The sequence below is a fragment of the Hevea brasiliensis genome, chromosome 8 (assembly GCF_030052815.1).
Source record: "Hevea brasiliensis isolate MT/VB/25A 57/8 chromosome 8, ASM3005281v1, whole genome shotgun sequence".
In the NCBI taxonomy this organism is placed as follows: domain Eukaryota; kingdom Viridiplantae; phylum Streptophyta; class Magnoliopsida; order Malpighiales; family Euphorbiaceae; genus Hevea; species Hevea brasiliensis.
Genome location: NC_079500.1, coordinates 11,894,821 through 11,966,909, shown reverse-complemented (window position 1 = coordinate 11,966,909; position 72,089 = coordinate 11,894,821). Strand labels below are relative to the sequence as shown.

The 72,089-nt window shown below is 31.7% G+C and overlaps 2 protein-coding genes, 1 non-coding gene and 1 pseudogene across 3 annotated transcripts; 1 reads left to right on the top strand and 3 right to left on the bottom strand.

Moving 5' to 3' along the window:
• Window positions 1-7,621: 7,621 nt before the first annotated feature.
• Window positions 7,622-8,740, bottom strand: LOC110651466 (lectin beta-1 and beta-2 chains-like). Its single transcript, XM_058151295.1, has one exon. It carries the CDS (start codon window positions 8,725-8,727, stop codon window positions 7,780-7,782), a length of 948 nt encoding a protein of 315 aa, XP_058007278.1. The 5' UTR covers window positions 8,728-8,740; the 3' UTR covers window positions 7,622-7,779.
• Window positions 8,741-42,903: 34,163 nt separating this feature from the next.
• Window positions 42,904-43,009, top strand: LOC131182561 (small nucleolar RNA R71). The gene has a single exon (XR_009150825.1). It is a non-coding gene; the product is annotated as a small nucleolar RNA R71 (small nucleolar RNA).
• Window positions 43,010-59,313: 16,304 nt separating this feature from the next.
• On the bottom strand, window positions 59,314-60,583 carry LOC131182488 (lectin beta-1 and beta-2 chains-like). The gene has a single exon (XM_058152041.1). It carries the CDS (start codon window positions 60,574-60,576, stop codon window positions 59,524-59,526), a length of 1,053 nt encoding a protein of 350 aa, XP_058008024.1. The 5' UTR covers window positions 60,577-60,583; the 3' UTR covers window positions 59,314-59,523.
• Window positions 60,584-68,223: 7,640 nt separating this feature from the next.
• On the bottom strand, window positions 68,224-70,433 carry LOC131182487 (receptor like protein kinase S.3-like; annotated as a pseudogene).
• Window positions 70,434-72,089: the final 1,656 nt, after the last annotated feature.

Here is a 72,089-nt window from a genome sequence, read left to right as displayed (position 1 = left end):
ATTAATCAAATACTCGGCTTCAAGTACACATTCTCCCCAAAATTCTATGGGTAAATTTGCATAGTTTGAGTGTAGTTCGGACATTACATTTGTCCAAACAGACGTTAGTTGTCAGAACAGTAGAACGTACGGACTACCTACAGTAAGGGAGTTACAATTCTTCTCCTTTAAATAAAAATTTCATCCTCAAAATTTACCCAGTGTAAATAATCGAGGAACCGCTATCTCCTTGTCTTTCCACTTTTTCATGTTATAATACTTCACTTTCTCTTTAGTCTGTCTTACTAGACCTAGCTCTACAATCTTATCCTCATCTCGATTTACTATCAGAAATATGTAGCTCTACACAATAGTCCAAGTCGATACTGTAATCTATAGCTTACAGCATAAATATCGAGAACATTGCATGGTTACCACAGTATATCTCTATAGATTAGATTTTTCCTATACTTATCCTCAATCAGTTCTACATCCATCTTCTTTCATCTCATAAAAAGTCTCCTTCTTATTTCCATCCATTATCTTTAACATGATTTTTTTCGGTTGATAATCTACCATCACCTTATGGCCTAAAGGGTTGGTGACAAGTATGTCATCTTCTAACCCATCTATCGGCATCCTCTTTCAACAGGAGGTACAATGCATATATAGGGGTGAATATAATTAGGGTCTATCAATACATATTTAAGGTATTATAAATAGAAAATGTACCTCTAATAATGTCTATCGGATTTGGCTCCTCCTTAGCCATAGCGTATACGCGGGGTGCTACTCCAACCTTGGGCAGTTCTATAGTCTCAGAAGCCCTCTGTGATGTACCAGCTGTCTTAGGCCTTACAGGTCTTTTACACCTCTGCACTGTTGGGGCAGATCTCTCAGTCGGTAGTAGAGCAGTGGGAGCACTCCTCTGTGGACAACCTTGTAAGAAATGATCCGTAGGTCCACATCTGAAACATCCCCCAGTCAACAATCGACACTCCCCTCTGTGTCTCCTACCACAGTGGGTACATTTTAGCACTGGAATTGATTCCCTTGTTACTGTATCCGGGGAACTAGCTACATGTCACGACCCAAAATTCTGAATCGTGACCGGCGCATAATTTAAGTATTCTTAAATCATGCAAGCCTTATCAAAGTATCTTGAATGAATATATTGTCACTTACTAATCCCAAAAATAGACAAAATCCAAATAAACAAAATACTGAATAAACATCATAAATATCCCATAAGTAAACTGCGGAGTATCTACAGATTTCAATAAAAACTTAAGCTGTTCAATAAACTAAACTAATTATTAGCCCGAGAGAACATGAATTCGGGCATACCATGAGAACAAATCAAAGTTGTCCCTCTCCAGAAAATGGACTGAATATTTGGATCGACTAAATTCTCTTGATGCAAAATAGATATGCAGAGAAAACGTGGTTTGAGCTAGATGCTCGATGAATGATAATTATAGCACACAGCGGAATAGGCAGAACAAGCGCTTGATTAATTTCACAATAAATTTCTATTCAATAAAATCATGCTCATGCTGTCAAAATCATTAATAAAATAACTTCATAAAAATATAAATATAAAAGAAATTCATTCAATAAAAATTTTATGGTACAGTGCACCAGGGTGATGATACCCCACATCACCAAAGGCCAGATGGTAAGCGCGCTACCAGATATCAGATACTTTCCTCCTCCTTCACAGATATCAATGCATATGATACTAATGCAACCATAAACTGCAATGATGCATGACTCAACAATGCAACCTAATACCGTGATAGTCCACACGGCGGGGCCAGATAACAGAAACAGATACTGGGCACAGGTACCAATTCAAAACAGAAAACCAATTTGTACAAATCAATCAAAATCAATAAAAAAAATTTCAGATATCAAATAATAACTGATAGTGCAATTCCAATAGTGTATTTCAATAATTTCAGAGAGTCGAATAAATCAAATCAATCTCAAATCAATTCAATAAAATCAATCAATCTCAAATCAATTCAATAAAATCAAATCAATCTCAAATCAATTCAGTAACACATCGATAAATTTTATAGTCAAATATCAATCAATATAAATACATTAAAGGCCTGTTCCCGGAATCCTAATGGGTCTAATACAGAGATAGTTGGCAAAATCAATTATTTAATCAAAATCGAAATAAAATTCAATAATAAAATAAAACTCTAGAAAATCACATATAAAATCATTGTTAAAATATTAGATAACAAACTTAATGCTAAGAAATTTTAAAAGGGACAAAAACGGTGCCATGCACTATAATTACCACTCACCTGGAACCTCCAAGACAATGGTTATTTCAATGGAAGAGAGACAATTTCAGCTGACAGAATGAATATTTGAATCTCCTATATACCCAAAATATAAAAGAAAAATATTAAATAATAATAAAATAAAATAATTTTAATATATATACAAGGTTTGTATGAACAGGGATTCAAATGTTTATATATATATATATATATATATATATGAATGAAAACCTTGGACGGACGTGGACGGACGAACAGGGAATTCAAATGTTTATATATATATTGGACGGACGTGGACGTATGAATAGGGAATTCAAATGTTTATATATATATATATATATATATATATATATATATATATGGGGACGAATTCGGTGTATAACAGGGGACGAATTCGGTGTATAACGGGGGATATATATATATATATATATATATATAACAGGGGACGAATTCGGTGTATGACAGGGGACGAATTCGGTGATGGATAACAGGGGACGAAGGTTATATATATATATATATATATATATATATATATATATATATATATATATATATATATATATATATATAATATAAATTGAAGGTTATTATTTTACAGTAATCATGATCAATTCAATTCAATACTAATGATCAAAGAAAAAAAATAATTTTCTAGGGTAGTTGTAACAAATCAATGAAAGAAAATAAAATCAAATTCACCAATTATTGAAAAAGAATGAGAATTTTTACCTTGAAAACAGAATCGAATGTGATGAATAGAGAAGGAAAAATTTAGGGATTCTTTGTTGAGAATATTTGATAGAGGTGACAACCAGGTTTTGAGAGCAAAGTTTAGCAGAAGAGATGATTAGGGTATATATATATATTTCAAGAGTTCTATTAGGTGTAGAATGGGCTAAGAGTTATTATTGAACTGGGTTGTTCAGATTGTAGATATATATATTAATTTCAAAAATAATATATATATATATATATCTAAAAATAAATAAGCAGACCATCAAATAAAAATATATATATTTTTTTATAAATATATTGAATTATTGTTAACTAATTAAAATAAAATAATAATAAATAATAATTGTATATGGGTTTTCACACTACAGATACTCCAGACTAGCTCCTCTGGTCTTGTGTCTAGCTCTGTGAACCTTTAGGCTTCTTACTACTAGTAGCTGGTGTACTAAACTGGCCCTGTCCAGGACCTTTCTTACGTTGTCTGTCTCTCCTGAACTGCTCATCATCTCTGACTCTCTCTACATCAAGAGCTGATGCTACCAACAAAGAAAAATCTGTAAAGCGATGAGAAGTAACTATCAGTCTGATGTTGTCATTTAGTCCATCCTTAAACCTCCTGCATTTATCAACCTCTGTGGGCATTATCTCCAATGCATATCCACTAATTCTCACGAATTCCTGCTCATATTCAGAGACTGTAAGCTGCTTCTATCTCAGTGCCAGGAATTCTCTCCTTCTGGCCTCTAAATATACATGGCTGATGTATTTCTTTCTGAACTCTGTCAAAAAGAAATTCCAAGTGATCTGTCTTGTTGTGCAGCTCTCGACAACTGTCACCCAACACCTATATGCAGCCTCATGTAGTAATGACAGAGCACACTCCAATTGCTGCTCTGGGGTGCAGTGAAACTGCTGCAATACCCTCTCTGTCATCTCCATCCAATACTCTACAGCAGCTGGATCATCCTCCTTCTTACCCTTGAAGTCAACTGCCCCATATTTTCGCAGTCTCTCCAATGGGGACCTGTGTAGAAGTTGCGGCTATAGGGGTAGTGGTGGCTGTACAGTTAGCGGCGGCTGTGGCTGAGGTTATGGAGGTGGAGGTGGCTGTGGCTGAGGTATGGCTTCGATGACCTAACGGAGCAGCTGTGTTATCTATTCTAGGAAGGCATGCTATGCTCTACCCGCAGCACCCATAGATGACTTGGCTTTGCTGCTTCGCTCCCTACTAAGAGCAGGTGCAGGTGCGTGACTCTCTACCTCCCCCTCGATAGATCTAGGAGACTCATGCTCTGAAGGATCAGATGCAATCTATCCTATAAAACAGACAAAGAACATATCTGCATTAGTGTCACCTCCACTCTATTTAAAGGCCCATGCATGTTATACAAACTATTTCTTTCTATCTATCTAGGTCTAGGACTACTAAACCTTTGCTCTGATACTACTAAATGTGAAGCCCCTTACCCGTCTGATTGTAGCCGAGTAAAGCGTGCCACATTCGGTACCGGAGCACCCTATCTTATCCTGTCCTGTCCTGTCCATTATTAATTTTAAATTTCATAGAAAATATGTGATTTTTTTTTATCACAAATTATTTCTGTGGAAACCCGGGCAGAGTCTTTTTTATTTTATTAGCATCTGGCGGGTTTCAATATTTACCTGTTAAAAACAATTTCATATATATCTCATATTTCCATATACATCATGTCATTCACAAATTTTCATGTAATTTCAAGAAAATATTACAACTCATTCACATGGAAATTTATATACAAAAGCTTACAACTTTATTTACAATCCAAAATATAATTACAACTTATTTACAAAGTAATTTTAGTCGATGTAGCATTTAATTTTAGAGCTTATCGTAAGCTTGTTATGTGCTTAATAGAAAAGCTTTTTATCTAGATTGCATTAAATATGTTTTTAAAAATGTATATTATATTATGATGAAATTTTTATATAGTATTGAAGTTCTTTTAAGAGAATAGATATAATTTTTATTAAAAATAGTTATGGGCCACTTATAAATGGTATTTGTTGTAACTATTTATTTTTAATTTAAAATATATTATTTAATTTATAAATTAATTAAAAATAAGTAATTAATTATTTAATAAAACTACTTAAAATTAACTCTTAACTGATTTAAGTATTTAGTCAATGAATTTTTATTTGTCAAAATAATAAAAAAAGATATAACATTGAGTGTTACGACTATTAAAATGAGGATATAATATTGCCTTGATTAAAGAGTAATTTTAAAATAAATAAATAAATCGTGAAGATAACTTTTGATTTATTTAAAATTTATTTTTAATTTATAAATCAAATTAAATATTAATTAATTTATAATTTTTTATTTAATTATAAGTAAATATAACTAATTTAACCTTAATAATTTTCAATGATTGATAGATGTCCATTTTTCATCTAGAGCTTAGGCACCATATACAAGATTGAAAAGTTATTATCCACATCAAGATTTTGTAGACACAGTCCTTAGAAAGACTTACTCTATAAGAGTACTAGATCAAACATCTCACTTATTGACTTACTGACTTGTCGTTTGAGATGACCATGTCCATCTACCGCTTTAATTCTTTTTGGGACGTCCATCCACTAGCAATTCTAACGATGATTAATGCAACCTAGCGTTGACTTGTTGACTTTTTAGAAGACCATATCCATCTACTGCTTTATTTTTTTCTTTTTTTTTTGGTACATCGGTGTACTGCATGTTGGCAATTCTAACGATGTAATAATAGGCATTTCCATATTAAAAGGTAATTAATTCCATATTAAATTTTATTTTTCATCAATTGTCCCCGTAAATTTTCTATTGAAGTTAACAATTTATAATTTATATATTATGATCTAAATTGAAATATTAAAATTACTTATTGTCATTAAATAAATAGAAAAGTTTAATAAATATTTAAATTATTATATTTATAATTTAAAATTTAATTAGTAATTGTTATTAAAAATTAAATTTAAGCTAATTAAATAATTTCCCATCGCCTAATTGAAAATCAGATTGAATTTTTCATTTTTCTTTTTTATTTTTGACCTCCCCTCATTTTATGAGTATAATATAATTTATTTTTTCTTTATCTTCCCTCTCATTTAACTTTCTATCATTTATTTCATTCAAATTAAAAACTTTTGTTTATATCTATATAAGTAAATTAAGCATGCAACAATAGAGTTGATTATGATTGTGCAATCTTCAAATCAGATATATTAGTCAATAAGTTAATCCAATGAATAAGAGTGGGAGTTCCACTTAAATCTTGCTGAAAAAATATTTTAAAATTATTTATTTTAAATACATTAATACCTGACATGGACGCTTGAACGGAAAAGATTTTTTTTTTAATTCCTTATATTTAAATGAGTTAAATAATTATGAAAGTTTAAATTAACAATAACTATCAATGAATTAACATCACATATAAACGAGTATTTTTAGTTATTTATTAATTAATTATAAAATAATTTAGAATTTAATATTCATATATTAATTTAATATAATACTCTTAATATAAACAAGTTAAATATATTATTAAAAAGTCATATCATTTTGCATTTAAAATTTTATATATTTTTAATCATTAACTATTTAAAATATATAGATAATAACTATAAAAATTAAAAATTTTATTATTTACAAATAATATAAAAGAAAATTATTTTTTATTAAATTATTAAATTAAAAATATCAACTTCACATAAATTAAAGTATAATTTGTATAAAAAAAAAGATTATTTCCTGTATAAATAATTTATAAAAATATCATAAATAAATAAAAATAATAATTATAATTTTAAGGAAAAAATAATAATTATATTTTTTTTCAATAATTTTATAAATTAAATTAAATAATACTATTAATGTTAACAATAAAAATGAATGAAAATACTTGATAAGTTAAACATAATTAAATTATCAATATTATAACTTTATTAATTTTAAATTAATTTCATAGATTTATTTTATTTATGTACTATTTAATTTGATATTTATGAATATACTTTTATATTTTTTATATTTACATTTTTTATATTTTTTAAAAATATAATTTTTTCCGTATTCATTTCCCTGTTTTTTCGTTTACGCGTTTTCATTGTTGTGCTACCATTATCCCCCGCCTGCCTGTTGACTCGCTTAAGCTTAGTGCTTGTCCCATGCCTTAATTGTAAATAAAAATATTTTTCATATGCATATTATCTTATTTATTTAATACTTTAAAATTCTTCAAAAATAGTTTTAGAATTTTAACTTTAAGAAACCATTGCAAGTTTAAGACTTTTCGCCCTGACATCATATTAAATGCGTCAAGTTGGCCTTTAGATATATCCACAACCACAGATAGGATAAAAGTTTCGGATAAACGTCAAGGTATAGATATTTAACATTTATATATATTAATTTAATATAATACTCTTAATATAAACAAATTAAATATATTATTAAAATAACATATTATTATTATTATTATTATTATTATTATTATTATTATTATTATTATTATTATTATTATTATTATTATTATGCATACAAAGCTATATATAATAATGAGAACATACAAAGCTATATATAATGGCAACTAGACTCTCTAATACATAAAATCAAGACTTCATATAATAAATACTCTAAAATTAAAGTTTATTTTCTCAACGCGGTCTCCACAAAATGGAGATTTGCGCTGCCTGGCCCATTTTCTGTCTTTCTTCTCCTGTTCTTGCAATAGCCAAATCAAACCAAACCTAGCAAAACCAAATTCAGAGTGCCACTAACACCCAAGACAGCCCATATCCATACTTTGTTCTCTCTTTTTGAAGAGATAGCTGCTTGTGTATTAGTGTGGTTGCCTAAATTTTCATCAACTTGCAAGGTTGAGTTAAAATTCCAAGTGTGTATCTCATGCTCCTCGAATAAATCTATGGTGGTGGATGCTGAGAAGCCTACCGTAGCCCATTCATCTGTTAAATATTCTCTAAAGTCTACAATATAATGAAGGTTATACGAATTATTACCCGTGGAACTTTCTTCATTACCATTAGTTACAAGAACACTTAAATTTTTTGAGCTGGAATTGTATTCAATCCAAGCTTGAATTTCTTCTCCATTAGCTATATCATCCTGTGTCCAGTTCGTGACAACGACAGAGGACAATGAGTTGAGATCAATACCTATGTGATCATTTCCATCTGCAGGATCCCAATCACTACTCCAGCCAGAGTCAAATTCAATGGCAACAAATGGAAGTTGCGCATTGGTATAGCTCAAAAGGCCAAGACGTCCGCCTCCTGACAAAGGCTCAAGTTTAGAACCATTGTTGGCGAGGAAGAATGCAAATCCATTGCCTCTGCTTTCATTACCGTTGGAATTCATAGCGAAGGAAAAATGAGTTTTGAAGTCTGCAATATTGCCAGACTTATCCCAAAGGTGAATTGGTTTGTAATATGTGGCTCGACCGACGCTACCATTGGAGCTCAACTGATCAAAGCTTTTGGTGAGTTTAATGTATGGATCTTCAGCATATGCGTCTCCCTCCAACTTAATCTCTGTCATATTATATGAGCTGAATTCGTTGAAGCTAAAAGCGGTTGATTCAGTGGAAGATTGGATTTTGAAAGGGAAGAATGTAAACAAGAATAGGATGATGAATGTGCACAAAGACGGACGTTTGGAGGATTCCATGGTTGGGGAGAGCTTTGAGAGCTTGAGGAGAAATTGCTTGCGAGTTTATTTATAAGCATACTTTCATCCCTTGCCTGTTGACTCGCTTAGACTTGGCTGCTAGCCCAACTCGTAGAGTGTGGACCACGGCCTTCATATTAACAATATAAATTCATATTTACAATATTAGTTATTTATTAATTAAATATAAAATATTTAAATTTAAATTAGCTAAACAATTGAAAATATTTAAATATTTATTAATTAATATTAATTAACTACATCAAATCAATAAATTAAGTATCAAATATGAATGAGCATAGAATACGCCTTAGTTATTTATTAATTAAATCTAAAATATTTGACATTTAAAATATTTAACATTTACATATTTATTTAATAAAAATTATATAATACTCTTAAGTTATTGAAATACCATATTGTTATGCATTTATAATTTTTAGATTTTTTAATTTTTAATTATTTTTAAAAAATAAAATAAATATTAACATTTATATAATTATTCTAAAAATTAAAAATTTTCAATATTAGTATTTTTATTAAATTAAAAAATTAAAAATATCAAGTTAATATAAACTAAAATACATTTGGTATAAAAAAAAAAGTAGATTTTTTTTATAAATAAATATATAAAAACAATCATTTATATTACGTAAGAAAAAAGAAATAGTTATTTTCAACAAGCATTAATTATAAGAGCCATTACGCGCATATATTAAATGTTGGAATGCTCTGCTCCAACTAATTTGTTGAACAAGTCTCTTTAGTTTTTTGGGAGAGTGGTACCAAGGTTTTAAACTCTTAAATAGGGATATTATCCATGAGGAGCAGCTTCTGCATACGCTCAATTCACTCGCGAATTTTAATTAGGACAGTGGAAGTGTATATATTTTTAATAGCATATGATAAAATTATCACGATTTTAATAATAGTTAAATTTTATTTCTGACCTATGTGCATGTGTACTCTCTTTGATAAAAAAAAATGATATTCACAAATGAGTATATTTATTAATTAATTAAATATAAAATATTTAGGATTTAAAATATTTGACATTTATATAGTTATTAAATATGATACTCTTAATATAAAACAAGTTAAATATATTTTTAAAATACCATATTATTATGCATTTATAATTTTAGATTTTTCAATCATTAACAATTTAAAAAAAATAACATAAATGTTAAAATTTATATAATAATTCTGAAAATTATAAATTATAAATATTAGTATTTATAAATAATATAAGCTAAAATTATTTTTTCTTAAATTAATATTTTAAAAATATCAACGTAATATAAATCAAATACATTTCGTATAAAAATATAATTACTTTTTTTTATAAATAATGAGGAAATATGATAAATATATAAATATAATAATATATATTTTTTAAAAAAAATAATTACTTTACGTAAACACTAATTATAAGAGCCATTATAAAAATCTATTTTCCGTTTATATAGACTTTACTTTCTTAACATATATTAAATAGGGGTATATTAGTAAATTAATAAATAAATTATTATTTAAAAAAGTAAGATATAATTTGAGACAAATAAAAAATAATAAGTTTACATTTATAAGACAAAGAGCATTAAATTAATATTTAAATGTGGTGCTACTAAGGATGGCCATAGTCCAGTTTCGAACTGGAATCAAACCGAAATCACTTCAGTTAAAACTTGACGGAAACCAGCCTTACCGGAACTAACTTCGAATCGGACCGTAATTGTCGTTTTGCAGTTTGGTTCAAATTTATATTTTTCAAGGATAATGAACCAGCTGTTTCGAATCAGATTAAAATAATAGTTTCGAATCAGACTAAACTGGTGATTTAAATACAAACGAATTCAATAAATACCTCTCTCCATTCCTAATACATTTTTATAAATCTTAAATTCCCTACATAATTATTTTTTACACTTTCTTTAATTTTTAATACTCTGTCAATTTCTCTCAAATTCTCTAAATAATTATTTTCAATACTCTTTTTAATTCTCAATAATCTCCCAATTTTCCTTTATTATTTTATATCTTCAATAAAATTTTTAATACTATCTCAATTATTTTGATATTATTTTATATCCTCAATAAAATTTCAATAAAATTTTCAATACTATCTCAATTATTTTGATATTATTTTATATCCTCAATAAAATTTTCAATACTATCTCAATTATTTCCAATACCTTCTATTTTAATTTTTTTTCTCTCTTTTATACTTTTTAATTATCAATTATTATGTAATTTTTAGAAAAAGGGCAAGCAATAGAACTAAAAATTTCATTTCCTCTAAATTCTAAAGGGATACATAGACAAAATTAAGTTCATACACTTTTTTTCTAATTTCTTTTAAAAAAAATTAAATTCATATCTAGTTTTTTAATCAAGTTCAAATCTTTTCTTATTAAATTTTTCTTGAAGATAAATAATTTTCATTTTTTTTTATTATTTTATTTTGATTGAAAGATTTCTAAGAAAAATTAAAATTTTCTACAAATATAATTTAAATTCTAAATTAATAAAATTTTTCTCTAATTTTTTTGTCTAAGTCACTCTTAAATAGCCCTTAAACTGCTTCCAAACTATCCTCCAAATAGTCTTGAACTGTCCTTTTTTGAACCGTCCTTTAAATCATTTTAAACTGATACTCGAATTGAAATAGGCTCAAAAATCGTCTTTCAAACCATTTCGTGACAATTTGATTCGGATTCATGATTTTATCAAACTTGAATCGACGATTTCTGAACCGTGGCTACCCCAGGTGCCACAATTGAATTTTGAACAAGTCTCCTTTGTCCTTAGTTATATTGTACATTGGTACCAACACTTTCAAACTCTCAAGCAGATGCAGTCAAGCTTGACCTTAAAAGCTCAAATTACTCCTGTGTACCCACTGCAAACCGATCCCAAAAAATTACGGCAACGCTGAACAGCTATGAAGAAGGATAACATGATTTCAACATTTGATAAATGATTTCTTTTTCCCTTATAACCTTTTCTTTCCGCCTTGTTTGCTTGGGGCAAGTAAATTAAGAGAGTAGTGACAATATATATATATATATGCGCGCGCGTGTGAAAATGAAAATAACATGTTTTTTTGTTTTAAAAAACATGTTTCTTCATAAAGAATGAACACATCTTTAATTTACTTAAAGAGACATATTTATAAATAATTGCAATGTTTAAAAATACATCTTTTCGTTGCTTATAATTGTAGATTATTCAACGGATTTTTACCTTTGGTTTTAGAATTTTTAAATTAAAATAATATCTTTTGGTGATGTTTGTTAGTGCTTATAGCATCTTTCATGTTTTATAGTGTTCCCAGGTGCTATCTTCCTTCTCTTGCTTTTATATTACTTCTCAACTTTTTTTTTCTCATTTTTTTGCGCTGAGTTATTGTGTAGAAGAAATCAAATAGTGCAAATTTCATTTCTTATTTAGGCATTGTATCCTTAGATAGAATTTAATATATATATATATATATATATATATATATATATATATATATATATATATATATTAATTTTTTTTATAAAAAATTAAATATAATTAAATCCCACATGACTAGCTATATGGCATAATAGTATAAGATTAAAAAACGTAATAATTATTAAAATTAAAGAGACATAAAAAAATTAAGTATTAATAAAACAATAAAATAAACATATTGCTTATAAAAAAAATAAAAATATATATATATTAGTTAAAAATAAATGTATATTTGACTTGATCCATCTAAAATTTACATAAAAATTGATATTACTAATTTAATTTACTTATATAGATATAAAAAAAATTTTCATTTGAATGAAATAAATGATAGAAAGCTAAATGAGAAGGAAGATAAGAAAAAAGAAATTATATTATACTCATAAAATGAGGGAGAGAGCAAAAATTAAAAAAAAAAATTGAAAAATTCAATGTGATTTTAGATTATGTGATAGGAAATTATTAAACTAGCTTGAATTTAATTTTTAATAACAACTACTAATCAAGTTTTAAATTATAAATATAAAAATTTGAATGATTATTGAACTTTTTATATTTATTTAATGACAATAAGCAATATTAATATTTCAATATAAATCATAATACATAAATTATAAATTATTAGGTTCAATACATTTAAGGAGGCAATTGATGAAAAATAAAATTTATTACACATGTTTAAGATTTTTTTAAAAAATACATAAAGAGATTAATAAAAAAAATTTGAGAAATCAATTAATTAAAAAACTTAAATTTTAATATATCTACTAAAAGTTTTTAAAAATAATTGAGGGACCAAAACGACTCTGGTCTCCATTATTTACCTCATTAATTAAATATTATATATATATATATATATATATATATTATTAACTCACCTTTTAATTTGGAAATACCTATTATTATTACATTGTTAGAATTGCCAACATGCAGTTCATGCATGTACCAAAAAAAAATTAAAAGCGGTAGATGGATATGGTCTTCTAAAAAGTCAACAAGTCAACGTTAGGTTGCACTAATCATCGCTAGAATTGCTAGTAGATGGATGTACCATTAAGAATTTAAGCGGCCAACGGACATTGGGCCTGTTTGGATTAATTGTTGAATATAACTGATAGCTGTTAACTGATAGCTGTTATTGTTAACTGATAGCTGATAACTGATAGCTGATGATAGCTGTTTTATATTAAGTGTTTGGTAAAATTATATTTAACTGTTACTGTTAATATGTGAAATGACAAATAAGGGTATATATCATATAATTTATTTTATTATCTAAATAAATATAAAATTATAAATTTATTATATTATATTATTTATTTTATTATTAAATTAAATATATAATTATTAAATTAATATATTATATTATTTAAATAAATATATAATTATTAATCTTTTATCATTTATTTATTATTGAAATAAGAAAATAATTATTTTTTTAAGATAATTAAATAATTTTAAAAAATAGATAAAATAATAAAATAATTATTATTATTAATAGAAAATTTTATAATTAATTTTAAGTTTTTAGATATAAATAAATATTTTATATTTTATGTTATTAATAAAAAAATATTTTAACAAAGTTGAAATACGTTAATTAAAATGTTAAAATTACAAATAAAAAAATAAAAATATTAATAATATTAATTTTCAAGTTAAATAAAAAAGAGTAATATGGTCAAAATAAAAAATAAAACCAAATCAGCTATCAGCTGATGAGAAACAGCTCTAAAAATAGAGCTGATACAAACTGCAGCTGATGGGTATCATATCAGTTGCCCATCAGCTATCAGCTCTATTTTTTTAAGCTTGCCAAACACCACAATTTACCTGTTTGAGTGTCTATCAGCTATCAGCTGTTCCCAACAGGTAAACCAAACACCCCCATAGTCATCTAAAACAAGAGGTCAATCAGTCAATAAGAGGGATGTTTATCCCATACTCTTATAGAGCAAGTCTTTCCTACGCTTGGATGTATACATTCAAATAATCGATAAATGACATATTAGTTAAAATCATAATTTTTATAAACAAATATATGTTGATACACTCAGATTTTCTATGGATTGCGTGTACAAACTCTTGATGTAAATAATAACTTTTCAATCTTATATATTGTGCCTATGCTCTAGATGAAAAATGGACATCTATCAACCATTAAACATTATTTAAGTATGTGATTTAACTTATAAGTTGATCAAATCTATTTATAATTAAGTAAAAAATTTCAAGTTGATTAGTATTTAATTTGATTTTATAAGTTAAAAAAAAATACTTAAAATAATTCAAAAGTTATCCTCATTTACAATTTGTCTACTTATTTTAAAATTACTCGTTAACCAAATCAATATTATAATTTTATTTTAACAGCCATGACACTCGTGGATATATCTTTTTGGCCATTTTGATAAATAAGCACCTCTTAACTAAATCACTACAAAAAAAAAAAAATTCGATTTTGCAATCAATTATTGTAATTGACTGAAATTGATTGCTATTTAGTAATTAATTTTGCAATCGATTTATGATTTTCGGTTTTTTTTAGTAAAATAATTAATATTAAAAAATTTTAATAATTTATTTAAGAATCGATTATTATTAGCAACCGACTTATAATTGGTTGCTAAAATCAGTTGCTAATAGCAACCGGTTTATAATTGTTTATTAGATCGGTTGCTAATCAATATTAGAAAAATCTTAAATATATAATTAGCAACTGATTTTAAAATTGATTGCTAACAGCAATCGATTTATTAAATCAATTATTAAATTAAAGAATTATTTTAATTGGCTCTAAAATTAGCAATCAAAATCGGTTACAAAAATTAGTAACTGATTTGCAATCGATTGTTAAAATCGATTATTATTTGTAACTGATTCTTTGTTAGCAACCGATTTTTGTAACCAATTATAAACCTATTGCTAAATTTTTTTCCTCCAAAAATTCCCCTTAATTTTTTTCGCTTTTTTGTAATTTGCAACTAATTTACGAATCAGCTCCTAACAGCAACCAATTTTCGCAACCAATTTTTTCCCCTTAAAATTTTCGTCCAATTTTTTTATGATATTTTGTTATCATAATTATAAGTTTGATAGATAAAATTTAAATTTATCTAATTCAATTTTAAGTTTTATCTATTATTGCACCTATTTTAGATGTTAGGATTAATTATATCTAAAATTGAAAGGTTTGACTATAATTGCAAATTAATGCAAACATTTGGCTTTTATGTCCAATTACAAATTTAATTTTAAAAATTGGATACAATAGTACTAAATGTCAAACGTTAGGATATTAAAACTAAAATTAAAATAAATGAAAATACTAATAATATTATTAATATTAACAATAAAAATAAATGAAAATACCAAAATAATAAGCTAAACATAATTAAATTATCAATATTATAACTTTATTAATTCTAAATTAATTTCATATATTTATTTTAGAATTATTGCAGCAACCGTCCATAAATTTAGAGGTGGTTTTATTTTTGTTGCTAAATTTCAATTTATTAGAATAAAATCTCTTAACTTTAATTTATTTTTATAAGAATTCTCGTAACTTGTAATAGTAGGTTTACATGTTAGAAAGAGTGAAATTAACTTTTTGACCCTCTCCCAAAAATAAAATCACTATTTTATCTCTTCATTTCTTTTATCTTTTTCTCTCTCATCTTTAAAATTAAAATTAATTAATAATTATGCATTAATAAAATTAGGCTAATTAGACACTAAACTTTTTCATCAATTTGCAAATTTATCTTAACTTTTCGATTTTAGTTTTGGTATAATAATGTTTGACATTGAGTGCAATTATATTAAATTTATAAAATCAAATTTATAATTGGACATAAAAGCTAAATATTTGCAATAATTTACAATTATATCCAAACGTTTTAATTTTGAATCATAAATTCAAACCTTTGAAAATTACAACCAAAGCCAAAAATTGATTCATAGAAATTTAAATTTTGTCTACTAAATTTATAATTATGATAACTAAATTCCCTAAACTTTAAATTTTATTACTTAAATCCATAGAAATTCATCATATATCTTTTAAATGAGCTGATTTTATTTTTTTGATTAATGTGGTCATAATTTTTAAAGCAATCAATTAGCTTAATTATCAAAATATAAAAATTTTTTAGGGTATTTTATTACTATAATTGTAAGTTTATGATATTTTATTACCATAATTATAAGTTTGATAGATAAAATTTAAATTTCTCTAATTCAATTTTAAGTTTTATCTATAATTGCACCTATTTTAGATGTTAGGATTAATATATCTAAAATTGAAAGGTTTGACTATAATTATAAATTAATGTAAACATTTGATTTTTATATTCAATTACAAACTTAATTTTAAAAATTGAATACAATTGCACTAAATATCAAATGTTAGGGTATTAAAATTAAAATTAAAATTAAAATATTAGAATAAAATTATAAATAGATAAAAAGAATTAATATTTTTTCCAATTGCCCATAAAATTATATTTTACCTGTAAAATAAATGAGCTATTTCATTCCATATAAATATACTTCTTTATCTGTTATATTTACACGTTGTCTCGTATTTTCATTTCTTATATTTTTAAAAATATTATTTTTTTCATATCTATTTTCACATTTCTTTTTGTCCACATATTCGTTTCCTGCTACATGGTTCATGAGCTTACAATTATCCCCTGCCTGTTGACTCGCCTAGACTTAGCGCGTTTGCCATGCCTTATAAAGTGTAGACCGCGGCATGTTGACAAGGACGCTCCAGCTGGAAAGATTTAATTTTTTTTGCCCCACCTCATATTTAAATGAGCTAAAAAATTGAAACTTCAAATCAACAACAACTGTATATGAATATCAATATCACATATGAACGGAAAATAGAATACGTCTTAGTTATTTTTTAATTAAATATAAAATAATTTAGGATTTTAGATATTTAAAATTTATATATTAATTTGATATAATACTCTTAATATAAAATATATATTTAAAATACCATATTATTATGCATTTAAAACTTTTGTGTATTTTTAATCATTAAATATTTAAAATACATATATATAATAATTATAAAAATTAAAAATTTTATTATTTATAAATAGTATAAAGTAAAATTATTTTTAATTAAATTAATAAATTAAAAATATCAACTTAACATAAATTAAAGTACATTTTGTATAAAAAAAATTATTTCCTGTATAAATAATTTATAAAAATATCATAAATATATAAAAATAATAATTATATTTTTAAGGAAAAAATTAATAGTTACTTTACACAAACATTAATTATTAGAGCTATTATAAAAAGCTTTTAAATATTTGAATGTTATAAATGATTTTCAAGTATTTAATTAATTTTTTTTATTTGAACATTATAATAAAAATATAGGAGTCCATATGAGCTTTCTTCCAATCATAATTTTTTTTATACATCAGAAAATGTAAAATTATGCTAATTAATAATTGAAGTTTTGGGGTCATTAAGTTAATATTGATAGTTGTGCTTTTATTTTATAATAGAAATAATTAGTGATTAAAATTATAACAATTATATCTTTCTTTTAAAAATTTTTTAAATATCAAATAGAAAAAATTGGAGTGGGGTAAATGGAGGTTGTTCTTTTGAATCTCGCGTTGTTGCTCAATTAATAAATCCTGGTTTGCAAGAGAACAAGTCAAGCCGCCCTTACTCTTAAGTCTATTTGAAGCTGAACCACACGTTGATTTATTGGCTAAATATTAATAAGAATTTATTTTTTTTCCGTTCAATATATATATATATATATATATATATATATATTAAAAAAATAAAATTTATTAATTTCAAAAATAATTTAATTAATAATATGAATTATTTAATTTTTAATACAGTATTATTTTAACTATATTAATTATACTTTTTAAAACTATGTGAAAATAAAATAAATAAAGTTCTGAGCGGAGGGAATGAGTGAATTTCATTATCTAATTGCGAAACAAGACTTATTCAACTGTTCGATTTTAAATAGAGGTCATAAATTTCTCTTGGATTTATCACGGTACTTCTTTATATTTATTTCTAAATTATATAATTTTAACTAAAGTTCATATATAATTTAAAATTAAATATATTATATAATATAATAATATGAATGTATTATATAATATATATTTTAACTATTTATTAATTATATAATATTTATCTATAATATATAAATATAATTATAAATTAACATACATATAAATAAATATATATATAATTAAAAATTATAAAGTAATTTAATATATTTATAACTAAAATTATTAAAAAATATAAAAAAATAAAATATAATTTTAGGTTGTATTTAATTTATAATTAAATATACATATATAAATATATATAATTATATTAAAAATATATAATACATTAAAAAAGAAATAGAAAAATATATATATAAATTCAGTTTTCAGTTCGGTACGATCTACTTTGGTTTCGATACGATTTTGTTTTGATTCTCGGTAAAAAACTAAAATCAAATTAAAATATCAAAATAAATTCAATTTAGTATAATTTCTATCAATTTGATACGATTCTTTGGTTTGGTTAGGAATCTTCGATAACCGTAGCTGAGTTCTCCCTTTAAGAGTAGAGTAGACCTTATTATTGCAGCCAACATTTATTAATTAAATCAGATGAATTTGGATTGAAATATTTCAAATTTAAGTCATTTTTAATTAATTTGATTAATTTTAGACGGTAGGTTGATTTAAATTATTATTAAAAAATATGTTAAATTCAAATTTTTTTTACGTACTATGTGTATTTTTAAACCAGAACATTAATTTTTAAAATTTAATTTAAAAATAGATTTTATTTATTTAATTTTAAAATTAAATGTAAATGGATTGAATTTGATACAAATTGAGGGCCGGTTTTAGGCCTATAAAAGAAATATTGATAAGAAGATCTAATTTCTCCCATTTCTGCAAATGGATCATGAGATCCCAGCTTGCTTTTTTTTTTTCTCATTTTTAAGTGGATAAGATTCATTTCAAAATTGTTTTCATCACAAATAACAAAATTTAATATTTACTATTTAAGATATTTAACATTTATATATTAATTTAATATAATACTCTTAATTATAAACAAATTAAATATATTACTAAAATAACATATTATTATGCATACAAAGCTACATATAATAGCAACTAGACTCTTACATATTGTAAATGCATTGAACTAATTATTCTAAAACTAAAGTTTATTTTCTCAACATGGTCTCCTCAAAATGGTGATTTGCGCTGCCTGGCCCAATTTCTGTCTTTCTTCTCCTGTTCTTGCAATAGCCATACAAAAGCAAACCTAACAAAACCGAATTCAGAGTGCCACTAATACCCAAGACAGCCCAGATCCATTCTCTGTTCTTTCTTTTTGTAGAGATAGCTGCGGTGGGCCTGAACCCTTGTGTTTCATCAACTTGCAACGTTGAGTTGAAATTCCAAGTGTGTACCTCATGCTCCTCGAATAAATATATATGGTGGTGGATGCTGAGAAGCCTACCGTAACCCATTCATCTGTTAAATATTCTCTAAAATCTACAATGTAATGAAGATTATACGAATATTTTGTCGTGTAACTTTCTTCATAACCATTAGTTACAAGAACGCTTAAATTTTTTGAACTGGAATTATATTCAATCCAAGCTTGAATTGTTCCTCCATTAGCTATATCATTCCGCGTCCAGTTTGTGACAACGACAGAGGACAATGAATTGAGATCAATGCCTATGTGATCATCTCCATGATCCCAATCACTCCAGGCAGTGTCAAATTCCACGGCAACAAATGAAGGTTGTGTAAAAAAACTAAGAAATTTTGAAATAAGAATTCTGATATTTATTGCCCCAGAAATCAAAGATATATAAAAAATTACGGCTAACAAATATGTTTCTAATCAAGCTAAACTACCAAAATTGTATCAGAATCATACAACAAAAGGTAAGAACAGATATGTACACAAAAATTCCTAAACAAATGCCCTAAATAAATACAAAATAAGTGGCAGCTAACAGTTGCCTTTCCAATACTCCCCCTCAAGTTGGAGCATGGAAATCTCGAATGCCCAACTTGCGAAGAAAAAAGTCAAACTGATCCTTTCCCAACACCTTTGTGAAGATATTCGCAGGTTGCATTGAACTACATACATAATCTGTTCAAATGTTACCATTCAATATCTCATCACGGATAAAATGATAGTTCACTTCAATATGCTTGGTACGTTCATGATAGACAGGATTAGCAGCTATATGCAGAGCTACCTGATTATCACAATACAAATTCATAGGTTCAGTATGCGCCACACCAAGAGAATTCAATAATCCTTTCAACGATTTAAGTTCACAAGTTGTAGTACTCATAGACCGATATTCAGCTTCAGCGGATGAGCGAGACATGTCTGTTGCTTTTTAGTCTTCCACGAGATAGGGGATTCACCCAAAAGAACAAAATAACCGGTCAAAGACCGTCTCGTCAAAGGACAGCTAGCCCAATCAGAATCACAGTAAGCAGACAATTTGAGATCACAATTGGCATGCAGTAGTACACCCTGACCTGGATTTCCTTTCAAATAATGCACAACTCTAACAGCTACCTCCCAATGAGCTTTCTTCGGTTGTTGCATGAACTGAGCAAGAATATGCACACAATAAGACAACTCGGGCCGAGTTATTGTTAGATAAATAAGCCGTCCCACCAGACGCCTATACTGAGTAAGGTCATCCACATCATCACTCTCGGTAAGGGCCAGCTTGTGATTTTGTTCAAGAGGAGTTTTAGCCGGCTTGCAACCCAGTAATCCAACTTCTGAAATTACATCCAACGCATACTTACGTTGACACAAGAAAATACATTCGAGTTTCTGGCTACTTCAATCCCTAAGAAAAATTTCAGCTTCCCCAAGTCTTTCATATGAAAGCAATGACTCAAATAGTTCTTGAATTTTTGTACAGCGGAAACATCATTGCTGGAGATAATAAGGTCATCCACATAAATAAGCACATTCAATTGAACAGTCCCAGCTCAAAAACTGAACAAAGAGTAATCTGAATATGATTGCTGAAATCCATAAGCTTTCAGAGATGCAGCCAATTTCGCAAACCAACATCTAGGTGCTTGCCGCAAACCGTATAGAGATTTCCGGAGTTTACAAACCTTCCCTGGTGATTGAGAAGCAAATCCAGGCGGCATCTTCATGTAAACCTCTTCCTCCAAATCACTGTGTAAGAAAGCATTTTGGACATCCATCTGATGGAGTTCCCAATTCTTTGCAGCCGCAACAGCAAGAAAGGTGCGCATAGTAACCATTTTTGCTGTAGGAGCAAAAGTCTTCTAATAATCTATGCCTTCAACTTGATTATTTCCCAATATCACTAACCGCGCCTTGTATCGTTCAACACTTCCATCAGAATTGTATTTAATTTTGTATACCCACTTGCTTCCTATTGCTTTCTTCCCAAATGGCAGATTTTCAACTGTCCATGTACCATTATCCTCCAAAGCCTGTATTTCTTTTCTCATAGCCGCTCTCCACCGTTCATCCTTAACTGCTTCTGCATAAGAGCTTGGTTCATGTCCTGTAGTAATGGCTGTCACGACCCAACCTATGGGCCGGACCGGCACTAGGACCTGGGCCAGCCTAAAGCCCCCGAGGCCCGTAGTAAGCCTAACTGTTCATTAACCCAACTCTAAGGCCCATTTGGGCCCAATTTCAAGAAATCAACCGGACAGAGTCCGGCCATAAAGTGGACCTTTCAACGGGGAGTTTTTGACTCACCCGACCTGTAAACAAAATATATCATCAATTGGGGAGCTCAGCTCCCTCATCCAATCCATCAAACATGCATATAATTTTACAGGTCTACATGACAATTTATATTACAGACCCGAATCATTTAAATATTTCTAACACATGCGGAAATTCTAGGAGTAAATAAAATTACAAAACTATTGATAAACAACCTGCGAAGGAGAAAAGCAGGTTAACCACAATAAAATCCTCCTGTAGCCTGAGAAAAAATATTGAACAGGAGTGAGCGTTCGACTCAGAGAGTAAAATATCAATTTTAACCATAATCTCTATAACTATCTAGAACTAATGCAACCTGTGGAGTGAAATGCAACAACAACCATATTTTCACATCATAACAACAAAAAGGTAATTTGAAGCACTCACGCACCCTGTAACATCAATCATAATATATGGGAGCTGATCCCCTATCTGACTCTCTTAAATCCAACTCGGTGCCAAGAACTCAGCTCGGACTTCCACTTAATAACCAAATCGGGGTCCCAGCGAAGAACTCAAGCCGTGTCTACCCCGAAGGACCGGGTCCCAGCGAAGATCTCAAGCCGTGTCTACCCGTCCTATCCATAGTCCACACCACATCACACGCACGCCAACGCTGCACCGCTCCAAATTACCACAATAACATCCATGGCACGCTAACAGTTATGAATGCAACATAAATCGTGCCTAGAGTTTAACTACATAAATATTTGCATATAAGTGATGCATGGGCATGCTTGAACATATAATAATATCGAAATTACAATTAAAATTAATATTTTACTCACAGACTTGACGCAATCTTTGTGAAATGGGCTGAGGAAGAAGGCTGTCCCGGCTCACCTGACAATTATATTACAATTATTTAATACAAATGACTCAATACAAATCAAGAAAAGACCCAATACGTCCTAAGTCGTGCCGAAAATTCGGCAGAACCTCCCCTATACCTAGGACCTACCCAACCTGCAAAAGGGCTCAAAACACTTCTATATCCACAATCCATATATCCACAACTCAATCACATCACACAGCCCCTCCTGGGCCCATCAAATAAATCATTCATCACAATATGTAAAATTTCAATTTAGTCCTTATAATTGATCATTTTTGCAAAAGCGCTCAAATAAGCTCTAAAAATTATAAAACTACCTCATTGTCCTTAAAAATATTACTAAGCTATTGCAAAAAGAATCGTAATTTTCTAAGCTACCACGAATATTTTATGGATTTTCAATCCTATTTAAGCACTAGAAAATTACGAAAAAGCAAGGTTCGGGTTTACCTTTGCCGATTCCGACTTCGGGAATGCGCTCGGGATGCCTGACAATGGGGGGCTAGCCAAAACCTCGGTCCAATTCGGAGACTTTTCGTAGCAGTGCATGCGGCCGAAATTTGCAGACCCGGACAACTGTCGAATTTCCGCGAATTGAAGATACCTACACGAAGCCCAATAATAATATATAAAAATCAGGGTGTTACATTCTTCCCCCCTTACAGAAAATTCGTCCTCGAATTTTACACAAGGCAGAATAAAGTACATGATTACACATTGAACAGATAAGGGTACTTGCTACGCATGTCCCGTTCTGACTCCCAGGTGCACTCTTCCACTGATTGGCTCCTCCACAAAACCTTAACCATAGGGATCTGTTTTGATCTTAGCTGTCTCACTTGGTAGTCCACTATGGCTACAGGTTGCTCCTCAAATGTCAAGTTCTCCTTTAGTTCTATTACATCCGACTGTAGTACATGAGAAGGATCGGGAATGTATTTCCTGAGCATAGAGATGTGAAACACGGGATGAACGTGAGAAAAGTTGGGTGGTAGCTCCAACCAGTAGGCAACTGCTCCAACTCTATCAGTAACCTCAAAAGGTCCAATATACCGAGGTGCCAATTTGCCCTTCTTTCTAAATCTCATGACTCCCTTCATTGGAGAAATCTTCAGGAATACATAGTCGCCCACTGCAAACTCCACATCCCTCCGTGCAGTGCATAACTCTTACGCCTCTTGAAAAAGTTTTCAATCGTTCCCTGATTAAAGGAACTATCTTTGAAGTGTACTACACTAGGTCTACATCATGCACCCTCGCTTCTCCCATTTCTGTCCAACACAGAGGAGACCTACACTTTCTTCCATATAGTGCCTCATAGGGTGCTACTCCTATGCTGGAATGGTAACTGTTGTTGTAGGCAAACTCCACCAAAACTAGTTGATCATCCCATCGACCTCCAAAATCCAAAACACTCATGCGAAGCATGTCTTCCAGTGTTTGGATTGTCCTTCAATTTGTCCGATGCATGCGAGGGTGGAAAGCGTCTTGAAGTTCAATCTGTGTGCCAAGTGCCTCTGCAACTTTCTCCAAAACCGAAGTAAATCGGGGCCTCTGCCGGATATTATGGAAGCTGGAACTCCATGCAATCGACGATTTCTCGAATGTAGAGTCGGGCGTCTTGTGCAGCGAATATATGTAGTATTCACGGGCAAGAAGTGAGCTGATTTGGTTAAGCGGTCTACAATTACCCATATCGAATCATACCCTCGCGTGGTATGAGGCAACCCAGTCACAAAATCCATAGTGATCATTTCCCACTTCCATTCTGGGATAGGGAGCTCTTGCAGCTTCACGACGGTCTCTGATGTTCAAACTTCACCTTCTGACAAGTCAAGCACTTGGACACAAAGTCTGCTATGTCTCTCTTCATGCCATTCCACCAGTAGCTATCTTTCACATTATGGTACATCTTGGTGGAACCTGGATGGACACTGTACAGTGTATAGTGTGCCTCTCGCATGATTTCATCTACGAGATTGTCCACATCGGGAACACAAATCCTAGAACCTTGCACAATGGCACCAACATTGGCAAATACAAACACACCACCATCATCATTCTGTACTCTTGCTATGATCTTCATAAATTGATTGTAACTGTGTTGGGAAACTCTTAACTCTATCTCGCAAGTCCGGCCTCACCGAAAAATGAGCCAACAAGACCCCTCATCTGAAAGATTTAGGATTAAACCTTGATACATCAACTATTGTACGTCGGTATTCAACATTCTCTTCTCTGCTGAAATGTGCGCCAAAGCGCGGAAGATTTTACGCTTAAAGCATCTGCTACTACATTGGCCTTCCTGTGGTGGTACTGGATGGTGCAATCATAGTCTTCGAGCTCCATCCATCTCCTCTGTCTCAAGTTTAAATCCCTCTGTTGGAAGATGTACTTCAAACTCTTATGGTCGGTGTATATCTCGCACACTTCACCATACAGGTAGTGTCTCCAGATTTTTAGTGCAAAGACTACAGCCGCCATTTTCAAATCATGGGTGGGATAGTTCTGCTCATGCCTCTTCAGCTGCCTTGAAGCATAAGCCACTACTTTTCCATTCCGCATCAAAACACACCCTAAGCCAACTCAAGGCGTCACGATTGCAGTGTATCCTTCACCGCTCATAGGTAGTGTTAACACAGGGGCAGTGGTTAGATACTCCTTATCCTCATCATTATAACTGACTCTATCGAGCTCTCTTACTGTCCTTTGCATCTTATCCACTTCCCTTTTCCTATTTTTGGTATTGTTGGTATCTTTTCAACCTGCTGTACTTATTCCTTAATTTTAGTCCTATCTCATCCTTACACCTTTTCCTTCAAAGATGTCTATCCCATCATCAACTTTAACTTTCTTTTTATTTCTTAGTCTTATCTTGATTACTAGTTTCATTACTTCGAGAATTCTAACCCTATGATTTACTCCTACCAGCACATTCTTCACCTTATGTAACACTTATAATTACCCATAGAGAATTTTTTTTTTCTTGTATCCCCCTTTTTTTCCAACATAACTATCAGAATATTATCATTCCCTATCAGCCTTAGTAGGAAATTGCTTATCCTGGATGAATATGAGCCCCATAAACTATAAGTTCCATCTGAACTAACACGGCTGTAGGAAATATGTGTCATGCCTTAATTCCAAACAAGATACTTCACATGTTCATTCTCCTTAATATAATCATATATACTGCCCATAGCTTTCTAAACTTCAACCTCAAATTACCCATCAGCAACAATTTCATCTATTGAATCTCATCCATAAATAGTACTTCCTCCAGCTCATAGTTTAAAACAGTTGCAAGCCTTAGTAGCTAACTCAATTTAACTCATGTCATTACTCTGTTCGTCCTTTCATACTTAATACTAGGTATGCACTTACTGTCATTCTCATATCAGGAAATTATGTATGAATTTGTGCCTACCAAACTCTCAATAACTAGGTCTCCTTGACTCAGTTTCTGTTCCTTATATAACCTTCTAAAACCAAAAGCACAAGCTAAACTTGAAAAGAAAGAAAATATCCTCTTATATTCAACTACACCCGATTGTCATATTATAACGTTTCACCTAAGTTTCTTGGTCTTTCTCTCCAAATTTCATCATCTCCTAGCACAATTATGCTCTACCTATAAGGTATCATCTGCATGAACCCTTTACCGTACCATTTTCCTTCTTGACATAATATTTTATAATTTATTAACTTTACTTATACTCGACCTATGATTCATATCTATCATCGTTTATATTGTGCCCTTAACCCTTGTTGAATCCTGAAAGATTTCTCTCGCTAATAGATTCTTCAAACACTAATTCCACCCTTATCTATGGTCATTAATTTGATCCTTAAACTTTCTAGTGATTTATTACCATCCATACTTGTCACTTTTTATTCTACCCCTACTGTTGCTCTGTCGTTATTGCGCCATCGCAAAGTGATTCATTGATCACACTAAAAATGTTTGCCTGACATTCATAACGAACCTCTAACTACCTTCTCACTATCTCAAAAGTCTAACCTAAAACCTATGTGTCATTATCTATCATTCTTTCCTCTCATCATACCTATTTGATCCCTTAGACTGACTTTTATTCAACTTACTGCTTACTAACTTCTCTTTCTCTACCTATTTAGGTAGTCTGCAATACCATCACACACCTTCTAACATTTACTCATTATTATTGTATTCCATACCTCCATCACTTTTCTCACTAATGTGGTCCCATTTTGGGTTTTCCATCCTTGTCATTCTCCTTGCCAAGAATAACACTTAGCCTATCCTATATCTTAACTTTGTTCTTTTTATTATGCGCTCTTTAGGTTGTCCTTTCATTTATTTCCTTTGTCTTACCCAAAATAGAACTTGACTATTCTATCCCTGGTTCCATTCTTCTTCCTAACATAATAGCTGTACTTGATAACTATATCTTTCAGAGTCTCTATCGCGTTATCATATGTCTATGCTACTCAGATTTGGTCCTTTAACCACTCTAGCTAGTACTTCCACTAGCATTTAGATTATATTGCATCTGCAATCAATTGTCCAAACTTTCATTTTGCACTTTCTTTATCCATTGGCCTTCTGTGATTTATCTTCGCTAATTTATTACTCTTAACACTATTATAATTAGATTATACTATTGTTTTGAATAATTTGAAATTAGAACTCAGCAAATTACAGTCATACTTTTATTGTATGATCTCTATTCTTATCCTTTAGCTTACATAATACCCTTACTACCTCGAGAACTAATTTTGCAGTAATTTTATTATTATTATTATTATTATTATTATTATTATTATTATTATTATTATTATTATTATTATTATTATTATTATTTTCCATGTTTACTCAACTAGCCAAAACTTAAGATTCCGGGCACCCAAACCCGTCATCCAATTCAAAGGATTTACATCCATCGTGATCTGATTATATATGATTCCTATAATAGAACTTGCATCCTCCGCAGGATACCTGAGCCAACTTCTCTCTACCACACTCTACAGTCCCATCCAAGTACTATTTTGTTGGTCACCATTATTAGTAATAACTTTCGATCCCTTCTGAAAAGATAGGACTATACCCTAACTTGCTGCAACAAAGATACTACATTTACCACCTTGCCCAAAACCATGTCAAATTAATGACTCTCCTATCATATTATAGCTCTGTGAATCATCAATTCATAGTTCCGACTTTCCCTAGGTAGTAGGGTTGTACTTTATTTCATACTGATACACACAAGGTATACTATTCTCACTAAGTTCTAACCAAATGTTTGTCATACTGCAAAAACCATCCAAAATTCCATACTGAATACTAGATAATCTCACTCTATAGGTGTCACCTTTACTTTGCAACTAATCCGAAACCTCTGGTCTGATGGCAATTCTTATTGTAACTCTAGCTCATGCTAGAGTAACTGAGTCACTGACTCTAGTTATCACCCCACTGTGACCTCTCAATATTCTAACTCTAGACTCTTAACCAGGAGTTCCCAACTCCTCTGCAAATATAGAACTCTGTTCTGGTATTACTGTACCAAAATAGAGACTGCCTGCAACATCCTCATTATGGAGCACCACGGGGATGCACGCAGCTCTACACAATAATCTCATGTCGGTACTGTAATCTGCAGCTTACAGAGCAGACATCGAGAACATTGTATAGTTACTACGATACGTCCTGACAGACTAGGTCTCCTAATTTCTTATCTCTCCTGAATCTTCTATTATCACAAACTTATTCTGACTGGGTCATCTACTGATGACTGCCAGTAGTGGTATCCTCATCCTTATCTAGGGCAACTGTACTTTTAAGACTCACTTTTATGTACTCGTGTCTTACACGAAATGGGCACACCATTTAAACCCATACTGACAAAAATATAACATTTCTTGGAGTACGTATCCTCATGATAGATCTCACATGTCTACTAACTCTATTTCACATTTCTGTGTACTCCACGAAAATCAAGACACTAACTGAGGTAATCTTATATTTCCCGAGGTATAACGTAGAATCTAGAAACAAAGAATTACAGGAAAAGACGAAACAGAATCCTATACTCCGCATGTGACTCCTAGTAGACTCTTCCCAACACTTAGATAATTTTTCCCTATGAATCTGGAGCCTAAGCTCTGATACCACATTTGTCACGACCCAACCTATGGGCCGGACCAGCACTAGGACACAGGCCACCTAAAGCCCCCGAGGCCCGTAGTAAGCCTAACTGTTCATTAACCCAACTCTAAGGCCCATTTGGGCCCAATTTCAAGAAATCAACCGGACAGAGTCCGGCCATAAAGTGGACCTTTCAACGGGGAGTTTTTGACTCACCCGACCTGTAAACAAAATATATCATCAATTGGGGAGCTCAGCTCCCTCATCCAATCCATCAAACATGCATATAATTTTACAGGTCTACATGACAATTTATATTACAGACCCGAATCATTTAAATATTTCTAACACATGCGGAAATTTTAGGAGTAAATAAAATTACAAAACTATTGATAAACAACCTGCGAAGGAGAAAAGCAGGTTAACCACAATAAAATCCTCCTGTAGCCTGAGAAAAAATATTGAACAGGAGTGAGCGTTCGACTCAGAGAGTAAAATATCAATTTTAACCATAATCTCTATAACTATCTAGAACTAATGCAACCTGTGGAGTGAAATGCAACAACAACCATATTTTCACATCATAACAACAAAAAGGTAATTTGAAGCACTCACGCACCCTGTAACATCAATCATAATATATGGGAGCTGATCCCCTATACAGCTCTCTTAAATCCAACTCGTGCCGTGAAGAACTCAAATTTCGGACTTCCACTTAATAACCAAATCGGGGTCCCAAATGAAGAACTCAAGCCGTGTCTACCCCGAAGGACCGGGTCCCAGCGAAGATCTCAAGCCGTGTCTACCCGTCCTATCCATAGTCCACACCACATCACACGCACGCCAACGCACGCACACTGCTCCAAATTACCACAATAACATCCATGGCACGCTAACAGTTATGAATGCAACATAAATCGTGCCTAGAGTTTAACTACATAAATATTTGCATATAAGTGATGCATGGGCATGCTTGAACATATAATAATATCGAAATTACAATTAAAATTAATATTTTACTCTGCACTTGACGGCAATCACCGTGGGGCGGAGGAGGAAGAAGGTCGGCTCTCCTGACATTTATATTACAATTATTTAATACAAATGACTCAATACAAATCAAGAAAAGACCCAATACGTCCTAAGTCGTGCCGAAAATTCGGCAGAACCTCCCCTATACCTAGGACCTACCCAACCTGCAAAAGGGCTCAAAACACACTTCTATATCCACAATCCATATATCCACAACTCAATCACATCACACAGCCCCTCCTGGGCCCATCAAATCAATCATTCATCCCATTATGTTAAATTTCAATTTAGTCCTTATAATTGATCATTTTTGCAAAACCGCTCAAATAAGCTCTAAAAATTATAAAACTACCTTGCCCTTAAAAATATTACTAAGCTATTGCAAAAAGAATCGTAATTTTCTAAGCTACCACGAATATTTTATGGATTTTCAATCCTATTTAAGCACTAGAAAATTACGAAAAAGCAAGGTTCGGGTTTACCTTTGCCGATTCCGACTTCGAATGCGCCGGATGCACGACAATGGGGCTAGCCAAAACCTCGGTCCAATTCGAGACTTTTCCAGAACGGTCCATTCGCCCGAATTTGCGAATCCGGACAACTGTCGAATTTCCGCGAATTGAGGATACCTACACGAAGCCCAATAATAATATATAAAAAATCAGGGGTGTTACAATGGCTGCCAAAAAACATCGGTGTTATGCAGAGAATTTCTCATAACCCACATAATGTGCTATAGAGTAAGGCGTACCTGAGGAATCAGATTAGGAAGGTGATGCGTCCCAACCGCAAGTGCACGGGTCGTACAAGTAGTATAGAAAAATATCGATCCCACGAGGAGTTGTGTTAATGATTGAATTTTCGATATAAAAGTTGACTAAATTGAAGTATTTATGAGATTAAAATGATGAATTAATGGGTAATGGAGTGTGAAATCTAAATGTGCAAAATTAATATTCTATTCAACAATGTATTAATTAAACTAAAATTGCATCAAATAGAAATAAGCAAGTTCAAATATGGCAATATTTAAATTGGCAAATGATTAAATTCGATTAGAAATTAACAATGGTAAAAGTCGATTAGGAGTTCGGATTTCATATTCGAGCTATTGCAGGATTTTAAATTTGTTGTACAATCTTATGAAACTTATGAGTTTTAAGGAGATTAATTCTTAAATCCTTTGAATTCCCTTTCGAGTGAGACAAAGAGTGCCTTAATCAAACTAATCCTACTTTCGTGGAGTTAGAATTAATTAAGACCCATTAAGCTCCTTAATTAATCAGAAATCCTCTTAATCCTTAGCCTATTTCTAGGTCTAAGTTAATTAAGTCCAATTTCGATTATCTATCACAAGGCCTTCTCCTTTCTGCTTCAACCATGGATTAAGAACATTACTCAATGGGATCCTACATTAAGCATGTCATTAAGCATACAAGAAATGAATAAAACTCATTAAGACCAAAAAATATGGATTACACAATCAAAATCAAAAATATAACTCAAATATTACAACCCTTACTCCGAATCAAAAGTAAACTACTCACTATCCATAATGCTTACAAGATATGATGAGTTTAAATGGAAATTAAGCTTTAATCTAAGCTAAGAAGTAAGTAATTAAACACTAGAAATGTAGAAAAGTGTAAAGAAAGAAAGAACTCTGCAACTCTTAGTTGAAAATGGTGTGGAAGGTGAAAATGACTCCTCAAATTCGCTTAGCCTCCTCCTTTCTTTCTTTGCTCCTTGCCCCCTTCTAAAATGAGAAAATGGGACTATATATAGCATTTTTCCGACATGGAGCCCTAAAATAGTATGTTCTAGGAGGAATACATTAAGGGAATCTTACGCGACTCATTAATGAACTCTTTATGGATTTGCATAAGTGGATCGCATAAGTTATGCGATCCCTTATGCGATTTTCTACTGGTTCTGGGGTCACTTATGCGAAGTGCATGACTTGGTGCATAGGTTATGCACAATTTCGTGAATCTGCATAAGGGAGGTGAGAATGTGCATAAGCTATGCATCTCCTTATGCACATTTAATTTGGTTCTGGAACAGTGTTCTTCCTCCTTATGCGTAATCGCATAGCTTATGCGACAAGTTATGCACGATTTGGTCTATGCATATTTTAGCTTGAAAACTTGCTTTTGGCATCTTTTGCTGTAGAAGACACTCCTCAATGGCAAAATTCTCTTTAGTCCTTCAAAAACACCATTTTTCCTACAAAACAAAGCAAAAATTACAAATTAATCCAAAGTTGACAATTATGGAAAACTAACTAAACAACTAATGAAATTAGCTAAAAATGACTAATAACCAAATAAAATGATTGTGAAATTAGACCTAAATGACTATGCAAAATATGTGCATCAAATACCCCCAAACTCAAGCTTTTGCTTGTCCTCAAGAAAACTTTAAAATGTGGTGCAAAGTTTTTAAGGGTGCCTTATCCAAAGAGTTATGAAAATCACTCATTAAGGTAACTTAACACACCTTTAGCCATACCAACAATCCATATACCCATCCTTCAAAATGCAAAGAATTTAATGCTTATCCAAGCTTTCACCGCTTAGCCATCAAGTCAATTATCATTCAAATCCCCAAACCAACCGATCAAAAGAGAGAGTCATGCTCAAAAGGAATTCTAGAACAATCAATAGTCAAAGTGTCTCCATATGGAATGATGGAATTGAATGAATGAATGAATAATTTTCCAATCCCATAGGCAAATTCCCTACTCCTATCTCCACTAATGTAGCTAGTACTATCAAGAGATCAAAGGTCTTTTTAGGGATGTAGTGGGGCCATGGGGTTCAAAATGAGACTAAGAAGAAAGATAGGTAAAAAGGATTCAAAGCATGAGAATATTTTCAATTTTGAAACATAAGGTACACTTTATTATATATTTTTTTCTTTTTCTCTTTTTTTTTTTTATATGGGAGAGAAGAATACACAATGAGGATTGTCAAGTGCTAGCATAGTTTACAAAACACATAAAAATGGAGGGACATTTTGATACTTTAACTTGTATTTTGTATTTTCTTTTGATGATTGTCCCTAAAATTGCCACCCCCAAACTCATTTCTTTTGATACTTTGGGTGGATTTCTTTCATTTTGAATGGCAATAGTGAAAAGCACATATACTAGCACTTTTACAAGGTGACAAGTATTTCTTCTCCCTTTTATTGTATTTTTTTTATTTTATTTTATTTTATGTACCTAATATTATGAATAATTATTCTCATGAAAAGGGTTGGAGTGTTTGGTTCATTGGCTAGGTAGTAATAAGGGTTTCAAGAAAAATTAGGGACAAAAAGGCTCAAAGGGGTTTGCAAGGATAAATTTTAATTGGGAAAAAGGGCCAAAGGTTTAAAATGAGAAGGTTTAAATCAAAGAATGCCTAATCATCTCTCTTTTCAAGTACAAGCTGGTATTTCGCCTTGAAAGGTTTAGAAAATTTGTTCTAGGATTGGTGAGACATCATTTGACTACCTTATATCCAATAATTCCCTCTAAACACTTCCATCTCCAAATGACTAGTTGGGTGGCTTTTTGGCTAAGAAGATATAGGCAAGGGATAGACACTTCAAAACCTTGCACCTTTTAGGAAACTTTCAATCCATAAACCCAACTAAAAGGTGAGTCAAATCACTCTCATAGGCACATTTTCAATACTCAAGGGATTTGGCAAAAGATTTTAATGCATGGTGTATGATTCCTAAAATGAGTAATGCATGAACTAAATGAAGGAAGCCTATTTGTATGCAATTTGTACAATTTCTAAGTGATGTATAATGTGTGTGTAAATGTGTAATGAATATGTATGTATGGATGTATATGTAAAATATTTACAATATATGTAAATGAAATGGGATGAGATGCTCTTATACTCAAAATGTGAAAAATAAAGCTAAAAATCAAAATGTGCACCCCCAAACTCAAAATTAGACATTGTCCTCAATGTCTCAAACAGTAGATATCCGAAACTCAAAGCAAATAATATTGACCAGGAATTGTAAAAATTAAGAACAAAAAGAAAGAGTTACCTGGTATGAGAATTCATGTGCATAGGTAAGATGCATAAGCCATGCGGTGCTGCATAAGAGGCAATAGATGTTGCATAGGCTATGCAGGACAGTTGCATAAGGGAAATACAACCTGTGCATTCAAGTATAGCAGAAAGAGTTGCACAGGCTATGCAAAGGTTATGCATGAGGAAATTCATAGCTGTGCAGTGTATACAAAAACTGCTGCAGGGGAATTGGCAAGGGGAAATGTACAACCAGCAGTAGAAGTATGGAAATATAGACAGAGTATGGGCAAATATGTACAAAAAGGCAATAAGTGCAATAAAAATCAAAGAAGACGAATGTAATAGCTATTCAATAAAACTTCAAAAGAAACAGAATTTAAAAGAAACTAATTCAGAACAAATCAACAAAATCCAAAACAAACTATAAATGTTTGAACATATTTACAAAGAAAAGGTCCTACAAGATTGAACAAAAGTAAACTAAACACTAATCTATGTCTATTGTTTTTCCTTTGTCCAAGGATGTTGCTAAGGTGGGTCGCGCTCACTGTCCGAAATGATGGTGCAGGAGGAGGTGATGGAGGTGGGGTGGCATGCCCGTAAAGATCATGAGTTGCTTCACCATCTCCTTTAGTTGTGTATGTTTGTCCCTGGTTTCCATGACAAGGTCAAATAGTTGATCATGACGATCCTTTAGTGTATCAAGACCACTGTCAAGCTTCCTATCCACAAAGTAGATATCATCACTAAGCCTATCAAGGTAGGTGAATAAGGCTTTAGTGTTGAATGGAGGGGGTGCTGTGGATGAGGTAGGTTCAGCTGTAGGAGGAATGGGCTGAGCAGAGGTAGCTGGAGTGTCCTGAGTAGGCTGAGGGGGTGGGGTAGGTGTAGTAGGGTGCTGTGGGACTGGTGTGAAAGGTTGGGTTTCTGGTTGTGCAATAGGCTCAGTTTCTGCTGCAGGGTGGCCAGTATCAAAATATGATAAATGGAACCCTATTTTGGTTAAGTGTGCAGCATCAAAATAGGAAGTGTCCTCAAGTGCTGGGATTGAGTGCTCTGCAGGATTAAAGCCAAAATGCTTGGCTATGACAGTAATGAGCCCACCCAAAACAATGTCACCAATGGATTTGGTGGCAATATGCAGCACATGTTCGCAAAAGAAGTAACCTGGAGACACCCTAACTTTGTGAAATGCACACCATAACATAAATAGTTCAGATTTGCCCACAGCACCAGAACTAGTCCCTCTGCCCAATATGGTGCTAGCCATCAGCCTATGAATAAACCTAAGTGCAGGATCAAGGATTTGGGATGTTTTGGATCTACCAGCAGAGAAGGTTTGAGGTTGGTTTGTTATGATTCTCCAAAATTGGGCAGGATTCCAGATGCCCTTGTTGGCTACCTCTACTCCAGTGTGTGGTACTCTAAAGAACCCATCAATTGCAAAACCAAAAATGCCATGAAATTGGTCTAATGACAGTTCTCTATTTTGCCCCAAGCATCTAAATGTCATAATTGGCTTATGGTCTACATCATGCAAGTTGAGGGTAGCAGAGAATGAAGAAATAAACTCCAAGACTATAATCGGATAAACTACCTCTTGCTTATGCACAAATTCTGTCCAACCCATACCGTCAAGAAATGCAACTACATTGTCAAATAAACCCAGAGATTGTAGAGCATCAGCAGATATATACCTAGTAGGTTGTACCCTTCTATCTTTGAGTCTTTTGAAAGCGGCTTTTTGAATTGTATCAGGGAGAGGCCAGGGTAGCTTTGATACAAATGGGGCTGCTGAAATTGTCTTTCTTTGGAAGAAGGTGTAGAGGCTGGAGCTTTTGGCTTTTTAGGAGGTGGCTCCGAAAATGGGGTGGGTGGGTCTTTGCGTTTGGACAGAGGAGGAGCAGAGGACATGGGTCGCACGGATTTGGACCTAATTTTGCGTTTGTAAGTGGTTGGTGGAGGTGGTGGTGGTGTCGTTTGTGGTGGAGGATTGGAAGGGGGGTGTATCGAAGACAATGGAGAGACTTCGAGAGGAGAGGCGGGGCGTGAATGTGGAGGGGAATCCATGGCCGATTGGAGAAGAGATAGGGGAAATGAAAATGTAGGGGATTTAGGGTTTTGTGATGAGAGCGCTGGAGAAGATGGGAGAGAGACGGCGAGAATGCCGGAAAGAATGAAGGTTGAAGGGCGGTCGTGGGGTTCAAGAGTCGGGAAGTGGAGGTGGTGGGAATGTTCTTTCTTGAAAATGAATTTGAATCGGGTTGTAGGAGACGCATAAGGGGAAAATGATTTATGCATAACCTGCACTCTTTTGTACATGTTTCAAAAGGATTTAAATTTCAGAGAAATGCTTATGCACAAGTGCATAGGTTATGCAATCGTCCTTATGCATGTTTGGTGACCACGAAATGGTGAGGAGCGAAGTCATGCGAGTGCATAAGTTATGCACTCCCTTATGCATCTCTCGGCAAGAATGGTTTTTCAGAAAATTGGGTCATGCAGATGTGCATAAGCTATGCACTCTGCTTATGCACTCTGCGGCAATTTTTTTTGAATTTGGGTTGGTGGTCATGCAGATGTGCATAAGCTATGCACTCTGCTTATGCACTCGCGCGGTTTTGAAATTCAGAATTTTGGTTATGCAGAAGTGCATAGGCTATGCACATTGCTTATGCAGGTCTCGGCAAGGTTGTATTTTTGGAGTTCTTGGTTATGCGGAAGTGCATAACTTATGCACCTTCCTTATGCACCCCTCGGCAAGAATGATTTTTCTGGGTTTCTGGTCATGCAGAAGTGCATAGGTTATGCACTCGCTTATGCAACCTTCGCACTGGAGTTTTGGATTTTTGGTTATGCGTAGTGCATAAGTCATGCACTCTCCTTATGCAAGACTCGCAGAGATAAAATGAAGGATTTGAAGCTATGCAAGTGTGCATAAGTCATGCACTCACCTTATGCAAGTTTTGACAGATATGAAATTTGACAAAATGAGGTTATGCAGAGTTGCATAAGCTATGCACTCTCTTTATGCACTTGCAATAAAGGTGAAAAATGGCAAGAATTTTGGTTATGCAGGATTGCATAAGCTATGCAGTTGCTTATGCACAATTCAACAAGATCAAGAATGCAATAGAGCATGAATTGCAAGTGTGAAAAATACCCTGGAATGATGAAATATAATTCTAAGAAGCACAAACCATGAGAAATTTTTATCAAAAACACATCAATATATTCAAAGTTCATCAAAAGTGCATCACACAAGTATGTAAAAATGGATCCTACATAAAAGACCCTTGAGAACTATGCCATTTTGATTCAAATTCTGCAAGTCAATTATTTAGCACATAAAACTCCATAAAATTTGCATGAAGTTGCATCTAACCACAAATGATGAAATGAAGTCTCCAAGATTTGCCAAGAAAATGCAACATTTCTACCTTGAATCCTACAACCCCAAAGGAGCTCGAAACTGCAAAAATGACCAACTAACCACCATAATATCATTATAAGCACAAATATTAGAAAATTACCCACCCAACCTCACCAAAAACACAAGTGATCTGCTGCAGATTCTATTTTTCTGGTCTGCATAAACCAGATAGCAATTTCAGCAGTTCACCACCCTTTCTCATTTGATATACATCCAACCTCATCAAAAATACAAGCCATTTGCTGCAGACACCCCTTTTTTTTTTTTTTTTTTTTTTTTGCTGCAGATTTTATTTTTCCTCTGCATGAACTAGATTGCAGCTCCTGCACAGATTATGCAGCAAAAGCTTATCAGTTCTTTTGAAGGACAAAATTTTTCAAGTTAAGAATTACTTCCCCAACAGTTCACCAGCCTTTCTTCATTGAATTACATCTACAAGGGACAAGATTTAACAATGTCAAAATTTTAATTTGGGGAGATTTGAGATAAAAACAAAATTAATGAAAATGAAAGTAAATCAACAAAAGCAAAATAAAAGGACTTGGGATGCCTCCCAAGAGGGCTAATTTATAGTCCTTAGCTGGACTCTTCATGAATTTTACTGAAAAGAGGTGAGGGATTGGAGAGCTTGTAACAGCTTGCTCCTAGTATTGGGTCTCCAGTTATGTAATGCTTCAATCTATGCCCATTGACCTTAAAATTCCCAGATTTTTCACTCCAAATTTCTATTGCTCCATAAGGGAAAACCTTAGAAACTCTATATGGACCAGTCCACCTTGACTTGAGTTTTCCAGGGAACAATTTCAATCTTGAGTTGAACAACAAAACTGAATCACCTTCTTTGAATTCCTTTTTCCTCAGATGCTTATCATGCCAAACTTTAGTTCTTTCTTTGTAAATACGGGCACTTTCATAAGCATCCATCCTCAATTCCTCAAGCTCATTAAGTTGTAACACCCTTTTCTCACCAGCTTGCTTAAGATCAAAATTCAAGGTCTGAATGGCCCAATATGCTCTATGTTCTAGCTCCACAGGTAAATGACAAGACTTACCATACACCAACCTAAAGGGAGTAGTTCCTATAGGGGTTTTGTAGGCAGTCCTATATGCCCATAAAGCATCATCTAGTTTGATAGACCAATCTTTCCGAGAATTATTCACTGTTTTCTCCAAAATATGCTTGAGTTCTCTGTTAGAAATTTCAACTTGTCCTGAAGTTTGAGGATGGTATGGGGTAGCTATCTTGTGCACTACACCATACTTCCTCATTAAGCTCTCAAATTGCTTATTACAAAAATGGGAACCCCCATCACTAATTATAGCCCTAGGAGCTCCAAATCTGCTCAAGACAAATTTCTTCAAGAATTTCACTACCACTCTAGCATCATTAGTTGGAGTTGCAATAGCTTCCACCCACTTTGACACATAGTCAACCCCAACTAAGATGTATCTATTACCATATGAAGGAGGGAATGGCCCCATAAAATCTATTCCCCAAACATCAAATAATTTCACTTCAAGAATATTATTTAGGGGCATTTGATCTCCTTTTGACAAATTTCCACTCCTTTGACATTTATCGCAATTCAACACAAATTTCCTCACATCCTTAAAAAGATTTGGCCAAAAGAAACCAGCTTGCAAAATTTTACTAGCTGTCTTAGAGATGCCAAAATGTCCTCCATAATCAGAAGCATGGCAATGATGCAAAATACTCTGGATTTCCTCTTCAGGAATACATCTTCTAATTAGACCATCACAACATCTCCTAAAGAGTAAAGGGTCATCCCATCTATAAAACTTCACCTCATGCAAGAACTTTTTCTTTTGTTGCCATGTCATACCTAGAGGTAAAACTCCACAAGATAGATAATTCACAAAGTGCAGATACCAAGGTAGTTTAGCAACAAGAGAGAAAAGTTGGTCATCCAAGAAAAACTCATCAATAGGATTTCATCCAATTCTTCACCATCCAATTTCAACCTACTAAGATTATCAAGAACTACATTTTCAGCTCCTTCTTATCTCTAATCTCCAAATCAAACTCTTGTAGCATCGATCCACCTAATGAGCCTCGGTTTGGCCTCCTTTTACTGAGCAACACCGATGGTGCATGATCTGAAAATATAACCACCTTTGAGTCAATAATGTAAGGTCCGAACTTTTCCAATGCAAAGACAATTGCCAAAAATTCCTTTTCGCTTGTTGCATAATTTGTTTGAGCCTCATCCAGTTGTTCTACTAGCATAATAAATAGCATAAGCCTTTTTGTCCTTTCTTTGACCAAGAATGACCCCAATTGCATAGTTGCTAGCATCACACATAATTTCAAAAGGTAGGCTCCAATCGGTGGTTGCATGATTGGTGCTTGATGAGAGCTTGCTTCAACTCGCAAAAGGCATCCAAACACTCTTGGTCAAATTCAAATGGTGTGTCATTACTTAACAAATTAGACAAAGGTTTAGCTATTTTAGAAAAATCCTTAATAAAGCGTCAGAGAACCCGCATGTCCTAGGAAACTTGAATTCCCTTGACATTGGTAGGAGGAGCCATCTTCTCTATCACTTCAACTTTGGCTTTATCAACCTCTATTCCTCTGTAGACACCAAATGTCCAAGCACTATCCCTTCTGAACCATGAAATGACACTTTTCCCGCTTTAACACAAGGTCGATTCGCACATCATTGCAAAATTTTAGAAAGGTTAGCCAAGCATATATCAAATGAAGATCCATAAATGTAAAAATCGTCCATAAAACCTCCATTATGTCTTCAATGAAATCGAGAAGATTGCCATCATGCACCTCAAAAGTGGCTGGTGCATTACACAACCCAAATGGCATCCTTCTATAAGCAAAGGTTCCATATGGACAAGTAAAAGTGGTTTTCTTGATCATTTGGATGGATAGGGATTTGAAAAAAACCTGAATATCCATCTAAATAGCAAAAGTAAGAATGCCTAGCTAGTCTTTCCAACATTTGATCAATGAAGGGAAGTGGAAAATGATCTTTTCTAGTGGCAACATTTAATTTTCTGTAATCTATGCACATTCGCCAACTAGTCACCGTTCTAGTGGGAATTAATTCATTATTTTCATTTTTGACCACTTTGTCATTCCACCCTTTTTGGGACAACATGTACTGGGCTCACCCAAGGCATGTCGAGATGGGATATATGATCCCTGCATCAAGCAACTTCAAAATTTCCTTTTTAACAACTTCTTTCATATTTGGGTTCAACCTCCTTTGATGTTCAATAGATGGTTTACAATTTTCTTCCAAACTGATTATATGCATGCAAAAATGTGGGCTTATTCCTTTAATGTCATCTATGGTGTATCCCAAAACTTTCCTAAATTTTCTCAACACTCTTAACAACTTATCAGCTTCTAAAGTACTCAAGTTTGCATTTACAATTCTCGGATAAGTGTTATTAGTGCCAAGAAATTCATACCTGAGCTGAGAAGGAAGTTGCTTAAGTTCTACCTTAGGTGCATCTTCTTCCTTGAATGATGATTGCTTAAATTCTGCTTTTTCCTTTTGTGTGAGTTGAAAAACTAGAGCAGAAATGAATGGTGGACTTCCCTCTAAGTGTTGAGTATATGCAGCTACATGAGGGTTGTCATAGTCTATGCCTCCTCCATGAACCAAACAATTTTCAAGTGGATCTTCTGGATATTTCTTTCTGAAGTGTTCTTCAACCAGCTCATCAATAATATCAACTCTCAAGCAAGTATCAGCTTCAGAATGATGCTTCTTCATAGAGTTATTAATATTGAAAATTAATTGCTCTTCACCAACCCTAAGAGTAAGCTTTTCTCCTTTCACATCAATCAATGCTCCTGCTGTAGCTAGAAAGGGTCTCCCCAATATAATTGGAATATTAGAATCTTCCTCCATGTCCAAGATGACAAAGTCAATGTATATAGAACTTTCCAACCTTCAGGCACATTCTCCAAAATCCCTTCAGATACTTGATTGTTCTCACACCTAATCAAGAGAAATGTGGGTTGGCTTTAGATCTCCCATGTTGAGCTTCTCATAGATAGAAAGGGGCATAAGGCTAACACTGGCCCCTAAATCACATAGAGCTTTTGTAGAACAAGACTCTCCAATGTGGCATGGAATTGAAAAACTCCCTGGATCCTTAAGCTTTGGAGGAAGTTTCCTTTGGAGGATAGCACTACATTCTTACACAAAGCTACAGTTTCATCATCTTCAAGTTTTCTCTTGTTTGAGAGAATTTCTTTCAAGAATTTTGCATAAGAGGGCATTTGTGAAAGAGCATCAACAAAAGGCACATTTATGTAAAGTTTCTTCAAAACCTCTAAGAACTTCCCAAATTGCCTATCAAGCTTGGCTTTGTGAAATCTTTGTGGAAAGGGAAGTTGTGGCTTGTAGGGCTCAGGAGGTATATACTTTTCACTCTCATCAGTTCCTTTTTCATTTTCTCCCTTCTCACTGTTTTCACTCTCATCAGTTCCTTTTTCATTTTCTCTCTTCTCACTGTTTTCACTCTTCTCATCATTTATAACTTTACCACTTCTTAAAGTAATAGCTTGACAATGCTCTCTTGGATTTTCTGGTTGACTTGGAAGCTTTCCAAAAGATTTGGCACTTGAGGAAGATGCTTGTTGTGCAATCTGGTTTTCCAAAGATTCATTGTGTGTTTGCATTTGTTCCAGCCTTTGCTTTCACCTCTCTCATCTCCTCATCATGCTTATTTTGGTTGGCAAGAATCATTGCAATAAAGCTTGATGGTGGAATTTCGTTCTTCTTTGTTTTGGTGGAGGGTTCATATTTTTCTGCTGAAAATTGGGCAATGGTTGCCTATTTTGCTGATATGGAACTTGACTCTGCTGTTGTGGTTGAAAATTCTGATTTTGAACTTGATTTTGCTGATTGCCCCATGAAAAGTTGGGATGATTCCTCCAATTTGGATTGTAAGTTTGAGAATAAGGATTCCCCATTTGCTTGTTTCCATAATTACCAACATATGCTGCTTGTTCTCCATAATCTACTCCACAGCTGGTAGTTTCCTCTGCATAAGCCACTTGTTGTGAACTTCCAGCTGATGATGTTGAACTAACCAACATACTCAAATCTTCCATCTTCTTAGCAAGGACATTTGTAAGTGCATCAAACTTTGCATTAATCATGTTGAATGGATCAAGATCATACATTCCAAAGACTTGCCTTTCTGAGTTGGAGCTGGTCCTCTTGGACTACTCCAAAGATGAGTATTCTTTGTAATTTTCTCTAATAACTCATAAGCTTCATCTTCATGCTTTATAATAAATTCTCCTCCTGTTTGAGCGTCAATAATTCCTCTGATTGCAGGAGTGACATTTGTGTAGAAATTCTGATTTATCATCCATTTTGGAATGGCATGATGTGGGCATAATCTCTCTAATTCCTTCCATCTCATCCATGATTCATAGAGAGTTTCATCTTCTCTGGTCCGAAAGTCGTCATTTGATTCCTCACTCTTGAGTTTTTCCAGTGGAAAATATTGTGCAAGAAATGCATCGATTAGTTGCTCCCAATGAGTCATGGAGATGTCAGTTAAAGAATCAACCCAATCAAAAGCACTATCTTTCAAAGAGAATTGGAATAACTTCCATCTTGCTGCATCATCGGACACTCTGAGTTGTTTTTACATGTCGCAAATCATAGCAAACTTCTTCAGGTGTGTGTATGGATTTTCAGAAGGATGACCCCCAAATTGAGAATTCTGAATCATTTGAAGGACTCCAAAATCCATCTTGTAACTATTTGCATCAATCCTTGGTCTTGCTATGCTCTCTCTCAAGTCATCAAAACGAGGAAAAGCATGATCCATCATACTTCCCCTAGGCACGTTAGCATTAACAACTTCTTCACCATGGGCTGCATTTTCATTATTTTGACCATTTCCAGCATTACCAACACCAATTCTAATTCTTTCATCAGCCATATCTGCTTCAATTTCGGTTTCTCTCGAAGCTTCCTTCCTTCTTCTGGTTTCTTTCTTGTTGGCCTTACAAAATTTCTCAATTTCAGGATTAAACAGTAAGGTTGTGTCACTTGAGCTTCTAGCTCTTCTCATAAAAGATTAAAGTACCTGAAAAAGAACAAACAAACACAAAATGAAAAGATAACAAAGATAAAACTAAAAACAACTAAAATAATCAAGAATTCAATCTTAAACAAACAACTCCCCGGCAACGGCGCCAAAAACTTGATGCGTCCCAACCGCAAGTGCACGGGTCGTACAAGTAGTATAGAAAAATATCGATCCCACGAGGAGTTGTGTTAATGATTGAATTTTCGATATAAAAGTTGACTAAATTGAAGTATTTATGAGATTAAAATGATGAATTAATGGGTAATGGAGTGTGAAATCTAAATGTGCAAAATTAATATTCTATTCAACAATGTATTAATTAAACTAAAATTGCATCAAATAGAAATAAGCAAGTTCAAATATGGCAATATTTAAATTGGCAAATGATTAAATTCGATTAGAAATTAACAATGGTAAAAGTGATTAGGAGTTCGGATTTCATATTCGAGCTATTCTGGGATTTTAAATTGGTTGTCCAATCTTATGAAACTTATGAGTTTTAAGGAGATTAATTCTTAAATCCTTTGAATTCCCTTTCGAGTGAGACAAAGAGTGCCTTAATCAAACTAATCCTACTTTCGTGGAGTTAGAATTAATTAAGACCCATTAAGCTCCTTAATTAATCTGTAAATCCTCTTAATCCTTAGCCTATTTCTAGGTCTAAGTTAATTAAGTCCAATTTCCTGATTATCTATCACAAGGCCTTCTCCTTTCGGTGCTTCAACCATGGATTAAGAACATTACTCAATGGGATCCTACATTAAGCATGTCATTAAGCATACAAGAAATGAATAAAACTCATTAAGACCACAAAATATGGATTACCCAATCAAAATCCACAAAATATCTCAAATATTACAACCCTTACTCCAGAATCAAAAGTAAACTACTCACTATCCATAATGCTTACAAGATATGATGAGTTTAAATGGAAATTAAGCTTTAATCTAAGCTAAGAAGTAAGTAATTAAACACTAGAAATGTAGAAAAGTGTAAAGAAAGAAAGAAATCTGCAAATCTTAGTTGAAAATGGTGTGGAAGGTGAAAATGACTCCTCAAATTCTGCTTAGCCTCCTCCTTTCTTTCTTTGCTCCTTGCCCCCCCCCCCCCCCCCTTCTAAAATGAGAAAATGGGACTATATATAGCATTTTTCTGACATGGAGCCCTAAAATAGTATGTTCTAGGAGGAATACATTAAGGGAATCTTCTGCCAGCTCATTAATGAACTCTTTATGGATGCATAAGTGGATGCATAAGTTATCGATCCCTTATGCGATTACTGGTTCTGGGTCACTTATGCGAAGTCGCATGACTTAGTGCATAGGTTATGCACAATTTCGTGAATCTGCATAAGGGAGGTGAGAATGTGCATAAGCTATGCGATCTCCTTATGCACATTTAATTTGGTTCGAGCAGTGTTCTTCCTCCTTATGCAGAACTGCATAGCTTATGCGGCAAGTTATGCACAGTTTGGTCTATGCATATTTTAGCTTGAAAACTTGCTTTTGGCATCTTTTTGCTGTAGAAGACACTCCTCAATGGCAAAATTCTCTTTAGTCCTTCAAAAACACCATTTTTCCTACAAAACAAAGCAAAAATTACAAATTAATCCAAAGTTGACAATTATGGAAAACTAACTAAACAACTAATGAAATTAGCTAAAAATGACTAATAACCAAATAAAATGATTGTGAAATTAGACCTAAATGACTATGCAAAATATGTGCATCAGAAGGTGAGCATACCGAGGGGCTTATTTTGATGGCATTTGTCACATAATCCTTCAAACAAACACTAGGTTGCTTGGCCCTTTGTCCCCTACCTAGTTGCTCTTCAACAACTTTACCTGTATCCACTCCCTCATTGTTTTCATGGATCAATTCTTCCGTTTCAGGATTCACCTCACTTTCTCTACCCACACTTTCATCGTGCTCCTTTCCCAAGTTATTCTCTAAACCATCAACTTCATCACCCAACTCCTCAACTCCATTTTTAATGAGTTCATCACCCATTATTTTCTCATTTGCATATCGAAATTCTGTTTCAGCGAATACCACGTCTCTTGATACAAAGTATTCTTTAGTTTCCAAATCATACAGTCTCCATCCCTTCTTTTCAAATGGATACCCAACAAAAACACACCTACGACTTCTACTACCAAATTTATCTTTTTCTCGATTCAGATTATGCACATAGCACAAACAACCGAAAACCCGAACGTGTTTGTAAGAAGGTACTTTCCCAAAGAGCATCTCATATGGGTTTTTACCATTTAATAACATAGATAGAGTCCTATTAATCAAATACTCGGCTTCAAGTACACATTCTCCCCAAAATTCTATGGGTAAATTTGCATAGTTTGAGTGTAGTTCCAGACATTCTGGCTGTCCAAACAGACGTTAGTTGTCAGAACAGTAGAACGTACGGACTACCTACAGTAAGGGAGTTACAATTCTTCTCCTTTAAATAAAAATTTCGTCCTCAAAATTTACCCAGTGTAAATAATCGAGGAACCGCTATCTCCTTGTCTTTCCACTTTTTCATGTTATAATACTTCACTTTCTCTTTAGTCTGTCTTACTAGACCTAGCTCTACAATCTTATCCTCATCTCGATTTACTATCAGAAATACGTAGCTCTACACAATAGTCCAAGTCGATACTGTAATCTATAGCTTACAGCACAAATATCGAGAACATTGCATGGTTACCACAGTATATCTCTATAGATTAGATTTTTCCTATACTTATCCTCAATCAGTTCTACATCCATCTTCTTTCATCTCATAAAAAGTCTCCTTCTTATTTCCATCCATTATCTTTAACATGATTTTTTTCGGTTGATAATCTACCATCACCTTATGGCCTAAAGGGTTGGTGACAAGTATGTCATCTTCTAACCCATCTATCGGCATCCTCTTTCAACAGGAGGTACAATGCATATATAGGGGTGAATATAATTAGGGTCTATCAATACATATTTAAGGTATTATAAATAGAAAATGTACCTCTAATAATGTCTATCGGATTTGGCTCCTCCTTAGCCATAGCGTATACGCGGGGTGCTACTCCAACCTTGGGCAGTTCTATAGTCTCAGAAGCCCTCTGTGATGTACCAGCTGTCTTAGGCCTTACAGGTCTTTTACCCCTCTGCACTGTTGGGGCAGATCTCTCAGTCGGTAGTAGAGCAGTGGGAGCACTCCTCTGTGGACAACCTTGTAAGAAATGATCCGTAGGTCCACATCTGAAACATCCCCCAGTCAACAATCGACACTCCCCTCTGTGTCTCCTACCACAGTGGGTACATTTTAGCACTGGAATTGATTCCCTTGTTACTGTATCCGGGGAACTAGCTACATGTCACGACCCAAAATTCAGATCAGGACAGCGCATAATTTAAGTATTATTAAATCATGCAAGCCTTATCAAAGTATCTAGAATGAATATATTGTCTCTTACTAATCCCAAAAATAGACAAAATCCAAATAAACAAAATACTGAATAAACATCATAAATATCCCATAAGTAAATCATGAGTATCTACTGATTTCAATAAAAACTTAAGTCGCTCAATAAACTAAACTAATTATTAGCCCGAGAGAACATGAATTCGCATACCATGAGAACAAATCAAAGTTGTCCTCTCCGTAAAAATGGACTGAATATTTGGATCACCATCGAATTCTACCGATCCAAAACAGATAATGCATGAGAAAACGTGGTTTGAGCTAGATGCTCAGTGAATGATAATTATAGCACACAACGGAATAGGAACAGGCAAACGCTTGATTAATTTCACAATAAATTTCTATTCAATAAAATCATGCTCATGCTGTCAAAATCATTAATAAAATAACTTCATAAAAATATAAATATAAAAGAAATTCATTCAATAAAAATTTTATGGTACAGTGCACCAGGGTGATGATACCCCACATCACCCAAGGCCGATGGTAAGCGCTACGGATATCGATACTTTCCTCCTCCTTCACAGATATCAATGCATATGATACTAATGCAACCATAAACTGCAATGATGCATGACTCAACAATGCAACCTAATACCGTGATAGTCCACACGGCGGGGCCAGATAACAGAAACAGATACTGGGCACAGGTACCAATTCAAAACAGAAAACCAATTTGTACAAATCAATCAAAATCAATAAAAAAAATTTCAGATATCAAATAATAACTGATAGTGCAATTCCAATAGTGTATTTCAATAATTTCAGAGAGTCGAATAAATCAAATCAATCTCAAATCAATTCAATAAAATCAATCAATCTCAAATCAATTCAATAAAATCAAATCAATCTCAAATCAATTCAGTAACACATCGATAAATTTTATAGTCAAATATCAATCAATATAAATACATTAAAGGCCTGTTCCCGGAATCCTAATGGGTCTAATACAGAGATAGTTGGCAAAATCAATTATTTAATCAAAATCGAAATAAAATTCAATAATAAAATAAAACTCTAGAAAATCACATATAAAATCATTGTTAAAATATTAGATAACAAACTTAATGCTAAGAAATTTTAAAAGGGACAAAAACGGTGCCATGCACTATAATTACCACTCACCTGGAACCTCCAAGACAATGGTTATTTCAATGGAAGAGAGACAATTTCAGCTGACAGAATGAATATTTGAATCTCCTATATACCCAAAATATAAAAGAAAAATATTAAATAATAATAAAATAAAATAATTTTAATATATATACAAGGTTTGTATGAACAGGGATTCAAATGTTTATATATATATATATATATATATATATATATGAATGAAAACCTTGGACGGACGTGGACGGACGAACAGGGAATTCAAATGTTTATATATATATTGGACGGACGTGGACGTATGAATAGGGAATTCAAATGTTTATATATATATATATATATATATATATGGGGACGAATTCGGTGTATAACAGGGGACGAATTCGGTGTATAATGGGGGATATATATATATATATATATATATATATATATATAACAGGGGACGAATTCGGTGTATGACAGGGGACGAATTCGGTGATGGATAACAGGGGACGAAGGTTATATATATATATATATATAATATAAATTGAAGGTTATTATTTTACAGTAATCATGATCAATTCAATTCAATACTAATGATCAAAGAAAAAAAATAATTTTCTAGGGTAGTTGTAACAAATCAATGAAAGAAAATAAAATCAAATTCACCAATTATTGAAAAAGAATGAGAATTTTTACCTTGAAAACAGAATCGAATGTGATGAATAGAGAAGGAAAAATTTAGGGATTCTTTGTTGAGAATATTTGATAGAGGTGACAACCAGGTTTTGAGAGCAAAGTTTAGCAGAAGAGATGATTAGGGTATATAGATATATTTCAAGAGTTCTATTAGGTGTAGAATGGGCTAAGAGTTATTATTGAACTGGGTTGTTCAGATTGTAGATATATATATTAATTTCAAAAATAATATATATATATATATCTAAAAATAAATAAGCAGACCATCAAATAAAAATATATATATTTTTTTATAAATATATTGAATTATTGTTAACTAATTAAAATAAAATAATAATAAATAATAATTGTATATGGGTTTTCACATACTTCCCCCCTTAAAAAAAAATTCGGTCCCCGAATTTGGATAGACAAAAATTCTAACCTGAAGAATCAAATAAATGAGGATATTTGGCTCGCATTTCAGATTCTGCCTCCCATGTGGCCTCACTACTTGAGTGATTATGCCACAAGACTTTGACCAAAGCCACTTCCTTAGACCGGAGTTTCCTAATTTGTCGATCTAAAATCTTTACTGGTTGCTCCTCATATGACATATCATCCCTAAATTGCATGGTTTGAGGTTGTAAAACATGAGATGGATCTGGTACATACTTCCTAAGCATAGAAATATGGAAAACTGGATGTACATGTGCAAAACCAGGTGGAAGGGCTAAACGGTAAGCAACTGCTCCAATTCTCTCCAAAATTTCAAATGGACCAACAAAACGAGGGCTAAGCTTCCCTTTCTTGCCAAACCTCATGATTCCTTTCATAGGGGAAACTCTCAGAAATACATGATCACCAATCATAAATTCTACATCTTTATGCTTAGGGTCAGCATAACTTCTCTGTCGACTTTGAGCAGTCAAAAGTCGATCACGAATTAGTCGAACCTTCTCTGAAGTTAATTGTATCAACTCTGGTCTAGTAAGCCTTCTTTCTCCAACTTCATCCCAACAAACCGGTGACCTACACTTTCGACCATATAATGCCTCATATGGAGCCATCTCTATACTTGCCTGATAACTATTATTATAAGCAAACTCCACTAAAGGCAAATGATGATCCCAACAGCCACCAAAATCCATAACGCATGCACGAAGCATGTCCTCTAATGTCTGTATGGTCCTTTCTGACTGTCCATCCGTCTGAGGGTGAAAAGCAGTACTAAAGTCTACTCGTGTTCCTAAAGCTTCTTGGAATTTCTTCCAAAATCGAGAAGTAAATTGAGTACCACGATCAGAGACAATGGAAACTGGAACTCCATGAAGACTAACAATCTTGTTTATATACAACTGTGCGAGTTTAGCAAAGTCATATGTAGTCTTCACAGGAAGGAAATGAGCAGATTTTGTCAATCTGTCCACTATCACCCAGATTGCATTGTAACCATCTCGTGTACTAGGTAAACCCACAACAAAGTCCATGGCAATATGCTCCCACTTCCACTCGGGAATAGGCAATGGCTGAAGTAACCCAGATGGTCTCTGATGTTCTGCCTTAACCTGCTGACAAGTCAAACATTTAGCAACAAAGTCTGCAACATCTCTCTTCATGCCACCCCACCAATAGTGCTCCCTTAAATCACGGTACATCTTAATTGAACCTGGGTGTACTGTGTAAGCAGAATGGTGTGCCTCCTCCATGATTTCTCTTCTCAACTCATCAACATTGGGGACACAAAGTCTAGTGCCATAACGAAGAACTCCATCATCATTCAACATGAATCCTTGAGCTTGGCTTTTATGAATATTATCTATAATCTCACACAGCTGAGAATCCTTCTTTTGAGCAGCCTTAATTCGATCAATCAAGATAGGCCTAACTCGAAAATGTGCTAAGAGTGATCCAGCTATGATTTCAAACTCTACTCCCTAATCTAGCAACTCATGTAATTCACTAATCAAAGGCCTCATCTTGTAGATATATGGGCTAAACTACCAGAAGACTTCCTGCTTAGAGCATCAGCCACTACATTAGCTTTTCCAGGGTGATACTGTATGGTGCAATCATAATCCTTCAGCAATTCTACCCATCTTCTTTGCCTAAGATTAAGATCACGTTGGTCAAAGATGTATTTGAGACTTTTGTGGTCAGTGAAGATTTCACAAGTCTCACCATACAGATAGTGCCTCCAGATTTTCAAAGCAAAAATTACTGCAGCCATTTCCAAATCATGAGTTGGATAATTTTGCTCGTGTCTTTTCAACTGACGAGAAGCATATGCAATAACCCGTCCATGCTGCATCAAAACACATCCTAAACCAATCCTAGAAGCAGCACAATATACTACATAACCCCCTGATCCAGATGGAAGGGTTAACACTGGTGTTGTAGTTAAACGAGTCTTAAGCTCCTGAAAACTTTTTTCACAAGCCTCAGACCACTGAAATTTCACATTCTTCTGTGTCAACTTAGTTAAAGGTGCTGCAATACGAGAGAAGTCTTGAACAAACCGTCTATAATACCCTGCTAAACCCAAGAAACTACGAATCTCTGACACAGTTGTGGGTCTAGGCCAATGAAGCACTGCCTCAACTTTCTTCTTATCAACGCACACCCCATCCTTAGATATTGTATGGCCTAGGAAGGCCACACTATCTAACCAAAACTCACATTTTGAGAACTTGGCATATAGCTTGTGTTCTCGTAAGGTCTGAAGGACAATTCTCAAATGCTGCTCATGCTCCCCCTTACTCTTTGAGTACACTAGAATGTCATCGATGAACACTATAACAAATTGATCTAAGAAAGGCTTGAAAACTCTATTCATGAGATCCATAAAAGCGGCCGGAGCATTGGTGAGACCAAAAGACATTACAAGAAATTCATAGTGTCCATACCTAGTTCTAAAGGCTGTCTTAAGTATGTCTTCTTTCTTGACCCTCAATTGATGATACCCAGATCGAAGATCAATCTTGGAAAAATACTTCGCACCTTGAAGTTGGTCAAACAGGTCATCTATGCGTGGAAGAGGATACTTATTACGCACAGTTACCTTATTCAATTGCCTATAATCAATGCACATTCTCAAAGACCCATCCTTCTTCCGTACAAATAACACAGGAGCACCCCATGGAGAAACACTAAGGCGAATAAACCCCTTATCTAGTAGGTCCTGTAGTTGCTCCGTCAACTCCTTAAGTTCATGGGTGCCATACGATAAGGTGGCATAGATATGGGCCTGGGCCCAGGAACTAAGTCTATACCAAACTCTACCTCTCGCTCCGGGGGTAAACCCGATAAATCTTCTGGAAACACATCAGGAAACTCTTTAACCACTGCAACATTCTCCAAACCTGCACCTTCTACCTGAACATCTCTAACATAAGCTAGATACCCTTTACACCTCTTTCGCAATAATCGTCTAGCACTCACTACAGAGATAAGATTACTAGAGGCCATACTGCGATCTCCCTGAAATTGAAATTCTGCCTCCCCAGGAATTTTAAAGAGTACAACTTTATTATAACAATCCAATGAAACGTGATAAGTGGCTAACCAATCCATGCCTAAAATCACATCAAACTCAAACATATCCAAAGAAACAAGATCTGCAGCTAATTCCCTATCTCCAATGTGCACTATACATCCCCTATACACCATATCAGTGTCTATTGTATTCCCCATAGGTGTTCATACAGATAAAGGATACTCTAACAAAATAGGTGGTGTACTAAATATCGTGAAAAAGTATGAAGAAACAAAGGAATGGTTGTGCCCCAGTCTTAGCCATAGGCGTCTGTTCAGATGTCTGATTAATAGTTTGAGGGGGTACCTCCCTTGTTGGATCAAGGTTTGCACCATTAAGACCCTTGACCCAAGCTCTCCTCTTACGTTTAACAAACTCAGGCACTTATTCATTTTAATAAACAAGCATTAAATTTGAAAATGTGAGCCAAATTAAGACATGTGAAAAAGTACGAAGGACGCAGATATCTGAAGCAATGATAAACTGAAAAGACGTTAAGGATCCTATGCTCCGCAAGTTTACTAGACCTTAACCGAGCTCTGATACCAACTTTGTCACGACCCAAAATTCTGAATCGTGACCGGCGCATAATTTAAGTATTCTTAAATCATGCAAGCCTTATCAAAGTATCTTGAATGAATATATTGTCACTTACTAATCCCAAAAATAGACAAAATCCAAATAAACAAAATACTGAATAAACATCATAAATATCCCATAAGTAAACTGCGGAGTATCTACAGATTTCAATAAAAACTTAAGCTGTTCAATAAACTAAACTAATTATTAGCCCGAGAGAACATGAATTCGGGCATACCATGAGAACAAATCAAAGTTGTCCCTCTCCAGAAAATGGACTGAATATTTGGATCAGCTACCGAATTCTACTGATCTGAAACAGATAACAGACAGAGAAAACGTGGTTTGAGCTAGATGCTCAGTGAATGATAATTATAGCACACAACGGAATAGGAACAGGCAAACGCTTGATTAATTTCACAATAAATTTCTATTCAATAAAATCATGCTCATGCTGTCAAAATCATTAATAAAATAACTTCATAAAAATATAAATATAAAAGAAATTCATTCAATAAAAATTTTATGGTACAGTGCACCAGGGTGATGATACCCCACATCACCAAAGGCCAGATGGTAAGCGCTACGGATATCAGATACTTTCCTCCTCCTTCACAGATATCAATGCATATGATACTAATGCAACCATAAACTGCAATGATGCATGACTCAACAATGCAACCTAATACCGTGATAGTCCACACGGCGCGGGGCGGATAACGAGCGAATCAGAGCACGGTACCAATTCAAAACAGAAAACCAATTTGTACAAATCAATCAAAATCAATAAAAAAAATTTCAGATATCAAATAATAACTGATAGTGCAATTCCAATAGTGTATTTCAATAATTTCAGAGAGTCGAATAAATCAAATCAATCTCAAATCAATTCAATAAAATCAATCAATCTCAAATCAATTCAATAAAATCAAATCAATCTCAAATCAATTCAGTAACACATCGATAAATTTTATAGTCAAATATCAATCAATATAAATACATTAAAGGCCTGTTCCCGGAATCCTAATGGGTCTAATACAGAGATAGTTGGCAAAATCAATTATTTAATCAAAATCGAAATAAAATTCAATAATAAAATAAAACTCTAGAAAATCACATATAAAATCATTGTTAAAATATTAGATAACAAACTTAATGCTAAGAAATTTTAAAAGGGACAAAAACGGTGCCATGCACTATAATTACCACTCACCTGGAACCTCCAAGACAATGGTTATTTCAATGGAAGAGAGACAATTTCAAATTGAGAATGAATATTTGAATCTCCTATATACCCAAAATATAAAAGAAAAATATTAAATAATAATAAAATAAAATAATTTTAATATATATACAAGGTTTGTATGAACAGGGATTCAAATGTTTATATATATATATATATATATATATATATATATATATATATATATATATATATATATATGAATGAAAACCTTGGACGGACGTGGACGGACGAACAGGGAATTCAAATGTTTATATATATATTGGACGGACGTGGACGTATGAATAGGGAATTCAAATGTTTATATATATATATATATATATGGGGACGAATTCGGTGTATAACAGGGGACGAATTCGGTGTATAACGGGGGATATATATATATATATATATAACAGGGGACGAATTCGGTGTATGACAGGGGACGAATTCGGTGATGGATAACAGGGGACGAAGGTTATATATATATATATATATATATATATATATATATATATATATATATATATATATATATATATATAATATAAATTGAAGGTTATTATTTTACAGTAATCATGATCAATTCAATTCAATACTAATGATCAAAGAAAAAAAATAATTTTCTAGGGTAGTTGTAACAAATCAATGAAAGAAAATAAAATCAAATTCACCAATTATTGAAAAAGAATGAGAATTTTTACCTTGAAAACAGAATCGAATGTGATGAATAGAGAAGGAAAAATTTAGGGATTCTTTGTTGAGAATATTTGATAGAGGTGACAACCAGGTTTTGAGAGCAAAGTTTAGCAGAAGAGATGATTAGGGTATATATATATATTTCAAGAGTTCTATTAGGTGTAGAATGGGCTAAGAGTTATTATTGAACTGGGTTGTTCAGATTGTAGATATATATATTAATTTCAAAAATAATATATATATATATATATCTAAAAATAAATAAGCAGACCATCAAATAAAAATATATATATTTTTTTATAAATATATTGAATTATTGTTAACTAATTAAAATAAAATAATAATAAATAATAATTGTATATGGGTTTTCACACTACAGATACTCCAGACTAGCTCCTCTGGTCTTGTGTCTAGCTCTGTGAACCTTTAGGCTTCTTACTACTAGTAGCTGGTGTACTAAACTGGCCCTGTCCAGGACCTTTCTTACGTTGTCTGTCTCTCCTGAACTGCTCATCATCTCTGACTCTCTCTACATCAAGAGCTGATGCTACCAACAAAGAAAAATCTGTAAAGCGATGAGAAGTAACTATCAGTCTGATGTTGTCATTTAGTCCATCCTTAAACCTCCTGCATTTATCAACCTCTGTGGGCATTATCTCCAATGCATATCCACTAATTCTCACGAATTCCTGCTCATATTCAGAGACTGTAAGCTGCTTCTATCTCAGTGCCAGGAATTCTCTCCTTCTGGCCTCTAAATATACATGGCTGATGTATTTCTTTCTGAACTCTGTCAAAAAGAAATTCCAAGTGATCTGTGCAGGCTGTACCGCTCTCGACACTGTCACCCAACACCTATATGCAGCCTCATGTAGTAATGACAGAGCACACTCCAATTGCTGCTCTGGGGTGCAGTGAAACTGCTGCAATACCCTCTCTGTCATCTCCATCCAATACTCTACAGCAGCTGGATCATCCTCCTTCTTACCCTTGAAGTCAACTGCCCCATATTTTCGCAGTCTCTCCAATGGGGACCTGTGTAGAAGTTGCGGCTATAGGGGTAGTGGTGGCTGTACAGTTAGCGGCGGCTGTGGCTGAGGTTATGGAGGTGGAGGTGGCTGTGGCTGAGGTATGGCTTCGATGACCTAACGGAGCAGCTGTGTTATCTATTCTAGGAAGGCATGCTATGCTCTACCCGCAGCACCCATAGATGACTTGGCTTTGCTGCTTCGCTCCCTACTAAGAGCAGGTGCAGGTGCGTGACTCTCTACCTCCCCCTCGATAGATCTAGGAGACTCATGCTCTGAAGGATCAGATGCAATCTATCCTATAAAACAGACAAAGAACATATCTGCATTAGTGTCACCTCCACTCTATTTAAAGGCCCATGCATGTTATACAAACTATTTCTTTCTATCTATCTAGGTCTAGGACTACTAAACCTTTGCTCTGATACTACTAAATGTGAAGCCCCTTACCCGTCTACAGTGTAGCCGAGTAAAGCGTGCCACATTCGGTACCGGAGCACCCTATCTTATCCTGTCCTGTCCTGTCCATTATTAATTTTAAATTTCATAGAAAATATGTGATTTTTTTTTATCACAAATTATTTCTGTGGAAACCCGGGCAGAGTCTTTTTTATTTTATTAGCATCTGGCGGGTTTCAATATTTACCTGTTAAAAACAATTTCATATATATCTCATATTTCCATATACATCATGTCATTCACAAATTTTCATGTAATTTCAAGAAAATATTACAACTCATTCACATGGAAATTTATATACAAAAGCTTACAACTTTATTTACAATCCAAAATATAATTACAACTTATTTACAAAGTAATTTTAGTCGATGTAGCATTTAATTTTAGAGCTTATCGTAAGCTTGTTATGTGCTTAATAGAAAAGCTTTTTATCTAGATTGCATTAAATATGTTTTTAAAAATGTATATTATATTATGATGAAATTTTTATATAGTATTGAAGTTCTTTTAAGAGAATAGATATAATTTTTATTAAAAATAGTTATGGGCCACTTATAAATGGTATTTGTTGTAACTATTTATTTTTAATTTAAAATATATTATTTAATTTATAAATTAATTAAAAATAAGTAATTAATTATTTAATAAAACTACTTAAAATTAACTCTTAACTGATTTAAGTATTTAGTCAATGAATTTTTATTTGTCAAAATAATAAAAAAAGATATAACATTGAGTGTTACGACTATTAAAATGAGGATATAATATTGCCTTGATTAAAGAGTAATTTTAAAATAAATAAATAAATCGTGAAGATAACTTTTGATTTATTTAAAATTTATTTTTAATTTATAAATCAAATTAAATATTAATTAATTTATAATTTTTTATTTAATTATAAGTAAATATAACTAATTTAACCTTAATAATTTTCAATGATTGATAGATGTCCATTTTTCATCTAGAGCTTAGGCACCATATACAAGATTGAAAAGTTATTATCCACATCAAGATTTTGTAGACACAGTCCTTAGAAAGACTTACTCTATAAGAGTACTAGATCAAACATCTCACTTATTGACTTACTGACTTGTCGTTTGAGATGACCATGTCCATCTACCGCTTTAATTCTTTTTGGGACGTCCATCCACTAGCAATTCTAACGATGATTAATGCAACCTAGCGTTGACTTGTTGACTTTTTAGAAGACCATATCCATCTACTGCTTTATTTTTTTCTTTTTTTTTTGGTACATCGGTGTACTGCATGTTGGCAATTCTAACGATGTAATAATAGGCATTTCCATATTAAAAGGTAATTAATTCCATATTAAATTTTATTTTTCATCAATTGTCCCCGTAAATTTTCTATTGAAGTTAACAATTTATAATTTATATATTATGATCTAAATTGAAATATTAAAATTACTTATTGTCATTAAATAAATAGAAAAGTTTAATAAATATTTAAATTATTATATTTATAATTTAAAATTTAATTAGTAATTGTTATTAAAAATTAAATTTAAGCTAATTAAATAATTTCCCATCGCCTAATTGAAAATCAGATTGAATTTTTCATTTTTCTTTTTTATTTTTGACCTCCCCTCATTTTATGAGTATAATATAATTTATTTTTTCTTTATCTTCCCTCTCATTTAACTTTCTATCATTTATTTCATTCAAATTAAAAACTTTTTGTTTATATCTATATAAGTAAATTAAGCATGCAACAATAGAGTTGATTATGATTGTGCAATCTTCAAATCAGATATATTAGTCAATAAGTTAATCCAATGAATAAGAGTGGGAGTTCCACTTAAATCTTGCTGAAAAAATATTTTAAAATTATTTATTTTAAATACATTAATACCTGACATGGACGCTTGAACGGAAAAGATTTTTTTTTTAATTCCTTATATTTAAATGAGTTAAATAATTATGAAAGTTTAAATTAACAATAACTATCAATGAATTAACATCACATATAAACGAGTATTTTTAGTTATTTATTAATTAATTATAAAATAATTTAGAATTTAATATTCATATATTAATTTAATATAATACTCTTAATATAAACAAGTTAAATATATTATTAAAAAGTCATATCATTTTGCATTTAAAATTTTATATATTTTTAATCATTAACTATTTAAAATATATAGATAATAACTATAAAAATTAAAAATTTTATTATTTACAAATAATATAAAAGAAAATTATTTTTTATTAAATTATTAAATTAAAAATATCAACTTCACATAAATTAAAGTATAATTTGTATAAAAAAAAAGATTATTTCCTGTATAAATAATTTATAAAAATATCATAAATAAATAAAAATAATAATTATAATTTTAAGGAAAAAATAATAATTATATTTTTTTTCAATAATTTTATAAATTAAATTAAATAATACTATTAATGTTAACAATAAAAATGAATGAAAATACTTGATAAGTTAAACATAATTAAATTATCAATATTATAACTTTATTAATTTTAAATTAATTTCATAGATTTATTTTATTTATGTACTATTTAATTTGATATTTATGAATATACTTTTATATTTTTTATATTTACATTTTTTATATTTTTTAAAAATATAATTTTTTCCATATTCATTTCCCTGTTTTTTCGTTTACGCGTTTTCATTGTTGTGCTACCATTATCCCCCGCCTGCCTGTTGACTCGCTTAAGCTTAGTGCTTGTCCCATACCTTAATTGTAAATAAAAATATTTTTCATATGCATATTATCTTATTTATTTAATATTTTAAAATTCTTCAAAAATAGTTTTAGAATTTTAACTTTAAGAAACCATTGCAAGTTTAAGACTTTTCGCCCTGACATCATATTAAATGCGTCAAGTTGGCCTTTAGATATATCCACAACCACAGATAGGATAAAAGTTTCGGATAAACGTCAAGGTATAGATATTTAACATTTATATATATTAATTTAATATAATACTCTTAATATAAACAAATTAAATATATTATTAAAATAACATATTATTATTATTATTATGCATACAAAGCTATATATAATAATGAGAACATACAAAGCTATATATAATGGCAACTAGACTCTCTAATACATAAAATTAAGACTTCATATAATAAATACTCTAAAATTAAAGTTTATTTTCTCAACGCGGTCTCCCCAAAATGGCGATTTGCGCTGCCTGGCCCAATTTCTGTCTTTCTTCTCCTGTTCTTGCAATAGCCATACCAAACCAAACCTAACAAAACCAAATTCAGGGTGCCACTAACACCCAAGACAGCCCATATCCATACTTTGTTCTCTCTTTTTGTGGAGATGGCTGCAGTGGGCCTGACCCCTTGTGTGTCAGTGTGGTTGCCTAAATTTTCATCAACTTGCAAGGTTGAGTTAAAATTCCAAGTGTGTATCTCATGCTCCTCGAATAAATCTATGGTGGTGGATGCTGAGAAGCCTACCGTAACCCATTCATCTGTTAAATATTCTCTAAAGTCTACAATATAATGAAGGTTATACGAATTATTACTGGTGGAACTTTCTTCATTACCATTAGTTACAAGAACACTTAAATTTTTTGAGCTGGAATTGTATTCAATCCAAGCTTGAATTTCTTCTCCATTAGCTATATCATCCTGTGTCCAGTTCGTGACAACGACAGAGAACAATGAGTTGAGATCAATACCTATGTGATCATTTCCATCTGCAGGATCCCAATCACTACTCCAGCCAGTGTCAAATTCAACGGCAACAAATGGAAGTTGCGCATTGGTATAGCTCAAAAGGCCAAGACGTCCGCCTCCTGACAAAGGCTCGAGTTTAGAACCATTGTTGGCGAGGAAGAATGCAAATCCATTGCCTCTGCTTTCATTACCGGTGGAATTCATAGCGAAGGAAAAATGAGTTTTGAAGTCTGCAATATTGCCAGACTTATCCCAAAGGTGAATTGGTTTGTAATATGTGGCTCGACCGACGCTACCATCGGAGCTCAACTGATCAAAGCTTTTGGTGAGTTTAATGTATGGATCTTCAGCATATGCGTCTCCCTCCAACTTAATCTCTGTCATATTATATGAGCTGAATTCGTTGAAGCTAAAAGAGGTTGATTCAGTGGAAGATTGGATTTTGAAAGGGAAGAATGTAAAGAAGAATAGGATGATGAATGTGCACAAAGACGGACGTTTGGAGGATTCCATGGTTGGGGAGGGCTTTGAGAGCTTGAGGAGAAATTGCTTGCGAGTTTATTTATAAGCATACTTTCATCCCTTGCCTGTTGGCTCGCTTAGACTTGGCTGCTACCCCAGCTCGTAGAGTGTAGACCACGGCCTTCATGTTAACAATATAAATTCATATTTACAATATTAGTTATTTATTAATTAAATATAAAATATTTAAATTTAAATTAGCTAAACAATTGAAAATATTTAAATATTTATTAATTAATATTAATTAACTACGTCAAATCAATAAATTAAGTATCAAATATGAGTGAGTATAGAATACGCCTTAGTTTTTTATTAATTAAATCTAAAATATTTGACATTTAAAATATTTAACATTTACATATTTATTTAATAAAAATTATATAATACTCTTAAGTTATTGAAATACCATATTGTTATGCATTTATAATTTTTAGATTTTTTAATTTTTAATTATTTTTAAAAATAAAATAAATATTAACACTTATATAATTATTCTAAAAATTAAAAATTTTCAATATTAGTATTTTTATTAAATTAAAAAATTAAAAATATCAAGTTAATATAAACTAAAATACATTTGGTATAAAAAAAAAAGTAGATTTTTTTTTTATAAATAAATATATAAAAATAATCATTTATATTACGTAAGAAAAAAGAAATAGACATTTTCAACAAGCATTAATTATAAGAGCCATTACGCGCATATATTAAATGTTGGAATGCTATGCTCCAACTAATTTGTTGAATGAGTCTCTTTAGTTTTCTAGGAGAGTGGTACCAAGGTTTAAACTCTTAAATAGGGATATTATCCGTGAGGAGTAGCTTTTAGATACGCTCAATTCACTCGCGAATTTTAATTAGGACGGTAGGAGTGTATATATTTTTAATAGCATATGATAAAATTATCATGATTTTAATAGCAGTTAAGTTTTGTTTTTGATCTGTGTGTATGTATTCTACCTTTAATAAAAAAAAATGGTATTCACAAATGAGTATATTTATTAATTAATTAATTATAAAATATTTAGGACTTAAAATATTTGACATTTATATATTTATTAAGTATGATACTCTTAATATAAAACAAGTTAAATATATTTTTAAAATACCATATTACTATGCATTTATAATTTTAGATTTTTCAATCATTAACAATTTAAAAAAAATAACATAAATGTTAAAATTTATATAATAATTCTGCAAATTATAAATTATAAATATTAGTATTTATAAATAATATAAGCTAAAATTATTTTTTCTTAAATTAATATTTTAAAAATATCAACGGAATATAAATCAAATACATTTCGTATAAAAATATAATTACTTTTTTTTTTATAAATAATGATGAAATATGATAAATAATGATGAAATATGATAAATATATAAAAATGATAATATATTTAAAAAAAATAATTACTTTACGTACACACTAATTATAAGAGCCATTATAAAAATCTATTTTCCGTTTATATAGACTTTACTTTCTTAACATATATTAAATAGGGGTATATTAGTAAATTAATAAATAAATTATTATTTAAAAAAGTAAGATATAATTTGAGACAAATAAAAAATAATAAGTTTACTTTTATAAGACAAAGAGCATTAAATTAATATTTAAATGTGGTGCTACTAAGGGTGGCCACAGTCTAGTTTCGAACTGGAATCAAATCGAAACCAGTTCAGTTAAAACCTGACGGAAATCAGCCTTACCAGAACTAACTTTGAATCGGACCGTAATTGTCGTTATACAGTTTGGTTCAAATTTTTATTTTTCAAGGATAATGAACCAGCGGTTTCTAACCAGACTAAACTGGTGATTTAAATACAAACGCATTCAATAAATACCTCTCTCCACTACTAATACATTTTTATAAATATTAAATTCCCTACATAATTATTTTTTACACTTTCTTTAATTTTTAATACTCTGTCAATTTCTCTTAAATTCTCTAAATAATTATTTTCAATACTCTTTTTAATTCTCAATAATCTCCCAATTTTCCTTTATTATTTTATATCTTCAATAAAATTTTTAATACTATCTCAATTATTTTGATATTATTTTATATCCTCAATAAAATTTTCAATACCTTCTATTTTAATTTTTTTTTTCTCTTCTATACTTTTTAATTATCAATTATTGTGTAATTTTTAGAAAAAGGGCAAGCAATGAAACTAAAAATTTCAATTCCTCTAAATTCTAAAGGGATACATAGGCAAAATTAAGTTTATGCACCTTTTTTCTAATTTCTTTTAAAAAAAATTAAATTCATCTCTAATTTTTTAATCAAGTTCAAATCTTTTCTTATTAAATTTTTCTTGAAGATAAATAATTTTCTTTTTTTTTTGTTATTTTATTTTGATTTAAAAATTTCTAAGAAAAATTAAAATTTTCTACAAATATAATTTAAATTCTAAATTAATAAATTTTTTTTTAATTTTTTTTGTCTAAGTCACCCTTAAATAGCCCTTAAACTACTCCCAAACTATCCTCCAAATAGTCTTGAACCGTCCTTTTTCGAACCGCCCTTTAAATCATTTTAAACCGAGACTCGAATTGAAATAGGCTCAAAAATCGTCTTTCAAACAGTTTCATGACAATTTAGTTCGGATTCATGATTTTATTAAACTTGAACCGACGATTTCTGAACTGTGTCTACCCCCTAGTGCCACAATTGATTTTTGAACGAGTCTCCTTTGTCCTTAGTTATATTGTACATTGGTACCAACACTTTCAAACTCTCAAGCAGATGCAGTCAAGCTTGACTTTAAAAGCTCAAATTACTCCTGTGTGGCCACTGCAAACCGATCCCAAAAAATTACAGCAACGCTGAACAGCTATGAAGAAGGATAACATGATTTCAACATTTGATAAATGATTTCCTTTTCCCTTATAACCTTTTCTTTCCGCCTTGTTTGTTTGGGGTAAGTAAATTAAGAGAGTAGTGACAATATATATATATGTGTGTGAAAATGAGAATGACATGTTTTTTTTGTTTTAAAAGACATGTTTCTTCATAAAGAATGAACACATCTTTAATTTACTTAAAGAGACATCTTTATAAATAATTGCAATGTTTAAAAATACATCTTTTCCTTGCTTATAATTGTAGATTATTCAACGGATTTTTACCTTTGGTTTTAGAATTTTTAAATTAAAATAATATCTTTTGGTGATGTTTGTTAGTGCTTATAGCATCTTTCATGTTTTATAGTGTTCCCAGGTGCTATCTTCCTTCTCTTGCTTTTATATTACTTCTCAACTTTTTTTTTTCTCATTTTTTTGCGCTGAGTTATTGTGTAGAAGAAATCAAATAGTGCAAATTTCATTTCTTATTTAGGCATTGTATCCTTGGATAGAATTTATCCTTGGATAGAATTTAATATATATATATATTAAATTTTTTTTATAAAAAATTAAATATAATTAAATCCTATATGGCATAATAGTATAAGATTAAAAAACATAATAATTATTAAAATTGAAGAGACATAAAAAAATAAGTATTAATAAAACAATAAAATAAACATATTGCTTATAAAAAAAATAAAAATATATATATTAGTTAAAAATAAATGTATATTTAAGTTGATCTATCTAAAATTTACATAAAAATTGATATTACTAATTTAATTTACTTATATAGATATAAAAAAAAATTTCATTTGAATGAAATAAATGATAGAAAGCTAAATGAGAAGGAAGATAAGAAAAAATAAATTATATTATACCCATAAAATGAGGGAGAGAGCAAAAATTAAAAAAAAAAAAAGAAAAATTCAATGTGATTTTAGATTATGTGATAGGAAATTATTAAATTAGCTTGAATTTAATTTTTAATAACAACTACTAATCAAATTTTAAATTATAAATATAAAAATTTGAATGATTATTGAACTTTTATATTTATTTAATGACAATAAGTAATAGTAATATTTCAATATAAATCATAACACATAAATTATAAATCATTAGGTTCAATACATTTAAGGAGGCAATTGATGAAAAATAAAATTTATTACACATGTTTAAGGTTTTTTCAAAAAATACATAAAGAGATTAATAAAAAAAATTTAAGAAATCAATTAATTAAAAAACTTAAATTTTAATTTATCTACTAAAAGTTTTTAAAAATAATTGAGGGACCAAAACTACTCTGATCTCCATTATTTACCTCATTAATTAAATATTATATATATATATATATATATATATTATTAACTCACCTTTTAATTTGGAAATACCTATTATTACATTGTTAGAATTGCCAACATGCAGTTCATGCATGTACCAAAAAAAAATTAAAGCGGTAGATGGATATGGTCTTCTAAAAAGTCAACAAGTCAACGTTAGGTTGCACTAATCATCGCTAGAATTGCTAGTAGATGGATGTACCATAAAGAATTTAAGCGGCCAACGTACATAGTCATCTAAAACAAGAGGTCAATAAGTCAATAAGAGGGGTGTTTATCCCATACTCTTATAGAGTAAGTCTTTCCTACACTTGGATGTATACATTCAAATAATCTTAAAATTATAATTTTTATAAACAAATATATGTTGATACACTCAGATTTTCTATGGATTGCGAGTACAAACTCTTGATATAAATAATAACTTTTCAATCTTATATATTGTGCCTATGCTCTAGATGAAAAATGGACATCTATCAACCATTAAGCATTATTTAGGTATGTGATTTAACTTATAAGTTGATCAAATCTATTTATAATTAAGTAAAAAATTTTAAATTGATTAGTATTTAATTTGATTTTATAAGTTAAAAAAATACTTAAAATAATTTAAAAGTTATCATCATTTACAATTTATCTATTTATTTTAAAATTACTCGTTAACCAAATCAATATTATAGCTTTATTTTAACAGCCATGACACTCACGGATATATCTTTTTGGCCATATTGATACATAAGCACCTCTTAACTAAATCACTACAAAAAAAAAAGAAAAAAAAAGAAAAATCGATTTTGTAATTAATTATTGTAATTGACTGAAATTGATTGCTATTTAGTAATTAATTTTGCAGTCAATTTATGATTTTTAATTTTTTTTAGTAAAATAATTAATGTTAAAAAAATTTAGCAACTTATTCAAGAATCGGTTATTATTAATAACCGACTTATAATTGGTTACTAAAATTAGTTGCTAATAGCAACCGATTTATAATTGATTATTAGATCGGTTGTTAATCAATATTAAAAAAATCTTAAATATATAATTAGTAACCGATTATAAAACTGATTGTTAACGGCAACCGATTTATTAAATCAATTGTTAAATTAAAGAATTATTTTAATTGACTCTAAAATTAGCAATCAAAATTGGTTGCAAAAATTAGTAATTGATTTGCAATCAATTGTTAAAATTGGTTATTATTTGTAACTGATTCTTTGTTAGTAACCGATTTTTGCAATCAATTATAAATCCGTTGCTAATTTTTTTCCTCCAAAAATTCTCCTTAATTTTTTTTTCGCTTTTTTGTAATTTGCAACTAATTTACGAATCAACTCCTAAGAGCAACCAATTTTCGCAACCGATTTTTTCTTCTAAAAATTTTCGTTTAATTTTTTATTTTTTTTAATTTGCAACAAATTTTCAAATTAGTTGCTAATTGCAATCGATTTTGACAACCGATTAAAATTAATTACTATTAGCAACTGATTTTACAATCAATTTTTTCTCCAAAAATTTTCACCTAATTTTTTGTTTTTTTTTTAATTTGTAACCAATTAAAATCAGTTGATATTATCAATCGATTTTACAACTGATTTTTTGCCCTAAAAATTCTTGCTTTTTTTTGTTTTTTTATTTTGATTTGCAATCGATTTCAATCAGTTGCTATTAGCAATCGATTTTGCAACCAATTGCGAATCGGTTATAAAATTTTCTCCCTAAAAATTTTCACATAATTTTTAAAAAAAATTAACAACCAATAATCGATTGCTAAAATTAGTTGCTAATTCACTTATATAAACTACTATTTATTTTTCTCTCTTTCTTCTTTTTTTTTTCTTATTCTTTTCATCATTTTTTTCATTTTCATTTATTTTATTCATCATTTTTTTAAAATATTTTTTTATTTTTTTTCTCATCTATTTCCTTTATCATTTTTTTTTCTTTTTTATCTTTTTATTTCTCATATATTTTCTTATTTATAATCTTTTTCTTTCTCATATATTTTCTTTTTTATCATCTTTTTCTTTATCATCTACTTTCTTCATCATCTTTTTCTTCCTTATCTTTTTTTCTTTCTCATCTTTTTTATTTTATTTATTTTTCTTTAACATAAAAAAAAAATTTTGGTATAAATATATTTTTGGTTAGTAAATTTTTAGTAATATTAATTTTTAGTAATTTTTTGTTATAATATATATATATATATATGGTAATTTTTTTTAATAATTTATCTTATAAATATATTTTTATATATAATTTTTTGTTAATATTTTTTATAAGAGTTATTATTAGTAATTTTTTATAATATTTTTACATTAATTTTTAGTACTATTTTCATTAATAATTTATTATTTTATTAATTTTTGAAAATTTTATTTATTTGAATTTTTCATTTCTTATTTGGAAATTTAATTTTTTTTGTAATTTTTTAAAAATTAACAACGGACTTTTCAATTGTTAAATTAGTTGTAAAAAACAATCGATTTATAAAATAGATACAAAATTATAAAATTAAAAATACCAAATTTTTTGCCACTGATTATGTTTCAATAGCTATAAGCAACCGATTTTGGTTATTAAATCAGTTGCTATTAGCAACAGATAGTTTTTTTACTAAAGTTTTATTTTTTTTAAATTTAATTAATTTAGCTACCAATTTGATTACCGATTGCTTTTTGTAACTAAACTCATTGCAATTGATTGAACCTGTTGCTAAATCGATTAGCAACTAATTTGATCAGTTGCTAATCTCATTTTTTTTAGTGAATACTTAAACTATTTAAGATTTAATTTTCGATAGTTTTACTAAATAATTAATTATTTATTTTTAAATTAACTTATCAATCGAAAAATATATTTTAAGTTAAAAATAAGTAATTAAAACAAGCACCGTTTATAAGTGGCTTATAAGTATTTTTAATAAAAATTATATCTATTCTCTTAAAAGAACTTCAATACTATATAAAAATTTCATCATAATACAATATACATTTTCTAAAATCATATTTAATGCAATCTAGATACAATGCTTTTCTTTTAAGCCGATAACAACTCTATTGTTGCATGCTTAAGCTCTCCACCACTCTTTGGGAAGCAAACAGTGTTGCCGATTCCTTAGCTAAACAGGGTGCTTTTCGATCCTCTGAACTTGTTGCTTCCCTCTGAATTCTTTGTATGCTGTTGCTCTGGTTTTGTCTTTTGTCAATGATTTAGTTGCTCCTTAGGATCGGGTGTATGATATCAGGGGAATGCTGCATGTTTCTTTTCATTTTTCCTTTTAATAAAATAATTTTTGCTTGTTTAAAAAAAAAAATACCAGATTAATAGATATAATTAAAATAACATACTAGCAGTTAGCTTGTCGGAACAATATATTGTAATTAACAAAGTTAAGAGACATATACACAATAAACAGAACATCATGGGACAAAAAAAAAACATATCGCCATACATATCATAGAAAGCTAGATTATTGCACATCTTGAAAACTAAGTAGAAATTGAAGTTGCAGAGCTTGTGGAAAGAGGGTTGACACTTAGCCCGAATTGAAGGCCTCAGACACACCAGCACCAAGGGATGAAGATCCCGAAAACGTATTCATGTTGTCATGATAAGAAGCAATATTTTCCGGCATGGGCATCTCTAGTTGCAATTTGGGCAATGGAGCTCTGGCATTGAGTATATCAAGAGCTTCCCTAATTGATGGTCGATGAGAATGATTTGGATGAGCACAAGCAAGCCCAACCATAATCAATCGTTCCATCTCCTCCCGAGCATAGCTTTGCTCTAATTGGGGATCGGCTGCACCAAAAATATTTCCTCTTCTATACTGCTTCCAGACCCACGCCACCAATTTCACCTTAAATTTTACACCGTTTTCATTAACTACTACTTTTAAAGCAGGGCTTCCAGTTGCTATTTCCAAAGCAACTACACCAAAGCTATAGACATCTGATTCTCTGGTAGCCTTGCCGGTTTGCAGATACTCCGGGGCTACATACCCTGTAGTCCCGATCAACCTTGTAGTGTCTGAGCCTTGGCCATGCTCAACGAACGTAGCCAGCCCAAAATCACCAAGCTTAGCATTGAAATTAGAATCCAGCAAGATATTGCTTGACTTGATATCTCGATGCAGTACACATTGTTCACATTCTTCTTGCAGGTAAAGCAATGCCGAGGCCAAGCCCAAAGCTATGCCATATCTATTCTCCCAAGTTAGCAGGCATGTTTTGTTAAAAAGATAGAAATCCAAGCTCTTATTTGGCATGAACTCATAGATAACGAAAAGTTCTTGCTTGTTGCGGCACCGGCCAATAAGTTGGACCAAGTTCTTGTGCCTCAAGCGGCTGATGGCTTTCACTTCTAATACATATGCTTTTAAGCCCTGATGAGACTCTGAAGTAATAATCCTCTTCACGGCAACACAGGAATTATCACTCAAAATACTAATATATACCCTTCCAAACCCTCCCTTTCCAAGCAGTCTTTCAATCTCAAAGTTGTTGGTTGCAAGAACCAATTCCTTGTAGAGAAAGCTCCTTGGTCCGGTCTTCTTCTCAAAATCGTCATTTGCGGTGCCAGGCCCATTTTCTCTCTGTCTTCTCCTCTTCTTGCAATAGCCATACCAAACGAAACCCAAAATTGACAATACCAAAATCAGTGTGCCACTAATTCCCAAAAGAGCCCATATCCATCCTTTGTTCTCTCTTTTTCTAGAGACAACCGCGGTGGGCCTGACCCCTTGTTTGTGGCTGCCTAAATTTTCATTAACTTGCAAGGTTGAGGTAAAATTCCAAGTGTGTGTCATGCTCCTCAAATAACTTTATAGCGGTGGCTGCTGAGAAGCCTACCGTAACCCATTCTGTTAAATATTCTCTAAAATCTACAATATAATGAAGGTTATACGAATATTTTCCCGTGTAATCTTCATAACCATTAGTTACAAGAACACTTAAATTTTTTGAACTGGAATTATATTCAATCCAAGCTTGAATTTCTCCTCCATTAGCTATATCATTCTGTGTCCAGTTTGTGACATCGACAGAGGACAATGAGTTGAGATCAATACCTACGTGATCATTTCTATCTGCAGGATCCCAATTAGGACTCTAGCCAGGGTCAAATTCAACGGCAACAAATGAACAATGGTAGAGCTCAAAAGGCCAAGACGTCCGCCTCCTGACGAACGCTCAAGTTTAGAACCATTGTTGGCGAAGAATGCAAATCCATTGCCTCTGCTCTCATTACCGTTGGAATTGATAGCGAAGGAAAAATAAGTTTTGAAGTCTGCAATATTGCCAGAATTGTCCCAAAGGTGAATTGGTTTGTAATATGTGGCTCGACCGACGCTAGCATCAGAGCTCAGCTGATCAAAGCTTTTGGTGAGTTTAATGTATAGATCTTTGGCATATGCGTCTCCCTCCAACTTAATCTGTGTCATATTATTTGGGCTGAATTCGTTGAAGCTAAAAGCGGTTGTTTCAGTGGAAGATTGAACTTTGAAAGGGAAGAATGTAAACAAGAATAGGATAATGAATGTGCAGAAAGACAAATGTTTGGAGGATTCCATGGATGGGGAGGGCTTTGGGAGCTTGAGGAGAAATTGCTTGCGAGTTTACTTGTAAGCATACTTTCATCCCCTGCCTGTACACTCGCTCCAGCTTGCAGAGTCTAGACCACGGCCTTCAAGTTAACAATATAAATTCATATTTACAATATTAGTTATTTGTTAATTAAACATAAAATATTTAAATTTAAATGAGTTAAACAACTGAAAATTCATGTCAACATTCACTACATCAAATCAATAAATTAAGTATCAAATATGAATGAGTATAGAATACATCTTAGTTATTGATTAATTAATTAAAAAATATTTGACATTTAAAAAATATTTAACATTTACATTTTTATTTAATAAAAATTAAATAAACAAGTTAATATGCCATTGAAATATTGTATTTATAATTTTTAGATTTTTCAATTTTTAACAATTTTAAAAAATAAAATAAATATTAACATTTATATAATTATTCTAAAAAGTTAAAAATTTTCAATATTAGTATTTTTGTTAAATTAAACAAATTAAAAATATCAACTTAACATAAACTAAAATACATTTGGTGTAAAAAAGTATATTTTTTTATAGATAATTTATAAAAATATGCTAAATATATAAAAATAACCATTTATATCATGTAAGAAAAATAAAAATAGTTACTTTCAACAAACAATAGTTATCAGAGCCATTACACATGTATATTAAATGTTGGAATGCTATGCTTCAACTAATTTGTTGAACGAGTCTCTTTAGTTTTCTTGGAGAGCGGTACCAATTTTTCAAACTTATTTATATTAATTTCATTAAATTTTTATATTTATTTATTGACTTTTTACAATTATTATGATATTATTCCCTAATTCATTATAATTACTCACTATCTCAACTATTTTTTACTTATAAAAATGTCACGACCCAACCTATGGGCCGGACAGGCATTAGGACCTGGGCCGACATAAAGCTCCTGAAGCTCGTAGTAAGTCTTACTGTTTTCAAATCCATAACCAGGCCCACAATTTGGGCCCAATATGCATAGAAAATAATTTAAAACAAACTGTTATAATTTCATTTCGGGCCAACTTAATCTAGTAATCATCAGAAACTGAAATTAGGGAAGCCCAGCTCAACTTTGTTATATCATTTACAAACTATTTAAAACTCATAAAAAATTTTCATTTATTAATACAAAAACTTAAATTCACGCAGTCCCTGACAGGATTAATACTACTACTAGTACATGCGGAGTTCTAAATTACAAATTTAGATAATAATAATATAGTTAAGTAATTTTCTCCATAACCTGCGAGGAAAGAAACAGGTTATCCTGAAAAAGGTCTCCTCTTATAGCCTGGAAAAACATGGTGAACAGGAGTGAGCGTTCAACTTAGAGAGTAAAATATCAATTTTAACCATAATCTCTATAGCTATATAAAACTAATGCACCCTGTAGAGTGAAATGCAACATCGTCATATATTTTCACATTATAACAGCAAAAAGGTAATTTGGAGCACTCACATACCCGATAATGTCAAACAATACATATATGGGAGCTGATTCCCTATACAGCTCTCTTAATCTAACCTGTGCCAGCGAAGAACTCAGCTCGGACTTCCACTTAATAACCAAATCGGGGTCCCAGCGAAGAACTCAAGCCGTGTCTACCCCAAAAGACCGAGTCCCAGCGAAGATCTCAAGCCGTGTTTACCCGTCCTATCCATAGCCAACACCACATCACACGCA

What these genes read in the sequence shown, in the direction of transcription:
- LOC110651466 (XM_058151295.1), bottom strand. Translation starts at nt 8,727, where the DNA reads ATGGAATCCTCCAAACGTCCGTCTTTGTGCACATTCATCATCCTATTC.
- LOC131182488 (XM_058152041.1), bottom strand. Translation starts at nt 60,576, where the DNA reads ATGGAATCCTCCAAACGTCCGTCTTTGTGCACATTCATCATCCTATTC.